Genomic DNA, 72,089 nt, shown 5'->3' on the forward strand with positions numbered 1-72,089 from the left:
AGCGTTTGGGAGCGAAAGTTTAAAGCGAGCGTGCACGAAAGGACCAGAAAGGTTAGGCTTGGGGGGAGGGGAAACTTTACGCGGTGCAAAGGAATGGAAGAATGCATTTGAAAAAAAAAGTCAAATAAATTCAAGCATAAAATAGCCCATTGCAGCGGATTGCTGAAGCAACAAGAGACGTTTGACTGTTTGTGTGCTTCCTTTTTTCATCGCGGAGGAACTTTCTTGAGACGTCCCGGGGAAAAAAGCCGTGTGGACGGAAAATGGAAATAAATTGCACGTGAAACGCAACCCACCCGTTTGCAAGGAGCAAAAGCCACCTCGTGAAGCAGTGGACGAAGTGGTGTTGGAAAGCCTGGAGTTCGTGGAGGAAAAAAAAGCAGTCGCTTAGAAGTTCGAAAAGCAGCAGTCGCACTCTGCACATTTGTCACCAGGTTTCGCGGTATGTAGTTTAGCCGTAGCTTTTCTCCCCTTTTGTTTGTTCAATTTCCGTTTTCACCCGACGAATTCCCCTACGTTGCATCCCCCTCCCAGAATGCGGTTCAACGATAAACGTAACGTAACGGTGACTTCAAAAACATTTTCAACCTTCCAACCGGGCGTAAGTTTCACGTCTCTAGTGTTTTTGTTGCGGTCATATGTTTACGTTTTACTTTAGGCTGCCGCCTTTCCGTAGCTTTCACTTTACTTCCGTTAGTTACTTTTTGCGTGTGCGTGTATGTGTGTGGGGTGTATGTTTCGCCCGGCCCGGCAGCACATCTAAATGTTTTGTAAAAAATGTAACTATAACAAAATATATAAATATGTGTATATTTGTTTCCAATCTGCTTGTTGCTGTTATTGACGCTCCCCTTGTTGCGTGTTCCTATTGTGTGTGTATGACCTCTTGCCCTTCTTTGTATCTCCAATGCCTTGTGTCAATAACATTTGCTTTGGTTTGGTTTTGCTTCATTGTTTGGTGTGGTTTTTTCCATTTGATTTTTATTTTGATTTGTTGCTGCTTTGCTTTGCTTTACTTCACTTTCCGTACACTAGCTCGTCCGTGATGCCATTTTTGTTTTACTCTGCGGTTTGGTTTTTCAAAGTTTACCTTCATAGTTTTCCGTTTCTGATTGATCACACTTTTACTTTATGCGGTTTGCTATTCCTTTCTGTGCATTTACTGTTTTTCATTGCTGGTTTCATTTTACACTTTGTTACAACTTTGCACAAATTTTCTCGTTCATTTTCTCACTGGACGAATGTGTTGTTTATTTTTGTTTCGTTTTGCACCTCTGTTTTTCCACGTTCTTTCATACTTATTTGCTAATCGAGTACAATAAATACACACATCTACACAACACTTTCTGTGTGCTTTTGTCCGCTTCGAGGCAGGACAGCACGCGGATTCCACTCTGAATAGTTTGATCGGGATTTCACTCATCTTTTTTCAATTGCCGTGAATTGTTTCGTGGTTTTCGATAGTATTTCATTTTTTTTTTCGGTACGCCCGCTGCGTACCGCGTGGAAAACAAACGGGAGAAACCGATTTTTTTCTTCCCATCCACGATCAATTCGCTTCCATTTTTATCGTTTCGTTTTGTGAATTTTTCTACCAGCGAACGATTGCACAAAAATTTCCCAGCAGCTTCGCGCTTCGATGCTATTGCAGTTGCGACCGACGTGTTGCGTTTCCGATTTAGTCACGTTCCTGGAATTTCGGTCCGATGGATGGTGAGGTAAAAAAGAGGGACGAATGGAGAAAAAAAAAACCCGAACCACTCTCCCCGATCCCCCAATATAAGTGTCCCCGTCGTGTCGATGCACGGACGATGTCGTCCTTCCTTCCTTCCGGTCGGGTTCGCCATCGTCATCAGGTGGGGGCACGTCTGGCCGAGGTCTGGTTTGCACATTTTCTCACAGCTCGCACGGGGATGGACGTTTTTCCGACGACGCGCTCGACGTCCATTTCCCTCCTTCATCCGGTATTTCGGCCGGCTTCCTTCGGACCGGTCGTCACGCGGCGAGAATGCAACAGAGCCGGCGAGCCGAGTGAACGTGGGTTGCCACGAACGGACGCCGCACCCTAGATGTACTTGCCCAGGTCGTCGTGAAAATCGTGCAAATAGGCAATTAGCTGGGGGAACGATGGCCGCTGCTTGTAGTCCGCAAGCCAGCAACAGGACATTACGGTGTAGCTGCGGGAAAAGCGGAACAAATGTATGAGAAAAAGAGGGAAAAAGAGAAAGAGTGTGTGTGAGACAGAGGGAGCGAGTTAGGGAAACGAGAACACGGTCGTTAGATTTCTTGATCGATTCCGCACCGAAACAGGCGGCGCTAAATGAATGGAAATGTTTCAACTTTCGAAGCAATTTGCATGCACCCGGAGGGAGGGCCCCGGGGGAAGGGTGTGAGGTAATGCCATTTAATAACAGGGACACTTTTTGGGCCGTTCAAGGATTGGTTTTTTCACCCTTCTTGCTTTTTTTCGCCCGATGTCCGATGTATTTCCGTGCCATGCTTTGGTGCATGCATCGGACATTTTAACGTTAATTTATTCAGGTGTTGAACATTGGCGCTGTTCAAAGTCGGGAAATAGCAAATAACTAGGGGAGGGGAGGGTTTGCCGGAAAAGTGCCAATGCAGTAGCAATGTGTGTTTGTGTCCGGGAGACTATAACTAAATTAAAGTGATTTTCCTTCGAGTGGCAGCAGCTTTGGTGAGCGATAGAGTAGTTAAAGAATTTAATTAAAAAGGACAGACAATTTAGCATCTATCCTTTTTGTTTGCTTGTTACACGTTCGTTTTTCCCAAAACTAATTTAGTCACGTTTCCCTATCAGCTTATCGTGCTGAAAAGTGTGACAAAATGTTCCAGTGCCTTTTTTGCAAAGCCATGAAAAAGAAACTGTGCAGGTTTCAGCGTAGCACAATTTTTTTAAAGTTTATTATTGTTTTTTTAAGAAGCAGGAAATCTGTCATAGTTGTAGGTTTAATAATAAATCCTGGAATAATACTGTAGGCAAATATTTGAAGGTGCAGAAAGAAAACCAACAATAAACAGTGTAGTTATGAAATGCTACTATGATGATGATATAAAAATAATATGTACATTTAATCTAAAACAACAGAACGTTTCGAGCAAAGATGATATAATATTTAACATGAAAACTGAAATAAAAATAATGTAGGGTAATGTGAGGAAATATGCCCTCCTTGAGCGGACAACTTTTATTTCCCGCAATCCAGTCAAGAAAAATAATCGAAATCATCACAGATTCATTTTTGCTTCTCTTTTTACTTCCAAAAATAATAAACCGACGGTAACGCACGAAGATTATTGCAAGCATTTTTGTACGTGTATTTTTGTTTCAGCTGTAACATTCTCGTATTGAACAAATTTTGATATTTTGAGTATTGTGCTTATCATTAACAGCAGTTCATTCGACTCCACATAAGCCGAAGCATGTTACCCTCTGAAGAGGATGTTTTAATTTTTGCTTCCACAACCAAAATGTAAGCATTACGAACCCAATTTTGTTCAGTATTTGTTAATTTATTTGTTTACTTGATTGCAATATATTATTTTAACACTCTTTTTAGCTGAAACTGTCGTTAGGAATTCTTGCATGATTTTAGAAACAATTGAATTTATCTTTTTTTATCTTTTAAATCTGGTAGTAGAGTCAAAACATTCAAAATGTGTAAGACTTGCCAATGAAAATATTCTCTTTCTTTGTTTTGTTTTAAATTGCTGAATTCAGCTAAAAAGGGGCCACACTTTCTGTGGTAGGGGAACAAAACCATCAAAATATTAATAAAAAAGAGTAAATCATGGCAAACAAGCTCATTTAAAATGTATCTAAGAACGTATTTTACAGGCATTTGAGTAAATAAAAAGTAAAACTAGTTTTAAAACACATGTTTTACATATATGTTTTAATAGTACAGCCTTGTAAAAGGTAGCTTATCTGTCGGCACGGCCAATAATATTTTTTAAAGTCACTAAAACCAGCAGATAATCAAAATCTTTTTTAAATTAAACATCATGTCGCAGCGAAACTGGAAGGCAATACTTTCTATCGTATTCTCTACTTTAAGTTTACTATTTATTTTAATCTTACATTTTATGTCAAAATCGTTTAAAGGAAACGCAGGATTATCCGAGAGTACTCTTGCAAGTTATTTTAATAAAAAATATTAGCTATGCAAACATAGCCTAAATTCGGTCCGGCTTGAATCGAATAGTCTTTATCATGCGTCCTATATCTAGAACTTGCAATGAAACCTGTATCGCAAAAAAACAGAACCCAACGACTGTCCGGACCGGAATGTCGATCAGCTCACCCTCGCCAACAGCATGCAGTTATTTTAATGAACTTTTTCGCGACGAAATGGCATAGAACACCCACGACCCATTGGCAATTATTTACGATGGCTTAGAGGCTGTGCGCATCTCATAAAAGCCATTGGACATCGGCATTGGCTCTTGAAAAGTGGAAATAGGACGACAGTTTGGGCGTCTCTAAGCACGGCGCCAGATGGGATCCATTCCGTCTGCACTGCAATAACCATAACCGACGAAATCAATGGAGTGTACCGCGGGAAGAGACACACGATTTATGAACCGTCCCGGCGAGGCGATGGCCGTCCGAAAAATTCATTTCCCACCCAACGCGAAGTGGCGAACGTCTTCGATAATTGAATTAATAAATCTAAAGTGATTAATTTGTCTTTCAATTAGCTTGCCGCACACAACACGATCGTGTCCTGTGGTGAGCGCGTCAACATTTTCAATCGTCCAACGTAATATAAAGTGTTTCGGGAAAATAGATGGTGCGCGGGAAGAAACCGTTTTTTGGTGTATTTATTTCAGTTGATTGTTTCCTAAAGCAATTTCTTTGGCAGCGATGGAGCAGCCATTCGGTTCTCGGTTCAATTGGCTCGCAATGATCTGCGACGATCTACTGGCGAAGGGAAATCGCCAAAGGAACCGAGATGGGCCTGGGGGGACCATGTTTTACGCCACCCATGGTGTCCCAGCCCTGAGTGCAAAAGAGGAGAGTCAAATAATAAATTCGCTGTTGTTTTATGGAGGATTTCACTTTGGCTTGTCCGTTGATCCGGTTTGTCGCGGATCGGTGCAAGAACGCGGGGAGGCATATAATTCGAACGCCCGCTGTACTTATCGTGGCTTTCTTGTGTCTTCCAGTTTGGCCGACGAGGGTTTTTGGGAGGCGACCGAAAAAATATGATTGCCCCCCAACTGCTTAAGCATTCATTATTCAGTTGACTCTGCTTTGCATAAAAGCTGTAAACAATGGTCAAAAACTTGAGAGCCCTCGACACGACGAACGCTCATCCACTGAGGCGCAGAAGGGAATGCTGGCAAAGGATTACGATGGACGAATTGGCTCCGTTTGAGCTAGTTTGCAGGGTTCTTTCCGGCCGGCGGCGTTCGTTTGTGGCGTTACTTGTTTCTTCTTGCTCTGTTGCTGCCATGGCCGGGGGGAGGGCGGGGTTCGTCCGCCGGTTGAAACATCTGCAACTTCCGGATCTGCGGATGGAAGGACCGAATATCATGGATGCTCAACCATGCTGTCGCCTTGTGGACGCCGGACAAGAGCAAGAGCGAAATTAAGAACAGAAATATAACACCAACTACCCAAGAGCCAAAAGAGCAATTCTGCTTATGAACACAATGCGACGAACGGAAAAGGGGACAAGGCTGGGGAGCTTATACTTCTGTTAATTTCATGCTGTATACACATTTGCAGCAACATTGGCCTGCACAGCATCATCATTTTTATGATACTTGGCCGTTGGTAGCAGACAATTGGTCTGTTTGAAGGAGAGGTGAAATCGATTGCTACACAATTAAAAAACAATTCAAAAAGAGAAAACCTGCTCAAAGAAACGTTAAGAAGTAGCGGAACACTAATTAATAAATAGTGAAAAAATTAGCTAACATTTCATTAGCAATTTAAGCTGCTTTCTAGACCAGGGGTCGACACATGTTTCCTAAAAATGGCCCGGTGGTGTAAAAGAACCCGACATCAATTCGGAAAATCAGTTTTCCAATCTAGAAAGTAACATTAACATAATATAACATATTTCAAAGCTTTTGCTTCTACCGTAAAATTTTATATTTTTTCAACATATTGTTCGTTTATTGTACTTTCTATTAATTATTTTTATTTTATTTTGACATTAATAATCTACAAAAATGTACAAAATAATTGAAATAGGTCAGCTTGAAGAATTGATGGTTCAAAATTTGGTTTCGTAATTATATCGAAATGCATTCGTTGAAACTTGTTACATGCTATTTTGCCGCTGCATTGTGGATGAGATCCGCAAGACTGGGTAATTGTACAAGACCCAATAGATCAAATCTCGCCTAGTATTAAACACCTCGTTTTAAACTGTTGATCGTACTTTTTCTAGGAAAAAATGAGTGTGATATCGTGAACAAGTCCGATCAGAGGGTTGTTTTTTCTGAATGTTGTTCTAAATTCTTTTTAAAGGTCCGGATACAATCAGCTGGCGGGCCGGATTTGGCCCCCGGGCCAGACTTTCCCATATGTTAGCAATGGATGTATCGAAAATTGAATCAATGAAAATTTTCATCATGGGAAAATAAAATCAAAAATGTGTAATTCTTACTAACTGAGTTGTGAAACAATTGAAAAATGGACATTGAAAGGTTTCAAAATATGTCAAAATTTGTGGAAAACGGATAAAACACCATTCTTCTGGGTGCTAAGGTTTTCCGTTTAAAAGGCAAACATTGACGAAACAGGAATACGTTATAAAATCTCTAACATTCAGTTTAGGTTTGGATATCACCAAAACAACAAAGTTTTGATAATTTAAAATTCAAATCCAATCACGCGACTTTTGGTACGTTTTCGGATTTTATTTCAATCAAAATTTGACAATTTTCTTATTCGGTGATGTTTTCCCCCAACCTCAGGTCAAGCGCGCCGCCGACATTTGCAACCTAATGACTTTGACGTCAATAAATCAAAGCAAAAACGCATCAACCCGCGGAGGATTTGAAAGTTTTTCGCCTTTTCGGAATGTATTTCGTTATGGAAACCGTTGGAGGAAGAACCGACGAGCGGCTGGAGAAAAAAAAAACCAGACAAAAAATCACGGGACGATGGAAAAGTCTGTCGTAAAGTCGTTTCTCAAATGGAACGAAACTTTACAGTTTATGTGATGGCCCTTCCCACACACCCGATGTTTGGCCCTCAAGACAGTTTCCTCGCCTAAAGCACAGTTTATGATTGTCGTGATACTGACGACACTTTCTGGGGGCCAGCATACTTTAGAGAAGTTTGGCTTTTTGTGTGTGTATGCTTCCTCCACTTTGGGGGTGCTTCGGTGTTACACGAACTGTAACTGAAACATTTCGAAAATAAAAGAAGCAGAGGGCAACGGTTTCGGTTCACATTCTATCCGTCGAGGAGGAAGGCAAAGTGATGGCGTGTTCCAACTAGCGTTGTGTTTTTCTTTCGCAGAGTGGTTAACGAATTGGGTGGGGTGGTTGTTTCATCGTTTGTTTACCAATGTGTGTGTTTGTGTCCTCCGTGGATGCTGTTTCCACCGTTCGGTACTTGTGTCTTATTTAAAAAGTTGAATTATTCAACGCCATTAGCCTGCAAAGCACGAAAAGCCCGCCCGCGACTCTTGGCTGTGGGAAAATCTCCGCGCTGGGGAAAAACAAAATCGGTCCAACTCGGTTCCGTTGCAAGCGATGGACAGCTATTCCCCCTCCATTGGGGTGAAGTTACTCCTTGCATTGCATTTAATGGCTTTTTATTTCCTGTACTCCCGCTTCCTTTTCGACGCTGGATTGCGATATTGTTTGTTATAGTTTTTTATTTCCCGTTGTTTGTGCTTTGAATGCCAGTCGTGCCACCCACAATCCATGGGTTCACTTTTTTGCATTGAGGTTTCGTTCTCCTGCACCCAAACAGCAGCGAGGAAAAGTCGTCCCCAACGTGTCAGTGGTTTAGAGAGATAGTCGTGCCCAGTTTTAGTAACTTTTGGTTTTGCGCGTGCTTCGCCTTGGCGAGCGTTCCTTCCCCAACGCGTTCGGTACAACTTTTTCTTGCAATTCCACGTACATCCATGCAAGCGGTAGCTAATGGGGTAGAAGGCTTGAGCAACTGTACGGAATAAATGAGCATTAAATTTTGTCATTCTGTGCCGGGGGTAGATTCCCCGCCTTCCGATGCTTTCCCACAACATGAGAACGTAGTTTCAAGTAAGAGGATAGTAAAGTACACAACCGTTTCCTTCGTGCGATAGCGATCTACTTCGATAACGTCGTCGTGGAAAAGTGGGCAAAAACAGACAATAAACGGGCTGGGAAAACGGACATTCGTTTTCGCTCGCGAAGGTTGTCGTGATTGTCCAGGAGGATCCCGGGATCGAATGGATCCGGGATGGAAGAGAACATCCAACGTCGCCGACCACTCGGTTGAGGCGTGTCGGGTATGCAAATGCTTTCGCCAAACGGACGCGCGATGTAAGGAAAGGGAGCAGCTAGAAAATGGTTGAAAATAATGCGAATGATAATAGTAATAATAGCCCTAAGGAACGAAAGATGTTTTCCTTGCTGCACGTCGGGCCACTGCCGTTGCTTTTTCGGTAAATATTTAGTCAAGGAATGTTGCTGGCAACTATTAATATCTTGTACACACGATTGTGTCCTTTTGTTTATTTACTCGGCAAAGCAAACCCCGCAAGAGCGTGCCCATTTGCCCGCGCAACTCTCCCACTTCAGGGCATCTCTTGTAAGAAAACTCATGTGGCTTTGTGGCACTTTGAGCGAGTCTCGTTTCAGAATGCCTTCTCGGAATGCTAGCGCAACGGTAATGTTATTCATAAACACCTTGAGGGCTTTTCCGCCCCACGGCCAATCGACTGCCGGCCGGGTCAGTGCCAGCCCCTCTGGCCTGGAAAGCATGTGTGAAGCATTTTTACGATCCGTGCAATGACGTTTTATGGTTGGACATAAAGTGCAACTTTACAACCGTCACGGGTGGCGCAATCGTGCACTAACTTCAGTTCACTTCGCAGAATTTCCGAGGGTGGGGGGGGGGGGGGGGAAGGAGGAAGTTTGTTTTTCGGATGCGGTGGGGTGGTTTGGTTTGGTTTTTCTCACCTTTTGTTTTCCACCAGCGATGGCCGAACGAGAGTATGAACACAAATCAGAAGTATTTTCCCCACACCCCAGGCCGTTGGTGTCGATGATGATGGGGTGGGTTTGTTTTCCCACCCACCCTTCGACAGTAAAATGCAACTTCTGGCATGCCTGAAAGACACACAGTACGGTATGTGTGCGCGCGTGTGTATTTAACGACAGCAATTTGATCATTTGCACCTTTTTTACACGTTTCATGCTCATGTTCGGTTTTTCGCGCGTATCCTCATTCCGGGACAAATTGTTCCACCTCCTCCCCACTCTGCCCGGGAGAGGAATTCAAATTGGCAAACCCTCCTCAACGCTTACAGGCGTGCGTGCGAAGCTCGTAACGTACGTGTGTGCCGCGCACCGGAAGCTAACGATTATGCGAAAGCTCGGCGCACCCGATGGTGAATTGGACGAAATGAAATGTTGCTTTGTGTTACAGGATGAAAATGGCGGAAACAAAATAAAAAGAACAACCCGGCTCTTTACAACATATCAATTTACTCAGCTTGTATGTTAAAACTTCTAATGAAAGGATGCACTCAGCCTCACCGAGCATCCATCTCGGGTGATGATGAAGGATAAACATTTTACGGCCTGTTGTTAGAGATTTGATTATGGCGAACATTTTCCACCCCGTTATGCTTTCGCCACACGTGTGCCGGGAATTAATTTTGGCAACGTTTTTAACGATGAAAGATGAGGCGAGATGGGGTGAGCTGTTTAAGGAGGAAATGTACCGGTTTATGAGCGGTAACGGTAATACGTACAGTTGGAAATTTAAAGCTTTATAAATTCAGCCAAAATAAAGAGTTGGACGAAGAAGTGAAAAGGCGTGATATGATGTGATAAAATCTTTCAATCAATCAGTACTAAAACAATATAGGTGTACCGTTAACAGTTTGTGTAATAATTTATGAATGGTAATGTAGGTTGGGTTCGAATCCCAACCGAGACCGGGACCCTCCCCTGTACGAGAGGACTGACTATCCACGTACAACAGGGCAAACAAGTCTCGTAAGCCCTTAACGGGCAGGCATGACCAACAAGGTCGTTACGCCAAGAAGAAGAAGAAGAAGAAGAATGTAGTATAAAAATCCAATGACCAAATCGTAGATTGTGCTATTGGGGAAGCAGTTGATGCTGTGAAACAGATTTTTAATCGCTTTTTTTTCTGTATATCAAATAAAACATTACTTGAAAGTCGGTTAAGTATTTGCACCGTAGTTGAAATAAGCAATATATTTACAGTCGCTGCCACTGATCTTTACGTCTAACTCAGTCATAATTGAAATAGCGCATCACCTTCTGTCTCTAACGCATCTGAGTTTATCGTTAACTTTTCAGCTTTGGTCTCGTGTTCATCTGGTTTTGTCTTCAGAATTCAATTTTTTCGCAAATTCAATTTTGTCGCAAACAAAACATTGGGTAATTTAGAAGGTATGTAAATATGCAAAATAGTTGTTTGCACTAAAAAGATTATATTATTATTATTTGGCAACCTAAAATGAAGAAAATTAACAAAAACTTAAAGCAATTCTAAAGTTTTGGTCCTGACCAAATTAAAAAACTATATATATCCCCGAGCTCGAATCTCCTCATTTGCGGATTTGGAAATGAGCAAAGAAAAATGTTCTCGGAGAATTGCTAATCGGCGCAAGCTGATTTTAAAGCAATGAATTAATGTTTATTTATGTCACAGTGTAATTATCTAGGAAACCACAATTTTTTTTTTTTTCATTTTAATGTGTTCGACAAGAAACAAAAGCTGATGAGTTAGAAAAAAACTTAGATGCCAAGAACTTTAGAGCCAGGAACTGATGAGCTATTTCTTAATTTGGACAGCAGCCGCTGTTTTCGAGTTAAATTTTTGTGCCAACCGCTGTTTTAATACTAACATAAAAAAATGTTATTCGTGAAACATAATTTTTAAAATTTTAAAGTTACTTTATAATTAAAAAAAAAAACAGTTTCAAAAAATAATCAAATATGTCGACGACATGGAGCTCCGAGTAAAACAAAATACTGCAGTATAAAAAGCACACCATCCTCGAAAGTACTTGATTAAATCGTGTCCATTTCGTCCATCCGCTTAAAGTGTAATCAAAATAAAGGTTCGACATTTCCATAATTTAATCATTCACGCTAACCGATCGAGTGGAAATCGATAAAGAAGAGTTGAACCCGACGGGAGGGAGATGAAAAGCAAAAAAAGGTTATACTTACAACTCGTCCGGACAGTTGACTGGCTGCGCTAACCGATAGCCGTCGCGGAGATAGGCCGATAATTCGAAACAGTCCACCTCCTGTGGAACGTAAAGAGAGAGAGAGGGAGATAGAGAACGGTAGGAAGAGATTGGGATGGAATAATACGGTAAAATCGAAACATGATAGAGGGGTGAGTAGAGCAATACACAACATCACAGCGCATTAAACATAATCCATTACATTACCACTATTAAACGGGCAAATTGAGTCCGAACTCCGAAAGGGGGATGGGTTTCGAAGTCGGGAAGGAAATTCCAACGAGGGCCCAGTCAAAGGCAACCAGGAACGGTACAGGGCTCGGAAAAGGACACCCAAGAAAAACAAAATAGGGGAGCATTAAGAACAATTCATCCGTTCAGGGATGCGTTAAGTGAGTGTGAAAAGCAAATAAAACTCCTGTAAAGGCGGCCTGAGCGAAAGGGGTGAATTGGACGTACGAAATGCACTCGAAAGAGATACCCCGGGTGTGGTGCGAAGGAGCGAAAGAGAACGAGAGGTGTTAAGATATCAAGAATGGAAGAAGAAACGAATCGGGAAGGGCGAAAGGGATCAAAGACAATGAAATAATTCAGTCCCGGTAATCTGCAACGGATGCCGAGCGTCGGTTTCGGTTTCGGGAAAGGGGAAGTGAGGAGCAGGAAATGGGGGAATCCAATATCGAAAAAATGCGTCACATTTGTTTCACTTCCTCTTGAACGCCGGACGACTGGAGGAAGTGACCATTACGATGGGAGTGATAGCGGAGGGAAGGAGTGATTGTTTGCAATTATGTCGCACAGGAAGCGCCAAAGGATCCGAAACATGTTGCAAGGAACACAAGCGAAACTCATAAGACATAGCACACGGACAAAAAAGGGGCCGGTGAACCATACGGGAGTGAGTAAAAAAGATGGCCCCGACAAAAAAAGGATGCTCATAATGGCTGAAAGGAAACGGGAACAAAGCCGGAGAGCAAAACAAAAGAGGAAAAAATTTCTACCAAAATATCTTCCCATACAGCGACGGCCAAGGGAAAGGGGTGTGGGGTTTTTATTGCCCGGCCTGAATATTTTCCTCCCGGCGAGTGGAAAAGCGGAAAACGAAAGGTCGAGGACAGTGTGGAGGTGGCAGATGAAACGAATTCTTTCATGTAATGAGCTGCGTAATGAAAGGATCCATTTGCGCCGGAAGCTGGTTGGTGAGGGGGAGGGACGCTGGAACGGTGGGGGTTGCTCTTGTCCGAGTTGTTGTGAAATTTGTGTTTTCTCAAATGTTTCCTTCCCCCCCACCCGTTTTCCTTACTTCCCCTTTCATCTTCTCTACAGTCGACGATCGCCATTATTACCGCAACCGATTGGACTGAAGCCCGGGCAACATTTCGGTGGTTCCCAAGCGGTGGGTGGAGATAACCATTGGGTGAGTACATAAGAACACATTTTCATGTCGTTTTCCATGCCGCCAAAGTGTTGGCTCAAGCTGCCACCGTCTTCACGCAGCCGGGGCGCATGAAGGATTGAAAACGATTAGGTGGATTTATGAGTGACTCAACAAAGGAGACAACAATGCAATCACGATGATGCCTCCGAGGACGGGAGGAACAGACCACCCTCACCACTCACACCCTTCGTCCGGGAGCTCGAAATGATTATGATTATTGTTGCGCCGTTGAGTGTTATTACATTGGCGGCTACGTCCGCAGGCATGAACCACAAATGGCCGGGGTCTCGGGAAGTAAAACGGGCCTTACATGTTCCCCCGAGAGCACTTTCAAGGATGGGCTTTTTTCCACCCCCGGGAAAAACGTTCCTCAAATGCCAGATGTAGGCTGATCCTTTTCACATCTCACTGGCTGAAAGAAGAATCAATTTAATTAATTGACTGTTGTTTATTATTAATTCATAATCAATGTAATGGTTCGATGATGGAAGACATCGTTTGGCGACGGATGTTAGGTAAAGCGTGTGTGGCTCCCGAAACTCCCGAGCGGACTGTGAAACGACTCCAACACCGTGGGGAAATGTGTTCACATTTTCTGTTTATTTGGTTACACTCGAACGGACACTTTTGACCGTTACGTTTCGGTCCGTTTTGGGGATCCAATAATTTTGGGAAATATTGTTGACAAAAAATCACAAGGACGGGCGTCTTCGTCCGTTCGATGGAGCACACCAGATTAGTGATGTGCGTACTGAGTTAGATTGAATGAGTGAGTAGAATCTTACTATTGGATTGATTGATTTAATTCCTCACGTTCCTTGTTTTTTAATTTCCTTTTTGATTTGAAACCTTATCAGAGATTTGAATCCTTAAAGAATGAAAGAGTAAGTAAAAGAGTTGCTAGTTGTCACATAGATTCAACTCCCAAAGAACGAATTCTGAATTTCATCTGAAGAGTGAGTAAAAAAGTTACCAGTCGCCACGGAGATTTGAATGCGTGCCACAAAACTAATTTCAATTAGGGATTCACATGACAATTAGGGATTCAAATTATAATCAGAGACTCCAATCTAGATCAGAAACTCGATGTCTGTCAGGGTAGTAAAATAAAATAAAATAAAAGAATAAATAAACTAGAGAGAAAGGATATTAGTGATGAATGATGTCTGGTTGGGATAACAAGACCTAACTCTTTTTCTCACTCTTGGGATTCGAATTCCTACTTAGGATTTTAATCTGTTATAGGGATTCCCTATTTGAGACTCCCTATTTGGGGCTCGAATCTCTATCTGCGATTCGAAACCCTCCTTTCGGATTTGAATTGCTAGGGCTGTTAGCAAATCTTTTACTTGCTCCTTCACTCTTCAAGGATTCGGAGCCCTGATAAGGATTCAAATCTCTGTTACAACTAATAGCATATTTTTCGCGTTTTAAAACACAAAAGAGTAACTAAAACATTTGAATCGCCGTGATGATTTAATTCAAATCTCTAAAAGTAGTTTTTATTCCCATCACTACACGAAATGTCCGTCTTTATGCGTCGATGTGGCGCGAGGTTGTCCCATCCAAATTACTGTCGTCGAGTTTGGAGTGGCAAGCGTGTACCAGCGGAACTAGGTCAACACCATCGCCATTATCATTAATGTGAGGGAGGTTTGGGGCAGGCGTCCAAAGTGCGGGACCGTTCCGATAGACATATTACGCTCCGGACTCCGGTCTGGGTTCGCGTCCATCTGTTTGACCTAGCCTCCTCCACGGTTTGGTGTGTCATTTTATGTCCGTTCCGAGAAGTGTCAAAGCGAGCAATCGACCGAGCGATGGACTCTTGTAGGCTTCCTGTGTAGGAGGGAACCGGACTCGTTCGAAGGTGCTTCAACGGCCGGACCATAACGTTGCTGTAAGTGACGAAATCATAAACAAACAGACGGATCCCCTCAACTCCCAGCCATTACCGGCACTAGAGGGAAAGGCGCAAAGGGACATGTTGTCGGGGTATTAAAAACGGGACGAACCGATGCTCGCCTGCTCGATGGGTAAATATAATATTTTAATGCACACAAACACTGACGGCTGATTGTGATTGATGTAATGCCATAATGGAAGGATGGCGGTGCCCTCGTGGGGGCCTTTTCCCATCGCAAAAGACACCCTTGAGTGGGCGATATTAAAAGGCTAGTGTGTTCGGCTCGCCTACTCACCTCGAACGGCATGGCGGCCAGCGTCGCCAGCTCCCAAAGCAGGACCCCCAGGCTCCAGATGTCGCTCGATGCGGTGAAGAACTTCTTCTCGAGTGTCTCCAGGGCCATCCACTTGACGGGCCGGTTCTCGTTGTCCCCGAGACAGTGGTAGTCGTTCGGAAAGACGTCCCGCGACAGCGCGTTATCACAAACCCGAACGTTTAGCTCGATGTCCAGACTGAAAAGTGAGTAGAAATAGGGAAAATTAAAATAAACATATAGAAATCTAGTATAAGTCACACTAGCTTTTGAAACGAAAATCGAAAAAAGACATCTATAACATCCAATGAAAAATCATAGGAAATAAAGTTGCAAATTTAACAAACCAGATAATGGAACACACGCAAAAAACATATTAGTTTAGTCTGCTTATAAGGCTAAATGGAAAATTAGACAACTTCTTGTTGCCAAATATGTTACTATTGTGTATAGATTGCTATTTGTTTTAGCACTTTGCTTGATGATTGGTGTGTTTAGATTTAGATATTTGATTAGATATTTGATAGATCATTTTTTGTTTCTGTGTTTGTTAGTTTTGAGTTTGGTTTATGTGCTTTTCTGCATATTTTACATTTAACAAATATTTTAACTTTATTTGCACAAATTTTTTATCTTTGTTGTATCATAACAAGAAAATTAAAACGAATAAATTGAAAATTTAGTATCAGTAATTCTAATTTTTGTTTATTATAAAAACCGATTTATTGTATAAAACGGAATAAAATACGGAAAAACTACGAATGAAAAATCTTACAAAACAAAGTTGCAAAACAGACAATAAAGTCTACAAAACAATGTGGACAACATATGTAAATAGAAAAACCATCTTTGTTTGATCTGGGTGTAACCTTAATCAGAAAATTGTATAATTTCTAGCACAAAAATACCCAACATGTCAAGATTATTAAAAAAATTAAAATACTGAATAGATAATGTGGAGAGCGTAGATGTTTTAAAAGTAGTTTATTTTTATTCAGTTAGAACGAATTAAATTGAAGACCGCCAAGGGATTAGGTTGAACCGCGGGTCATGGTGTATAATGCGCCTGTGCGTTAGCAAGCCGGGATCAGAAGAATCCAATTACATTTTTCTTCAGCTAAACGTGGGTCGACGTGCAGCCCAAGGCCGTTTCACGAGAGCGATATTCTAGGGTTTTGCTTAAAAAATGTAGTTCGTTCGGAAGGATCGCTGCGGTTCGCCGAAGTCCCCGACAAGGCTGGTTGGTGAGTAACAACAGCGCAAAACCCTCGAGTCTCAAAAGCGGGTTGTGGAAAAAATGTGTTTATGTTTGGGACGACTTTTCCATCCCTCGCCCCCCCGAGGGAAGGCCATCCGATTTTATTCAGTTTCACGTTACAGATGATGTGATGTTTATGCGCTCGATGTCCGTTTGTTCCCCTCCCGGGTGGCGTTAAATGATGGAGCCCATCCGTCCCCGATTCAAAGTACACTTACACACAGTTTCTGGTGGCAATGTCCTTGTGCAGCACGCCGAGCGAGTGTAGGTGCGAGATGCCGCGGGCCACCTGAAGGCCAAACTCCACCAGCTGTCGGGTGCTGAGCTGCGAATTTTGAATTCCGATCTCCCGGCAGCTTTGCAAGTACCTGAAAGAAGCGGAACGGAATCGGACATGAGAACGGACGCGGACGGACAGATTGGCAGAAGATTGGTTTTAAATTTATGGTGATTTGCTTTTGAGGTTTCCCCATCATCTCCCTTTCCACTCCACAAACTGGGGAGTTATTTGCTTGCCTATTGCTCTCCGGACGCTCGGGTTCCGGTTCCGGGGACTTGTTTAGATGAGTTTTCAAGTCTTCGGGCTAGCCGTAGCTCGGGGAGGGAGTTAAAAGGATAATTCGGGCGGAAAAGGGAAGATTTAAAAAAGGTGGAATAAAATGTGTCTTTTTATACGTTCCCTGAAGGGAAAAAAGGCATATGTTTTCGGGATGTTTTTTCGGGACGACGAAAAAAATCCCACAAAAACCACAGCACAGATTGAGTAAACATCTTCAGAAGAAAGGGAAAACGCACACCTAAGAAACTTAGAACAAAGTTTCTTCAAAAATTGCAAATCGTATTGAAATTGATCATTCAAATAATCGAAAAATAAAATTGACGTTCGACGGAAATTCAACGGTTTCGGCGAGAACTTTCCTTCTTTTTAAACCTTTCGAAAGGACTGTGGGGTAACAGAATTTCCCATCCTGTAAGGTTTTCCCCCGGCACCCAGGCATGTTTTCGTCCCACACATTCAACCGAACCCGACGTACTTGTACGGTTTCGAGGAAAAAACAAAGCCACACGAAACAAGCATGTTGTTATGTTGCCCAACATTTATGCTGCAACATGCAAAGCCTGTCCAGAGGCACGAGTGGGTGAAAATTCGAAGAAAATGCTGCTGAGAAAGCTAGCGCCGGGAACAGAATGTTTTTCTCCGATCCATTTCACTTCATCCTATCAAAGCGAAGCGAAGTCGATGGTTTTTCTCCCCATTTCCATTGGACGCTCGGTTAGGGGTTTTTTGGCTTGCTAATGTCTATTTGATAAATGTTTCCCCGTTCTATCGCTGGCCGAGTGGTGGCGCGCGAAGGGTAGCCAGGAGCGGTTTCTTAAGAAATCAAAAAGAATACGGAGAAAAGGGCGGATGTGGAAAGGATGACATTTCGTTTGTTGCTTTGCATCGCGGCCACCATCGTGGGGCACCAAGATGGCGCGGGGGTTTTTGTTTGTCTCCGCGTGTCGTGCCAACGCTGCAGGTGGTTTTTCCGGCCGAAAACGGGTTCCTTGGCCTCGAAACGTCTTTAAAGACGTTTCTTCCACTCGCTTCGCATTGGAAATGCGGAGTGTTTGTATGTGTGGGACTTTGCCTATCGTTGTTTTTTGTTTTGTGAAAACAATAAAAAAAAACACCTAACACGACTCGTGAAATCGAGCCCGACAAAAACAGTACGCTGTCATGTAATGTTTATTCAGGAACTGATCCCGGGTTGGGATCGTTTTTCCGGCCCCGCTGCTTGGCGTTTTCCCAGTCGGGCTGTGTTGTTTTGGCCCCGTTTCGTATCGTTTCCGGCCACTGTCTATCAGTTGCAGTTTGGTGCAAAATGCCTCCGAACCCAGGAACCACCCCGACGGTGGCGCCGGGCAGTAGATAAATCTTCGAACATCGGTGCAGGGAGCTTTGTTTTACTTACAGTTTGAGATTTCCTTTGGCGGTGAGCGGATAGGCAACCTTCGGTGGCCCCGAAAGTTCGGTCACCGCAGCGACCGGGAAGAGGATGTTCGGGTGGGAGATGCCGCACAGAGTCGAACCTTCCGATAGTAGGTAAGCCACCTGACTCAGCGAGGCACCATCTGGGGAGAGTGGAGAAAATGTTGTAGTTTTTATCTTTAAGGATTGGTTTTCTTTGAACGCCACTTGTTCTCTTAATGTATAGCATTGGTAAATAAAGAAAGCTTTGGTTTTCCTTTTATTTTTATTTTCTTCTATTCATCTTTTTTCTACTGATTGCCGGAAAATTAAAGTTAAAAAAAGATAAATCGATAAGGAATATATCGAGTTGATGTTTTATATTTTAATTACATCATCCTACTGCTATAAGGGAAAATAAAAAGGAGATTAATTGATTTTATTGTTAAACCACGGCCAATTTCATTCGACAGCTTTCTTAGAGTTATGAAGTCCAAATTTAAATTATGTCTAGGAAATATGAAGGAAATTAAAAAAAACGAAAAAAAATCGAAACGTGTATGGAAACAAAAATTTTTCAAAACTTACTTTAATTTATGAAGAAAATCAACAACATATTTAGGTAATATGAACAAATAATATAATTAAAATCTAAATGAGAAAAGTCATTTCAGTGAGTTAAATTTGTCTTTTGTTTCCATATTCGTTATATAAAAAAACATGCAAAAATTAAATAAATCATGTACTAATATGGAACAAACAATTGATGGTACCTTTCTTCATTTGTAGCATAATTAGAAATCATGCATGCTTGGAGCAAATACAATTTAATGATAATTTAATTGCATGCTTTATGAAAAACATGCAGCAAAGGTGTAAAAATAATGAAAAATCATGTCAAAGAGATGTTAAGAAAAGGAATAACCATACACGTCTACATGGAGGAAAGCTTCCTAGCAAAAATTGTCAAAAATGCCTTTTAAAACATGCACCGACTTACCAACAACAGTCTTGATCAACACGTCTCGCGTTTCGCCCAGAGGATGATGCAGGATGCCGCTGTAGATCCTGCCGTACGTGCCCTCCTGGACGAGCTGCTGGCAGATAATGGTGCCCGGGGACACGGCGATCCTTCGCAGCTTGTCCTTCGGGTTCGAGCCGTTGCTGTGGATGCTCCGGGCCGGCGTCGACAGGCTGTAGACCTGCCGGGAGAAAAGCGAACCATTAGCGTACCGTCTCGGCAAAAGGCGTGCACACAAGATGGTGCCCCCGGGTGCTGGTGGGAAAACCCGGATTTGCGGCAAATCACAGCCAAATGAACAATGCCAAACCAGTAAAAAGTCTCGTTCACTATTCTCACGACGACGTTACGGGATTTAGGCTGCTCTCGTTAGCCCGGCCCGGTGACTGGCTCGAGCTTTGGAGGATATTTCCAAATTTCGGCACGGCCCGTCCCTTTTCTGCCATTACTGGGCTGACACATAGAGCCGCTTTGTTTTTTTTACTGTACCTCAGCACGGAAGCGACCGAGCGACGAGAATATTAAGGTGAATCCTTTCGTCGTTTGGTGCCCATTTTCGGCTGCCTATTTGCGTCAACGACTGTCATTGCTTATTAGACGACGAAAGCTGTCCGCCACCGAGCCTTTGGGTACTTTTTTTTTTTTGAGGGAAAACGGAAACAGGTCGAAGGACACTGGGAGGGACGGTTCGCATCGGATTTCACCTACCGGGCTGCAGGATTGCGTGTCGAGAAGACATTTCACACGTTTCCGGGGCAGCTTGAGAAATGAGCCCATTGGTCTCCCCCCTCGCCGCCCCTTTTCATACCAGATAGTCGAGAAAATCAAATTTCAGGGCCTACGATCGTTGAAGGCGTCGTAGTGAGCTGCCACACAGCTTTACGACGAAAAACAAGGACCAACGGCGAAGAACGTCATGTCCAGGATCGAACGACGACCACAAGATGGAAAGGATCACCGAACGACCCGACAGACGGTGTGTGTGTATGCGTGCTTTGGGCCGATGGAATTGGTTCGTTTGCGTCTTCATACTGCCGATTGGGATTGGCAGGGGCCATGTTTATGGCATTTCATTGATGATTAGAGAAATTTGATAAGCCAACTAAAGCTGCGCCAGCACAGCAATCGTGTCGGAGAGTGGGCCCGACGGAGAGACAACACATAAACCCGGTGTTTGTCGGTGTTTGGCAAATCGGTTTGCCGTGAAGTTAATGCCCCGGCATTGGGCTCGGGCTAGGTATTGCTTTCATTAAGCTTTGGATTAGTTTCGCTCTTTGAACGGATTGTGAATGAGATCGGTGATAGCGAGGTGATGGAGATGCCCGATAGCCTTCAAGGATGCGATTCTTCGAGCCGGTCGCGGGAAGGGCGTGTGGTTTTGGTAGGCTTTCATTAGCACCAGGCAATTGTTTCAGCTGGTTAGATCTTAATTTTGATATGGGTTAAAGTTTACTTTAACTCGATTTGTTTCTGAGGTTTTGTTTATAGAATTTTCGGAACAATCAACGAAGTCCATGGAGATAGTATATCTAAAGTAAATTAATTATTCATCGTACAATACGAATTACATGGAGACAGTTTCCATCAGTTTTAAATTCATGTTTGAAGAAGAGAAACAAAGAATAACATTTTAAATATTGAGTCAAAACCGCTTTCGCGTCTGAGAGCTAGAAATCTCCTAACATTTTATTCAATCCAAGATAAAGTTCGCGACGAAAGAGAAAGATCTGATGTTAAAAGCTAATTTTCTTCAAAGGTTTTGTTTATAAACTTGGAGAAAGAAATAAAACCAAATAAACAGTGATCAATCTCGAAAAAGAAAAACAAGCATTCGAGCTTTTTTGCTCTAAGCAAAGTTGTTGTGCTAAAGCTAATTAAATAACATTTTTTCGTTATCAAGTAGTAATATAATAACAATAATATTTTGAAATTCGTGTTTAAAGAAGATCTTTTTGTTCTCAAGTAAAAAGAGCGTTCAAGTTTCCTTGAGCTCGTCGGTTATTTTGTTCAATCAATTATCTGATGTTATAAGCTGGTTTGCTAATCATCAACCAAGTCCTTAACCCGTAGAACATGGATGAAGAAGTAAAACAAAATGAAAAAAGAATGATAAATCTTGAGAACAACTTTTGAACCTCCGTAAGCTTTTTTTCAATTTTGTTAACTCAAAGATAAAGCTCTGTATAAAGCTTTAAATTGTTATATAAAATCGATTACAGAGAGTATCATTGATTTGTAATATCTATTAAAAAAGAAAATCCAAGTGGACGGTAAAAAGTCTCGCGTAAAACAACTTTCAAGGCTCCTTGAAAGGCTGTCTTGTTATTTACTTGAAAGATGTGTTTTATTTTAGTATCATTTTGTCGCTTTGGTAAAGACAATATATAAAACCCAAGATAAACACAGTGAGTAGAAACGCTAGTTGCTCACACTATCGGAAGCATATTTCATTCGTTAGGTTTGCTCGCAATTCCTTGAATATGCCTCATAAAGCACCTATCCAGTGCAGCAATTCCCCGTCCGTTTCATACAGCTCTAACTAATCGCCTTGAGCGATAGCATCTCGATAATTGAGAGCTTTTCTCCGGCGAAAAATGGCGATGAAATGATAAAGCGAGATTTTCCACGGACTTTTCCGGCCCAGTGTGGTGCAGTTCGGTGCGCGCAAGCCTTTCGTTCGCGCGCGTATAAATCGTGGCTCGTTAGCATTCGGGGGCAAGAGGAAGAGGAACGCTGGCTCGGGGATCCGTACTCTTTGCGCTCAAATATTGAATCGAGTCCAAGATATTCCAAAACCGGCTGCTGAATAAAACATGGACCCGACTCGCGCTGTGGCGCGCGAATTCATTCGGAAAAGGAGCAGTGTCCGTCGGTGAGCGCACGTTGGACGTCGGATGACCGCGTTTTGGCGTTCTTGCGCTTGGTAGCCCCAGGCTGAAGATGTGTTCGGGGGCTCGTTGATAAATGGATGCCAGAAACCACTGGTCTAAAGAAATGCACCGATGGAGCGGACGGAGGGAAAACTCTATTGTCAGTTTGAACTCTGTTTTCCATCCATCAACACCCGCTCTTCGCTGAAATCGGCGAGAGAAAAATTGTACCGTGCACTTATCGGGGCCACATGTACTAAAGAAAGGGTGGAGCGATAAGTTTCTTTTTGGATGATTTATTTAGTGAATCTACTCGTGGTTCATATCGCATCCAAAAATAATTGAAGGAAAAAGGCAATAAAGCACAACCGACTTTGGAACTATAGTTTGCTCAAAAAAAAGAAATGCTTTTTCCAATACTTTAAATAGTAAAAGAATCAAAATAAAACCCTCGTATTGAAAGATTTGATAATAGTTTAAAATGGCAAAATCAACAGGCCACACTTTATTTAAAAGATACTCTATTAAAAATGAAATCGATTGGAATCTATTAAAAAGAAAAGAAAGCCATGTAATTTATCGGAGTACAGTGTTTGAAAGTGCAGTTTACAATATTAAATTATTGGGCCGTATCGGTTAAGGATTTGTAGACCATAATGAACTGCATTGTCGAATTGTTCAGATTGTTAACATGATGTAAAAGGGAATGTGTATTACCTACCAAAAAATACTTTTGTTTAGTTTGAAATAATTGGAAATCGTATTGAAATCCAATAAAAATATAAAATAAACAAAAGCGATCAAAGTTAAAGCATTAAATTACATCTTCTTCCTTCTCCTGTTATAAGAAAAAAAAATTCGTTCTACGATATGCAACAGTGTTAGGAAAAAAAACAGAAATTTGTATAGAATCAATTTCTTTTTCTAAAAATGCAGGACTCTAGCTTTGGTCTTTGGTATAGAACCATTTAGGACAATGGAATCGTCTTGAGGGCCCCCGATTATCCCACCGCTTAATGCTTAGATACTAACGATCTGATACTTACACATTTCAAAGACTCTTGATTATTAACGATGGTAATAAGGGCGTTGGCGTATTGTTACAGCTAATATGCTATAACAGATATTTTAGGCCTTATCCCATGCTTTCTCGGTTAAGAGTCTTGATCTTTGACGTAAAAGTGTTTGCACAAAAACTTCTCTAACCTCATCCAAAATGCTCCGTCGATAGAAACTTATCAATGCACCGTACATAAGAAGATCCTTGCTGCACTGAAATTGTGGCAAAAGGATAGAATGAATTGCTGTTTCTAAATTCCTGCAGAAGGCACAAGAATTGAAACGGACGGCAAATGGAAGCGAGCGAACGAAAACAAGAAGAAAAAAATCACTCCACTTGAATCCAGCTGCCAATCCAATTCAGCATCCGGGATGCGCAAGCATTACAAAAGTTTAACGGAATAGTGATGAAAGGGAATAAAAAAGGGTAAAAGACAGTGGGCAACATTGTCCTGCTACGAAGCGGTGGACGTCGAGTTTTTCCCGATGAAGAGAGATGATTAATACTTTGTAGTGGCTGAATTAAGACTATGTTTCATTCCTTAGTCTATCAAACAGTCTCTTGTTTCGTAGTGTTGTTTTTGCCGGAATTGTGGGCGTTGCTGTGGTGAAGAATGTGTTTGTCAAATGTTATTTAGCAAAGGACAAAGATATCTCTGTATTGCTTAAGTCAGAAGCTTTCAAAATGCAACGTTGGGACATATTTTTATTTCGTAGTGTATTGAAAAGAGAATTCAAAGTAAATGGAAGAAAATCGCTCTACAAAATGTTGTGTCCATTAGCACACAGATAACACAGACAGTGATCAAAAATATACTGCCCTTTAGGATCTTGTAACCCGTCAAGGATTGCTAATGTCCCGCTTGACCATGTTCAACAAGTCGCTGCCAGTTGGCACTCGTCCAAGAAGAGTTGGAGCGTCTAGAAGAGTGTTTGCACTGAAGGACCTTTTCTTCTGGAGTGCTCTACGGAGCGAAGGGAAGCTAGTAATGCAAGTGATAAAAGCAGGATGATTAATCGTGTCAATGGTTTGCCACTATGGCCACCGAACATTGCAATCAATTATCGAATGGTGCGTCGTGGAGAGCGGCTGCTCGCTGTTGGAAAACGATGTGGAATTTTCATTTACCTGTAGCGTGTAGTATGGAAACTTTCGAATCGTAAATAGTAGTTGGCCATCATCAACATATAAGAATCATTTTTCTTCTTTACAGAACAAAAACGTTACAAGAAACATGTGTTCCTTCTTTAAAACGAGTCAGCTTTAATTAAGCTAGGCGCTTCGTTTACAGCCTAAGGCACTTGCCCCAACCTTGGTAAGCTTCTTCCGCTTTATGGACCTTTATGTCATCGCTGGAAAAAGGCACCGAAGTGTCGCTTCAGTGTAGCACCTGATTCATCCCGGCGTCGTACGTCGTGTGTAGTGGAATATTTTCGGTTTTGCAGTCAAACCGCACGTTGACTTTTCCGTCGTACACTCACTTGGCCGTGCGGATTGAAACACTCTCGCCCGCAGTTAAAAAGGGGCTTCCGTGCCTTTTCAAAGCAGGGATACACACACCGACACTCACAGCGCCCGGTGGTTGGTTTTCATTTCCCGTAACGGGTCGCTTTTCCGACCTTTCTTCCCGGTGGATACTTTTGTTTCAGAACGGTAACATTACGGCTGCGGGACCGACCCGGTGAAAAACTGTCACCCTTCGCACCTCGCTCCCCCGGCTGCCGTGCCCAACCCCTTTTAAGAAGCCTCGGTCAATTCGTTGGGAAGGTGGAAAAAGGGGCACCCGGATACGAATGGTGTTGAAAATGATGGAGTTGCGGTGTGGAGTTCTGGTATCTTTCCCCCTTCCTTGCTTGCGACCAAGGATCATATTTAACAACAGGCGGGTTAATGGTTGTTTTTCAACGGAGGGTGCTTGTTGTTGTCGATGTTTTTGGGTGGCAAGGGGGAACGGGGAAGAAAATTCCAAATTAATGATGAACACATCATTAAAACACATACTTTAGTGCATTGGAAACTTTCCACTTGTCACCGGGCAGTCTTTTTGTGGCGCTTGTCATGAAACTTTCACACCTGGGAGAAAACTTTCCCGCCACGATTGCTTCTGTCATTAAGGAAGGAAAGTGTTGACTGGAATTTAGAATGTGTCCAGAGCTATGTTTAATGGTTTAGGTGTCAAAAAGCTGCCCTAGAAAAATAAAGAAACAACATACTTTGCCGAAGTTGAGTAATTTTTTCGGTTTCGAGTGTTGTTGTGGGTTGAGAGGATATTTGTTTACCGTCGCTACGAAAGTTATTTCCAAATATGTATTGATAACAATAATGTATGTGGTACACATACCAAACTTTTGTGATGAAGTTCTTTGTTTCGTGTTGGAATGAAAGTGTGGTTGTATGCTGGATGCGTTTTGAATTATTAAATTCCGTATCTTTTTATTTCAAACAATCACTGAAGACAACATTTTTTATGGTTTTATGTGAAAATTCTGTTTTTGCAGACTAATATTTGGTTCTTCATTCTTTAGTCTTTGGTAGTAATAGTTCTTTTTTACTAATCACTAGCTGACCCGTTTGATGTTCTTAAAAATTGGTTTAAAGGTCACATTATATTTCTTAAGTACATTAATTTCATTGTATTTACACTTTTTACGTCGTCGTAGATAAACGATGTTTTATGTACGCCTGGTAAGCCATGTATGATGTACATATTAGTTTTCTAAATCGGGTTTCTATTAGAGCTTTTTAAGAATCTGCTAAGGTGTATTGCCGATGTCTAATAACTGTTTGGAGAAAGTAGAAGCTGATGGATCCTGTAGCATTTGGACGTGCCTGTTTATCACGTTAAGCGCTACGCGTAATTTGCCCTGCTTTCCGTTCTGCCGGGGATTCGTAGCAAACTATCGACGGCGAGCGAGGCAGTGCATTCACGTTCAATCATGTCTCGACGAAACAAAACCAGGCAAAACAGAGAAATGAAAATACGGTCAGACTTCAGCATGTGTGGCATCTGTTTTCTTTAGAATTAGAACAATTCTGTCTACAAAGCGATGTTTGACTACTAATAGAAACAATAATATCTTCACAGTGATATCTGCCGATATCGATGAACAAAATCATGTTCAATTATTATTTCAACTGTCTTTGTGTTTTGTTCTAGAATATGCAAAGCCCTATAATGAAATTTCCCCGAAGACTACTAAACAAATGGTTCTAATGATGCGGACCGACAGAAAAACTTACTACGCTGTCGGTCCCGAAGTACATGTACCCCTATCAAAACGGCTCTGTCGGTCCGAGTGGGCCGACGCCGGCATACGGGAAAGAACGCTGTCGGCCCCATGGGACCGACGTAGCGCTTAACGTGTTATGCTTAGCTAAAGTTTTTCAAAATTGATCCACAACACCGATGAGTAAGGCAAGTTCAGGTGATCTTATCAGCACAGGTGGATCGTGGCACTACGGGAAGAGTTTGCCTGAAATCACCTGAGAGGAGAAACACAGTACAGTTGGTCTCCGCAGTACGAATGTTTGGGACCGAACGCAATAGCGTATATCGAATTTTCGCGTATTGCGGATTTCCTCTGCCATATCGTTTATACTTCATATTGAAGAGTTGACACTGAGAGGGAACCGGTTATTTAACATATCTTCAATCCAATTCACTAATAAGTGTTCCATTTTTTGTATTGTATCATTATATCTCTGTTAAAAAGTGCATATTAAAAACTTCATTCTACCAAAACAAAGTAAAATTGACTAATCAGAAGTCGAGCAACCCTATGAGCTGTCAGTTGTAAAAAATCGCGTATTGCGAATTCGCGTATATCGAGTATAGCGTACTGCAGGGACCTACTGTATTACTGGAACAATCTTTATTACACTTCACGTCTTTGAGTGTTCTGTACAGCGCCTCAAGAGAATGCTTGTTTGCCATGGTGCATTCTTCCAAGATAATTATTTTTCACTGTTCCATGACCTAGGCCATGAGTGATTGATTTTTGATGTTTCATACGGCTTTAGGGTTCCTATTGATGTTTAGAAGTAGCCTAAATGATGAATGCGTCGTTCTACCTCCATTTCCAGCTACAATTCCAGATGAAGCAACTGGTATTGCAATGTCATTGTTTGCTCGTATTTTGGAAAGCAAGAGCGATATGAGAAATGTTTTGCCAGCTCGGACTGGGGCATCCAAAAAAAGATACCACTTTGTCCCGTTGATACTGCCATGATAATGCGTTCGTAAACATATGCTTGTTCATCAGTCAACATTGATACGTTGTGAGAAACGATATCCAACATGACTGCAATATTATGCTGCAGTTCACGACTTATTTCAGTGTCCATCAAATTAGATGCACTTCGATTCGGCGAACTTAAAACATAATAATGACTTAGCGGCAAATTTTCAATTATCATGCAAAGATGCTCGATACTCATCATAGCGTGTTGGACTAAATACATGTAGTTTTGTAATAGAGTTTATCAGCGACATTAATGTTTGAACACACGTTTTGTTATATCATGACTATGCGCCGCATTTTGTCCTGTTGACAGTAAAACTTACGCCACGTTGGATTGCATGTAAACGTGACAAATAAGCATGCTCGTCCCTATTCGCGAGTTCATAGCCTCGCTGTAGTAGCTATACTGAAATTCGTTTTCACTGGTTTTCACTGGTAAATGGGAAGGTTTTCTCACTGCTCTAAGCATCAATAATTTGCACACATATTTTATTACCTCCAATTAACAACATTAGTTATTATTACCAAAAATTACCAAGATTTTACTATCGTCACTTACATGAAACGACTTGTTTGAATTAAACTCACCACCTACGTATTAAACTCACCACCCCAGTCTGTCAAAAGGCTTGTTGCTGTGTCCGTTTATACTTGTTGTAGTTCACTTTATGTGTCATTGCTGAATGTAAACAAAACAAACAAATCAATATATGACGATAGAAAATTGTAATTAATTAAAAAAGTATAAAATTTTCAGATATGAGATATAGTTAAAAACCTATTCTCATACCTAAGGAACGTGTGTGCAAAGTTTGAGTTTAAATGGTTCAGTCGTTTAGGAGGAGTTTGAACACTAACACCGTGACACAAGAATTATATATATAGAGATATTACAATAAGCATTCATAGGAGTTTTCAATGCAATTTCCATTGATTTTACGAATCGTTTTGGGTGCTTATATTTTTAAGTGTTTAAATACTCAATGAAAAGTCTCTGAGGTTCATAATTTTTGAACCCTTAACAAAAAAAACGTAAGTAATTAATAACAGTCTAGATAAAAGGAAAACTCAACTCTCCTTATCCAAGAAACCTAGCGTAAAGTGTTTCAAGTGCTTCACAATCTCTTTACACCAAAGCATTGAGATGGTAAAAGTTCTTGTCCAAGTTCTATAATTTATAAATAGTTTACTAAGAAAGTATCTGTTTTGTTATAAGGTTTAACTGTGCCATACCTTGGAAAAAGGTTGAAGAATTGATTTAGTGACTTGGAGCTTTTGATTATCAAAGTTTAGCAATGATCGTGAACGATCGGAATGAAACATTGCCAACACTATAAAAACCATTAAATTTTACAAAAAAGCACGTGGAAATCATAGTTTACTAAACCAGTTAGTAAGATGATCTGAAACTGAAAAATTAAGCTTAGGCAACTGTAAGACAACTCTTATAAGAAATACAAAGTTGGATTAAAGAACACCAGTAGTGATTGACTAAAAGCATTATGACTCCGTCAGGTATGAATTACTTTGATGTCAAGACACTCAATGCATTAAAAAGAAAGCGTTATTGTTAGGCGCCAATGTACCTATTTCAAAGGGGATGTGTAAGGAAACGGAAGTTAACCTCCTCTGGGTTGCATTTTGCTAAACCCCTTTTTGAAGCGGAACCACTCCAAAGCAGGTGAGGATTATGGCGAAAGAATTATGTTCCACTTTCTCACCTTTAGTCACGGACCGTATTTTTTCGCCCCCCTCTCACCCTCCGATGGGCGGCATCCCTTCCCCACCTCTTACAGTGGGAAGAAATAAAACATGTCTGCCCTCGTGGCGTAAAAGCCGGAATATCTTGTTACAAATTGTGTCAAGTTTATGTTTGTGGCACGGGCTCACCCACCGCAACCTTTTGCGGTTCCCGTTCCAGAGCAACCTAAAAAGTGCTTTCCTTCACCCCATGGGTCTCTTTTATTTTGCCTTCTTTGTGTGCGTTTCGTGTGGTCCCTTTTTAACCGAACGTTTTCCGCTTCCCGATAAAAGCTAAAAACCGAACCAAACGCTGCAGTATGCGGTGCGGTGTGTTTTGTGCCGGGAGTACGCCATCGGTATCAGGGGATCATTTTCACATCCATTTTGTCGCCCTTTCCGATGCACGAGAAGAGTCAGGGCGTCCCCCTTGGTAGACGATGGATTCCGGCGCTGGAAAAAGGAAAGGAAAGCAAAAACGCACAAGGAGGGTGCGTCCGGTCGGCAAGAATGGGGTGTGATTTTTGTGAAAAATGACTGGTCTCATCTTTCGCTGCGACAAAGAGTCTCATTATTGTTATTAATTTTTAACTAACACCTCTACGCTGCGGGTGGAAAACCGGGACCGAGCTTATGTCACCCGGCGCGCTTCGGGAACAGATAATGGTTGGGATTTGTTTTACGTTAGTTTGCGTGACAGTTCAAACAGCTGAAAAAATTTGGCCATTCTCTTCTGGTTGGCATGTTTTTTTCTGGCTTTACTGGGACAAATTTTCCTAGATGACAAGTTATTGGTAGTCCATTTTGATGCATTTCATTTTTTCCAAATGGTTTTCGATAGGGAAACATAATCATTCATTCATCAAACGTTCGTGAAATCAAAGGCATAATGCTTTAATAATCTTCCACTCGTCCACTTTTTCCCGATGAACTGTAAATACGAATCGTCGCCTATTGACTTTCACTTCAAAACTGCGTGTAAATTTCCACTTTACCCCAAAATGTAATCAAATTCAACGCACACAACAACCCAGACAAGGTGTCGCTCGAGCACACTTCAACAGCCCACGAGAAAATCACTTTAAAAAGGAGCCTTTCGTCCAACTTTCGACAACATTTCAACGACTTCCTCCCCCGCGAGGCGATGGCACACACACCTTCCACCGTGATTGACGCTTGCGCTGGCCTTGTTGTTTTGCGAAGCGATGCCCTGTCCCCGCGCACGATATTGATAGAAATTTGTGCCTTCAAACTGTCAAACTCGCTTCGTGTCACGGTTCGTCGCTCGGAACTGTTCTGGCGAGGGGTGAAATAGGCAAATCCCTACTCTCTATTCAAATTGCTTAATTTTCAATTCAGTGACAAATTTTCGTTACGCCCCAGCAGGACGCGGAAGGTGGTGAGGGAGAAAGACAAGGACGGGGGTGGGATCGCTTTTCCGGGTTGCTATGGTACGCTCTGGATGTCTTTGATCGAAGCAGCGTAAATGAATCACCGGAATGAGGATGATTTTCCTATAAACGAATTCTAAATTTCTGCCATTTAATGAGGGGACCTATTGTTGAAGGTTGATGTCCCACATAATATTTTCCCAGAGGCATAATAGAGCGAGAGTTATTGATTTTTTCGACACGACATTAGTCGAAGAAAAAAAAACTCATTGTGCAAGAAAATAATGGTAGCTGTTTCGCGTTTCATTTTTTCGTCAATTGTAGTTGATTCATTCAGGCTCGCTTTTGTGACATCATTGCGATGGCTTAGGCGTACTTAGTAAATCATTTTGTATGTGCCAGCCTAAGCATTCTTGTGCCATTTTGAACAAGTTTAAAAAATATGAAATTCATAATGAAAATTGATAGCCCTAATGAGCGCAAGGGCGTTGATGGATTGCGGATAGCAACACACGCGCGAGTAATTATGGTTCCACTTGTTTGTCTACCGTCTAGGCAATGACATCGAGAGAAGATGATAAATTATCCTAATTAGAAGCCGCCACTAGGATACCTTAATCTTATTTATGACGGTGGTTTGAGTTTGATAGCGGCAAGCAAATCCACCGCCACCGGTGAGGCTTATGGCAAAAGCTTTGAAAAACAAGCGATTACTTTTTAATCCTTGTAAAATTGTGCTCTTGTGGTTGGATAGCGCGACACCTGGGAACTATACAATAGGGTATAATAGTAGTCGCATGAAACAGTTGCTGCCCGAGGGGCTACGAAAACATGGATAAAATGAAACGGTTTCATTGAATAAAAGCGAACAAAACAAAGTGGGATTACCACAAGCTTTCGGTTCTTTTTTAACACCATGTGTTTTGTAACAGAATTTGGTATGGAAAAACCATCTATTGCTACACCACTTGGGACAGTGGCGTACGGTAAACATTTGCTGGAACAGGCTGCGTGTGTGTGTGGTATTATTTTTTATTAGGTTTCCTTATCGAAACACATAAATTCCAAAGCTATTGACTACACGTGTGAAATTATGTAGCGCAATGGTGCACCGGGGCTGTTAGCAACATTAACAGATGATGAAAACTGCACTCTATTGTCGGGTGTACGAAGAAATGACTGCCCGAGGACACACCCGGTAATGGTTGGTAAATATAGCCATTAATGCCATTCCCACAAATAATGGCCGGCCGTAGTTCATGTGCGTCCGATAAATGTTTTGTTCGTCTTGCAAATGCGGTGGTTTTAAAACCGCAAGCAAAGCCAACAGATCCATGTGCGTGTAAGCTGTAAGCAAAGCATTTCAAAAAGTAAAACACTTTTCCATCAGACAGTTTCGAATAGCGGGTGTAGCCAACCAGTTTATGCCATGTTTTACCCCACTCGATTGACTGTGAGTGTATTTTATGGCTGCCCGCGTACGAGATATCAACTCGCGGAGTAGTAAATTATAAAAAAGAGAGTGAACCGGTCGTCCTGAACAAACGACTGTGGAGCAGCGCCTGCAGGGGTTAATGCTTGTGGAAGGGCGATCCTGTGCGAACCTCCGAACCTGCCGGACACTGCGCGGAAACAGCGCGGACAAACCCTTGTCATCCATTTTTAGGAAGTTCCATCCCAAACCGTTCCGTCGGAGGGGCGAGGGTTACGAGCGAGGGATGCAGACAACAGACAAGGTCAACAGGGGGCATGGGGAAGGGGGGGGGGGGGGGGGGGGGAGAGTAATCAAAGGACTGGCTGCTCCGGAAAAAAGGGCGGTAAGGCGTTTGATGGGTGTTTGCCGAGTGAAATGGACAGCTTACCTGAGTTAGCTGGGACGAGGCGTAGTAGGACACCCGGGATGGACAGACCGATTCCGGCTTGGCGTAGACCGACTCCGTCCCCATGGCGGCCGTTCCGTTCGGTGCCCCGAGGGGCAGCAGGGCCGTCGCGTACGGCGAGGGCGAGGGTGTGCTGCGAAACCCTGCAAGTGATCGTGCCCGGAAGCGCATGGAAGAAAATCGAACGGAAGAGATTGGTCGGGTTTGGTTTATGTTTGGGGTTGGCGCGCCCGGTGCGTTTAGATACGATGCGATGTTTACGTTTGGGGATCGTGGGAGGGAAAAAGGGGGGCGGGAACGTTTGTTTTGCGAGTCATAGCATACAAGAAGGAAAAAACCAGACCGAAGATGAATAAAAGGAATAGAGTAATTTAGGTGCGGAGCGGTGGAAACATAAATTGAGAGCCCTGGAGCATTTAATTAAAGGAAATGTTTTTGGAGGAAAAGGTTCGCAAACAAGTCGGTTTAAATTAAAGTACTGCGATGTTTCCGAAAACTGAACGATAAGTAAGTCCATGTGTTTAAAATGTATGCTTACAAGAATTACAACAATATTATATTGCGGCACTATTGGATGAAATCTAATACACATTTGAAATCTAGCATGACGCCCCAGCGATGCTCGATTAAGAAGGGGTGGAGAAGAGAGTTTTTACAAAAGTTTGGCTTTCACCCTTTCCGGCTAAATTTTATATGAAAGACTTCTAGGAAGCACTGTATGTTCTATTTTATGATATTAAAGCCTGTCTCATAGTAAATTGAGCCAAAAAAAGCGCGCTACTGTAGCGCCTCTTGTAGCGTCAGCCGGAAACTAATATTTTTAGTAGTATGAGTGAATAGTAACAATGAAGTTGTGAAAGTTTCAGACCTGTACTATTGTTTTTCGCTAAATGCCGTATAATGGAAATTGAACGACCAAAAATAAATCCGCACAAAATACTATAGCACCAAGGCAACTGAGCAAATTGAATATACCGGGAACCCATTAAAATAAAAAAACAAAAAACTGACAAGTATTTTTCTTTTGTACAGTTTTACATAAGGTTTGTTATAAAAATATGTTTTTACTATTTACGTGTTCCTTGTTCTTTTAAATTCACGTATTTTGTTTTTGTTTCCTGCATTAACGCCCATGTCGTGGAATGGGACACCGTTTTCGCAACCTCCGTTAACTTCCTCTTGCCAAGAACATCTGTAACTGTTTCACCACTTTGTCTAAAACGAAGTTTTGTGATTGCCCAGATTTTTTCGATGGGGTGAAACTCTGGGAAATTTGGTTTTGGTACCAAGTGATCTTATTGGCCCAGTACCACTTCAAGACAACCTTTTAATAATGGCAGGTCGAAAAATCGTCTAGAAAAAGTACGTGAATTTATAAGAACAGGGAACACGCAAAAAGTAAAAACCTATTTTTATAACAAACCTTATGTATAACTGTACAAAAGAAAAATACTTGAAATTTTTCTTTGCTTTTATTATGGATTCCAGGCCTTGCCAACCTGTCCACCGGCGCTCCAGTTATTTGTGCGGATTTATTTTAGGTCGATCAATTTCCATTATACGGCATTTAGCGAAAAACAATAGTGCAGATCTGAAACTTGCACAACTTGATTGTTACTATTCACTAATACTACTAAAAATATTAGTTTCCGGCTGACGCTACTAGAGGCGCCACAGTAGCGCGCTTTCTTTGGCTCAATTTACTATGAGACAGGCTTTAAGTTGTTTTGAAAGGTTTAATTTAATGGTTACAAATGTTGCATATAACAAATTATTGATATTACATCACTGTAAAACCATTGATGAATACTCCTTGACATATCTCGCTGTCATTGGATTACAGTAGTGTCCGCGATTTAGTTATTTTATTAAAACCGTCTGTGAGTCTACATTTGGGATAATATTAATGACCACCTCGAAATTGTTATGAATGATTATTGTTTGTTTGTATTGTTTATGTAAAAACTACACAAAGTTGAATACGTTTGTGCTTCAAGTAGTTTGAATTCAAGTAAGTTGAATGGTTTGTGCAACACGAATAATGATTTTGAGGATTTCAAAAATTTGTTGTATTTTTGTCAAGAAGTGTAGAGATAGTACATCCTTTTTTTATGTTAGTAAAGCTGAGTTTTAAATGTAAAATTTAGATTATTTCAGTAAAAACAGGAATAAACTAATTTTCAGCAATAGTTGCAAATACACATAACTCTATGCATAAAAAAACTAAAATATTCTCAATCTTCACTCTAGCTTGAGTTTGATAATAAATAAAACAAGAAATTAAAAACACAATGTTATAGAATCGCTTTTCCCACAATTTGAAAGTAAATTAACTCACATGACTTCTTCGATTCGCTAATGGGATACTTGTTGAGACTCGCAATCGTTGCGTACGAGCCACTGTTCGCGCTCGGAGGACGTCCCAGTGGATCAAGGCGAATGAACACATTCTGGTGGCTGCCATATGCTGCTGTAGTGAAACTGGTGCTGTGTTGAAAAGAGATAAAAGGTTTAAATTATGAACATGGTTTAGTTTTACATCCTCTATGAAATGTTTGATTTTTCATGGTAAATTGGTTTTGACAGGATGCGTTGCTATCTTCAAAATCAGCTGCCACAAAGGCTATCAAGTGTGGTTATAGATACTCTTTAGTCCTTTGTTCTATGAGAGCATTAGAAAAGAATCGTTGAACAGGAAACTAAGGCCCCTTCAGCCCGAATTGCATATACCACCAGACATTGCGTCCAGAATGTTGCACAAAGAAACTATTTTTCACGATTTAAAAAAGTTCATCTCACGTGCGCTAAAATTGCCCATGGTGGGCCGCTTCATGTGCAATCGACACTTTACCAAAGGCACCTCGAGCTTTTCGAAAGTCCACAAGGGACCGATGGACCATAAATTGCCGGACTTTGCGCTCGCCGAGCTGAGCAGCACCGGAGCGGCACCACATGCTGACAGCAGGATTATCCGGTGTGCTCTGTTTTTCTTGAAAAAAAAATGGACATAAAAAACCTGTCACGGTGGATGTTGAAAACGAAAATCAGGCACACGGGCGCACACACATGCATACAAGCACGGGACCGCATGGTTGGGGAAAATGAACATGTTCGGACATATGTTGCCAGCTTGCGTACACGAGGCTAAGGAAGGAAGTTTGAAGCGCAGGAAGCGAGATTGTACAAACATGTTTCCACACGGGGTACACGACCGATATTAGCAACAATAGTTGGAAAACACTTTTAGGACATGCTTTTAGAGCAAGATGTTTTAATTTTTTGCTTTCCAAGAGATGACAACATGGGCATCGTGGAGGAATCTTCTTCATTATTTCGTCCGTCATAAAGAAAAAAAAGGGTATAACAAATGGGGAAACCCAGACTGGTTTTGTTATGATATGTTTGTGTTTGTTTCATAAGAAAATTTACAGAAATTAAATATAATGGTGACATTGTAAATTTATACTAAAAGATTTTTATTAAAACTTACTGTAACGAGTCCTGTCGAATCTGTTTTCGTGCTCGGACGTACATTGCGCTGGCGATAAGTCCAACGACCAGGACGAGCCCCAGAGCGCAAGCGGCTGCACCAAGAAGAGCTGGCCCTTGTTGAGGTGCGATCTCAGCTGCTGGCAGGCGATTCCTTGCCGGAAGCATACCTGTAATAATATCAAGGGTATTTTGAAATGAAAAAAAGAGCTAATGTTTTGATGAAATTAGAATATATTGAGAAAACTTCTAAGGATATCTCTCTTGTTCAACTCTTCTTGTTTGAAATGAATTTATGATTAGCCTCCGACATCTCTTTGTCTATTTTACGATTGACCTACGCCAGCACGTTGTTTTATCTTGAAATCGCAATTCCAGTTTAAAATTAAATCAAATGGAAAATTTCACCATCCACCCACATTTTCCACGAGGCGTGAAACACTCCGAGCATAGTTGCTAGAACGTAATACCAAACATTACTTTCCCTGCTCAAGTCAATGCAATATTCTGGCGTGGCTTAAGGAATGCCCCCGGTAATAAACTCGCGCACCGAGCCTCGGCAAATGTGGCCTAGTTGTGGTTGAGGGAAAATTTAATGTTAACCCACGGTTGGTGTGTTCTATCTGCGGCCGCATCGTAAGAAACTGTTCATTGTTTGCTCGCGCGCCGAAGGCGGGAATTAATTGAAATTTATCGCATTCTTTTTCGGCAGCCGGAAACATCATTCGGTGGGTGGAAAAACGCGTTCGACCCGGACGGGGTTGCCGGTGTTTGGTGCTTGGCTTAAAAATGAAAGTAGCTCCACCGGAGGGCAACCGGCATCGGAGAGCTCGGTATTATTCCGTGGCTGGGCGAGGTTATTCGTAAGATCAAAAGCAGCAATCTGACCTTTAAAACCCGGTTAGCTTAGGGGTGATATTAAACGATTATTTAATTAACAGCACCACGCGCAAAACTGACTTTTTAGTAGGGTTGCAAGAAGGTAGATTCATGTAGGTTTTTTCATTCGATTTTCCTGATTATATTCAAACAAGCCATACGCTATTCATAAATTCACACTCACACAAAACAAAAACTGTGGTTAAAATTGATACCTTCCAAAAACAACGTTCCAATTTATTCTGAATCGTTGATTGCTGGGAAAATGGCTTCCCGATAAGCGGCCGGATCGAAGAATATTCATGATTGGGTGAATATTTCATTCGATCTAATCTGATGCTCACAATCGAAGCACTTTTACCGACACACCCGGAACAAAAGCCGAATAGTAAAATAAAAAAAAGAGTGAAAATCCGGGTCAATGCCAGCAGCCACGGTTGGTGAACGGAAAATCGAAGCCATCAATTTGCATTTTATGCCGCATCGATTTGAAAAACCAAACGATATAATCTCGAAAAAGAAGACGAAAAAAATATCCTGCAATCAACATTTGGATGGAGTTCGGGGCGGGGCAGTGGTCAGGCGCGGGGTTTCGTTGCGTGAAGCCTTTAGGGCATAATCATCCGGACTGACCGACTGACCAACTCCATCGAACAGCATGGGTGTCCCTGAGGAAGAGTGTGTTGGTGATCAAATAAAAACGAAAAAATAAATTTGTCGGATATTCCATTAGGAATGGAAGGAAAAATATTGCGTCGAATATGAATAAGGAAGGAAGAAACCAATAAAACGATCCTCTCCATCTTGGATGATACAGTTGTGCTCTTTGGGTTTACTTTTAAGATGGTTTTCACGAGAATGTTAGACTAATAATATATTTCATTTCGTTTATTGAAGGTCTGCATCAATTTTAAAAGTGATAAATAACAGAAAGAAGAGAATGGTAACAAATTAACGTTTGAATAAAAAAAGACAAATTTTAATCGGTGATAAGAAAAAAAGTTAACGAAGCCAATAGAATAAAGTAAATTAATTAATAAAAATATTCTGACGGCCAGTAAGCCGGTCTTACGGTTTTTGACCGAAACTTTAGCCACAGACTTCAAAACCAATCGTGTAAGGATGTTTTTCAGTTGTTGTGAGGCATTCATGGCCAAATGCTACTCTGTTTGGATTTTAAAATGTTGGAATAGATCCTAACTTTAAGTGTTGTAAATGTTTTTTCGATTGGTTGTAGTTGAGAGGCATAAGGAGAGTTAGCAGTGTGGGGTATATCAACTATATTTGACCCGTTCAACTCCTCCGATGCTCTTTACGCATGATTTACTATGACCAAACCACTGATTCGTACTCTTTATTATATTTTATGGTAAAGTTACTTAATTCCTTAGTTTAAAAGAAATGTTACTCTTTATTTTGCTTTTAACAGGAAGGTGCTAGCGTTTTCCGTTTTTGCATGAAAAGTCGTTGGAATTTGTCTATTTTTTTAATGCAAACGTTATTCATAGTAATGCTTTCTACCTGCTGCTTAAATTTATTTTCAAAACCTTACAAGTTAAATGATTGCTTTTAGCCATCACTCAGGTAAAGCTTTCCTTGAATTTATTGATTCGTTTGGAAAAACGTCACAAACACATAAAAAAGGACGAAGAAAAACGATGCCAGACACTTACCTTTGATGCAAATTTTATTCCGCTTGATAATCAATTTGGTGTCGTTGTGCTTCGGTGGCCCTTCGACGTGCAGGTGTATCCCGACCGGCACCTCCTTGGTGACGTTTCCCCAGCAGACCAGGTGCACGGTGAAGCTTTCCACCGTCCGCGGGATGATGCCGCTGGTCGGGATGTCGAGCTCCGGATGCTGCAGGGCACCCTCGTTGTCATCGAAGTGGACCGATATCGTGTAAGGGAGCTGTCAAGAAATGGGTGTAGGTAGAGTGAAGAATTCGGTCGATTCTTAGAGAGGAATAAACCCGCTCAAAAAAAAGGATGCGCGACGCGCAAATGAACCTGGACGCCCCGGAGGGCAAAAAGGACATCCTAATTGATGATAATCGTAGTCGGTCGCCCATCGAACTGTAATGATTTGCAGACATCGTACCGGCGGGGGGAATAAATTATTATTCAATATTGAATCAACTCGCTGATAACACCGACGCAATGAATTCACTGATAATGATTCATGGCGTCGCTGGGAAAACGGAGCGATGGGTGGCCGATGGCACTCGGTATCGTTAATGAAGCATTCGCTAGCAATCAAGCGCGCAAATGGATCGCGACCGATGATGAACGACGACTCCTGCCATGGCGGCTGCTTTTCTAGGACGAAAGTTTTCGAGCTGCAGCGTTCCGTGAAGTTGCCAGCAAAGTATGTAATGCTGCTTTTAATTAAAATTACCCAGTCCTAGGCAGGAGCTTGATCGGACTTTTGAACTTTGGGTGATTGGAAATGCGAACCTTTCCAAAGTTCCGCCCGTAGGACCGTGAAGCGTTTGAGGTTAATAAACGGTTGTCTGACAACGTTGCTATTGACAGCACTCAGGAATAGAAAGTAAGGCTAGAAACACGCACTTCAAATCGGTACAAGACCAATTCAAGTAATTTAAAACTGAGGGAAACTTTTTTCAGTCTACATCAATCACTTGTAAAATTAATCTACACGCCATGTTTGTTTACCAGCTGTCTGTAGCTCGGGTGCCGAACCTTTCATTTGCTGCGCGTTTCTAAAGTAACCCATGAGACTATTTGATTAACACCTCGCAGTTGTTAAAGCGGAATTTCATTTCAATTTCGACCCGCCCCCCGACCCCCTTACACACCGATGCTGGAGCTTTATTGAACTTCATCAAGCAATCGCACCGTATGCCGTAAAACAAATTCTGTCCGACACCCTCCGAATCTAATTAAAAACAACAAAAGAGAACTAATTGATTCTCGTCTGCGCCGCTGCTAATCGCATTAAAGGGAAGCAACAAATAGCCAACGTATTGGTTGCGGGTGTATCCGGGCGATGTATTCGGTATTTTCCCGATTCGGGTACGTTCCTCTATGCAGTTGGACGCCATTTCCAACGGATCTCGAGTGAGGTTGAATAATTGTGGATGCCCTGAAACGAACGACATACATGAATCGTTCACCAGAGGCTTTTAGCTGTGGTTAAACTGGAACGATTGAACGGTATTTGGCATTGTGTTACTTCTAAGAGTGTGAGCTTTGAATTGAAGAAAGCTTTTCCATTTGTGTCTCATGGAAAACGAATTTCTTGTGCTCTGGAAATGCTCAAGTCTGTTCAATTTTTTTCCGTTTACATACTCTTAAAATCCATTCCACCACGAACTTTGCGTTCGGAGAGGGAAGTTTCAAAAATTGTCAGTAACTCAATTTAGCCCGATCAAAACAGCGTGAAAAGGCATAAACCGGAACTGTCCTCTCGGAGGAATCAAATCAACGTCGAAGGCTGAATTGATTAATTGAGTTTATGTGAGCAGATTTGGCGACATGGAAAGTTGCAGCTCAAAAATTAAATCATCCGAGCGGGAAGTGGCTCTCGCGCGGACCCAGCCCAGGAAGGACACATGGCAGCGAAAAAGCGGGTCATCGGAGACGGGCCTCGGGTTTGATTGCATTAAGTAAGGGATGGAAATCAGTCCGCGTTTAATTTTGACTCACGACGAACAAGGACTTCGCAGTCTGCGTTCTTTCGCCCAAGTAAAGTTAGTTTTCCGGGTACCGTTTTCAAGGGTACATTTTAGCGTACGCAAATGTCCGCGACTTTTAGGCTCACTCCCCCGTCGCGAAGCAGATGAAAGAGCCACGACTCCGGGACTGGGTAAAGTTGCGTTCCATTAGCGCAGAAAGGAAAGTTTTCCTGCTGCACTTATGGGTCGTCGTGTAACTTCATTAGGAGCAATATCAAAAAGGACTTTGCTGTACAGGAACTGACGCAACATATTATCCAAAACGAAGGATGGTGCGTGTTGGTTTAATTCAATTCAGCAAGAAACCCTTTTCATTTGAAACTGTTTCAATTTTACTGTTTTTATTTTATGAAGGTATCAACATCACTGTAAATACGAAATCTAATTGCCTTAGGGATGCTTTAGCTCTTTAATTCTCCATATCAATTTTCCATTTATCATCTCTAAAATCGCTTTAAAATAAAAATTTGAAGATAAATTTTCATTTCATTCTCCATTCGAGCCAAAAGAGACATAAATCCATCCTTAAAGAACATTAAAACGCATACGCCTCGACTGAAGAAAACACTACTGAAAAGCTAAGCGTAAAAGTGTGCCCCCAACCCGCTCATCTGTTGAATGATGGGCTTACTGTGGCCCCGCCACGGACGTTGGGGAGTTTCATGATAGAATGTGCAATCTTCCCGATCTGTTCGGTTGAATCTCTCGGGACGTCGATTCGGTCCCGATGAAACGGTCAATGCGGAAGGTCTCGATTGGATGGTCAGTCCGTTTCTCCCGATCGTGGGGCGTTTACAGCGCCCTGGAACACTCCTAAATTTTCGATCGAATGCCACAAATCGAACAAACAAACCACACGTTTGGGGCTTTCACACGTTTGGGTTTCGGTTTTTTCGCTTCTTTGGAGAGAAAGAACTGGCAAATGGAAAAAAGGGAACGACGAACGGATGGGGCGAAATTGAAATTTATTGAGGTAGTTTGGTCCGAACCGGGGGCCATTTTTTTCGGAGCAGTTTACTGGAAGGATAGGTGCTTGATTTAAATTAATCTACACATCGGTCGAGGTTATCCCAATCCTCATTCACTGTGAAGGAGTGTGATCAGTACATTTTCAGCCTCTGAAATCAGTTTTTGAGCCAGCCTTCGATATTTTTGGTACTGTATGATTTTAAAAGTTGCTAGCTTTTATCTACTTCAGGTGATTTCTTCACCATCTTTAAAGCGTTTAAATTTATTTCGAAGTTACTTTCGTCAGGGAAAATTTTAAAAAGAATCCAAGGTTTTTTGTGCAGTAAAACATTTAGCTTATGAAAAATTAAATGAGTTTTTATCATGACGCAAATTATTTAAGCTCCCAAATTAGTTCACATTTCCTATTCCTCAGGCAGGAGTGTTTCCATTATATTTTTATGCTAAATAACCTACAACCGTGGTTTAAACATATCGCAATGCTAACAAGCTTCTTTGCATTTTTATGGAAACCATTTCCAGAAGGCGAGTACTTAATTCACCCCGATGTCTATATTCCTTTCGCACGAGTTTCAAGTTTTTCCTTAAGCCTTCCGCGGGCTTTCGGAGTAAAATTGCGCATGAAACTGTCATTGGTTCATTTGCATAACCGACAATGCGATGGAGCGCGCCACAATGTTTTCCCGCAAATTTCCCGGTCGAAACCGTCACCCCTTGTGGAGCGTGGAAAGGTTTTCTTTGGCCAAATGTAAAACAAACAATTGCCGAATGGGATGGAAGGAAAGACCAGCAAACAAACACGGAAGGAAAAACCCGCCATTTCCAAAAGACCGTGCAAAGTGGAAAGTTTTTATTTCGTCTTGTCTTGTCGGTTGGGCCCATCAACTTGTAAAATTAGCGGCACCGAAACTTGAAGGCCCGACAGGAGGAAACATTCGGCAATGGTTTAAGTTTTCCCTTTCCCTCACCTCGGCTTGGCACCTTTCGCTTATCGGTGGCTGCGTAGGGATTCGCTGTTGTGTTTTCTTCGGGCTTTGCCCCTAACCAGCACAACGCGATGTTAGAGTGAGTCGTTACTTTGTTTCCTGAGTGGATTCTCCGTGTCCTGCGCGGAGGTTTCTTTTAACCCGGCTAAAAGAGGTCTATGGTTCTTCGAGCGCAAATTATGTTGACCCAGTTTAAGCGCTCGCGTTCAATTTGACTTCGACAACAAATGTTGCTCGCAACAGCTGATGAAAATAGCGTTAGGTTACGGGAAAGTTATGCAAGAAGGTATTGAAGGCATTATTCCCTACTACAAGGAAAGTAATTTAAAACGAATAAAATGTGAACTTTTTTAATTGAACATCAATGGTTGGAACTTGGTACGACAAAAGAAGGCAACATAATGGAATAATATAACGTCGATTGAACATGAAATATTGTGTTTGTTTTGCTAGGAAGGAAAAGATAATCAAACCATGATACTTATTTTCTTGCTAGACAAACCAAGCCGCTACGACTAGAACTTTTCATGGCTTTAACTGACGTGAGGAAAAAAAGCGACCAGAGAGAACATAACCGACCCATGCACGATGAACCTCGAAAAATAGTTATAAACCATCGTTCGTTTCAGCATTCAATCCTTGCCAGCAGTTTGGCACCGGTTCATTGTAATGCAGACTTACGCTTCCTCACTCGACTTGGCCCCGAAAATCCATGGCCCAAAGGAGAAGAAAAGAACGTAATCCATGCTTTGGCCGCCGATGTCTAGGTCTTTCGCCAGTAAGCTGGCGGTCTATCAACATGGATTTTCGTAGCCGACGAGGTACCGCTCATGCCCTTGGTTCCGGATGCAATTCCGGCCTAATGGTGCGGAATTGGTATCCATTGTTTACACTGCGTTTTATCCGTCTTGTGTTTGCTCAATGGCGCACCAGTCGGCGAAGATCAGCATGCTATCATGGTTGATATGCGTTGGTTTCTTTTTGCCGGCTCACTCGAAGGCAAGGAAACACCATATTCCGATCAGACATCATCGAACGTGATGAAACGCAAAATTGCACAGCTACGGACGAGTGGGTTTGAGGGTTACCGATTGTTGGCCGCAAAAAAAAAAACATAGACCACATTTGGGATAATGGTGCAAACATTGAACTCACTTCGTTGGGAAACACTTCTTCGGTCCGACATAATACAGAAATTTGTAGATATGAATCAACACTCTGATCTATCCCATTGCGTTTTTGTTATAAATTAACATTGAAATACTTTTTTTGCCCTATGCCCGATTTGTGTGTGAAAATCTAAACTATCGTACTTACCGGATAAGCGGTTCGGCTTTGCCAGGAAAATCGCAAGAAATCGATGCCAGGTTTCATCGGAACCACAAAACTCATCGCGTAATCGTTGACTGCACCATCGCGTACGTAGAAAAGATCGGCCTCTATTCCTGTGGGATAAAACGGGATTGAAATGGTTAAATTAGTTAATTATTTACACTGTTCAATGAAGAACAAAAAGGAAACGACCATTGTATCAAAAGCTCGGAAATATTATTCGAAAGGTTGCTAGAAATTTCGTAAGTACCTCTGGAGTCTCGTAAATCAGCTACCTCGGGCCCTTCTTATTCTTACTTTGCGTGAATGATGTAGCCTCAGGACTACCCTGTGATAGGTTTTAATGTATGCTGATGACGTGACAATTTTTCTCCCAGCGAGATAAAGATATTTTGATAAGGATATTGTGATATTTTACAACATAGGGTTTGTCGAATCTGTCCTGGTCATCTGTGTTGAAGAATGTGCGGTAACATCTTTCTCCTGCGTAAAACATCAGTATCAGTATTCATAAACCTAAACAGCTTAAGACTTCAACGTACTGATAGGATTTGTGATCTGAGTCCTTTCGAACGATAAGTTAACTTTTAGACATCACAAGAGCCAATTGGACTTTCGGTTTAGTCCGTAAGATGACGTGCGAATTCAACAATCCTTTATGTATAAAAACCCAATTTGATTACCTAGTGCGATCCATCTTAGAGCTTGGGTCGGTTATGTGGTGCCCATCTACAGATCGTTGGGTCAAACGAATCGAATAGGCATGTAATTAAACTTTTAAGGTGGCCTTATGACTTCGAGATACTCTATCGGATAAGGACCCGAAACATTGAAAATTTGTTGAGAGAAGGCTAAAGTGATGTTTATAGTTAATTTACTAAACCGGGAAATTGATGAACCTCATCTCTTGTTACGTATTAATGTACCTAGATTAAGCTCCAGTTCCTACAATTTACTACAAACTCTTTTCTTTTGATGCGCAGAGAAGCACACAAGTATAAACTAGTAGATAAATAAACTGCGTGGTGGGTAGCCAATAATATGTTTTGTTTTTCCACAATTTAATTCCGCTTAAGTAGGGTGATTTTTCCTTTTCACACTATTATACCCTTACTAAAAAAAGGATTACGAAACCTTTTCATGACAGATACAGATGGAACTGTGGAACCGCAGGTCCGAATTGTCTCCAACGAGTTACTACACACAACTCTCCTTGTTAATGAATTTGCAAACACATTAAACATCTTAGTTGTCAATTTTCAGGTGCTGAAATAACCATTTTGAAAAAGTCATGAAAAACTCCTGAAGAGAAAGTTAAGAATGCCACATACCATCTTACTAAAAAGTTGATCTTCGACTTACTTTATACGCTAGGTGTTTTGTGACTTAATCCATCTCAATGCACTTCTTCAAGAAAATCTGTACGTGGTGAGGAGTGTCGGGAAAACTTTATTGTTCGACTCGAACTTGCCACTCGGCACTCAAATTACTTTCCCGCCGCCAAGTATGAAACGGGCCACCATTTTCCACGCCGACGTAATGCTCTTTAAAGCGTAATTAAAATAAAATATCCAACCCCTTGTTGGCAAGTAATGAAGCTCGCATCGAAACGGCAGAGCACACTTCTTGGCTGACGCGTTGGTGAAAAGTGAGAAATTGTTCCGGGGTCTTGGTCGAGGTTGTGTAACTCGTTCGTCGTTGGAGTCGGTACGCCCCGGAACTCGAGGGGGTGGATATTTGTGCGGTGTCCCCAACGCAACAGATCTCTCTGAACCGAACCGTGTCGGCGACGGGAGGAGGGGGGTTTTGGATTTTGGTCGAATCAGCAACCAACGCCGCTCGGGCGCTTTCCAGTTGGCGGAGGTCACACATAAAATAGAATGACAAACGACACACGCATGGAAAAGTGGCAGCGAGCAGAACATGTCCCACTTGATTAAGCAACAAACGTGTTTCTTCGGGGCGTGTGTGATTACGGTGTTGCTGGTGTGTGGTGTCGGTAATTCGTCGGTCTGGCCACCGGATAAGGACCCAAAGCACGGCTGGGACACGTCGTGGGTGGATGGGTTCGGGTCCGGGGTTCCGGGCACGTCACAACGCACAACAAGTAAATGGCCCCCCGAATGCGATGAATCTGAGGCGAAATTTCTCATTTCCTTATGAGGCACATACACGTATACACACACGCACAGAAACAGCAGTTAGCAAAGTTCATTAGAGCCTTACGATGTAAGGACGGCCATGTTAGTGTCGGGAGTACGGAAATGGGCTTTAGGAAGTTGGAAATTGGATTGCTTTGCTTTGCGATGAAGCAACATTCTACATTTGCTTCAAATCCTGCAGAGTTGAAATTCGTTACTCTCTTAAACAATAGATTCAATTAAAATGCAAACCCAAGTTGATTATTTTAAAATTTTCTGAGAAATGTGCATCTTTTGAAACCATAATGTTGTTTAACAAGATTGCATATTCGATCAAACTATACTAATTTTTTTAGGTTTCATTGCTGTAAATCTTGTCCGTCTTTTCATTTCTCAAACAGTGTAGTAATTTTTAACACGTTCATTGCCAAGCGTTTTTAGCTCATGTTTTCAGTAAAATCTGTTTTGATGATAGTTGTTTTTAATATCCATTTAACTGACGATTTTAAAAGATCTAGCTAAGGCTTAGCTTCACAAAGAATTTGCTATTTGCATTACTATAGTTTAAATGTCGAATTTTCATTTATTTTTTAGAGTTAACTATCGTTATCTATAAATGATTTTTTTAATTGCACACTTACGTCTTCGTTTGTGAAATCTTTAATATCACAAAGTTAAGAATTGAATGCTTGATGAAAATTTAATAACGCTCCCAGGAACTGGGAACCCAATTTTGCACTGGCGAACGGAAGCCGCCCGGTTCCCAACAACATGATGAAAATTGTGTGAAGTGACCAACTTTAGCAAAGCTATTACCATATTGATAAAAACGAACGCGCCCGAGGATAAGCCGGCGGCGTGGCGTTTTCCACTCGAATGGCAGAAATGTGAGAAATTGCGAAACATTCTCACCGGAATGCAATTATCATCATCAGCGATGGTGAAAGTTTTCCCTCGGCTGGTCCAGAAGGAACGCTGCTTCCTTTTCCAAGTGGCAACTCCTCTGCTAGCGGGCGTGCATGTATGTACGTGTGTGTGTTGTTTGTGGGGTAAACTATACGAGCGCACCGAGTCGGAGTGAGTGGTTCAGCTCGTGAAGCCATTCAGTCAGTCAGTCTGCTCCTAGACGCCACTATCAATTTTATTTATCATGAAAATTGAATATAGCACCCCTTCCCGCTCGGTGGCGCCACCAGCCTCCCGGTGCCTCGGTAGCGGGCCGGAGTTTGTAAGTTTGTGTCCCCTCAGGAATGGGGCCACTTCCGGCAGGATCTGGTTCTGGAAGTGGTACGGTGTAGACGTGCTAAAAAAGATCTTGATTCGCAGCTCCATCTCTCCTTTCGAAAGGGCAAGAGCCAGCATTCTAGCGCCGGGGCAGAGGGTGGGGAGGGGCCGGGGAAGCAGGGTAAAATCCCACAAAAACTTATCTGACGTCTAGCACAACCGTGGGGCCACAACCTGCCGCAATTGGCACGAATGCTGGCAGCGAGCTGGCTCAAGCGATATTTCCACCCGAACGCACACGCACCGCCCGGAATTGAAGTGCTGCGCCGAAAATCATCCAAACGAGCGCCGAAATTGAGCGAAAGGCGGCAGCCAAACCCCTGTGCTATTATTGTGCCGCTATCCGATGGGAAATAGGGCAGCCCGTTTGTTGAAAGTCTTATCGCTGGCGGAGGGAACCGGAAAACCTGAAATTGTAACGCGCACCCTCCCGGGTCCGGAATGAAATTAAACAAAGCCAAACGCCGGGAGAATGAATCCCCCCCCCCCCCCCTACTCCCGGTTGGGTTTTCCCCGTATTTCGGCCGCTGGAAGTGGGAACATTTTCCAAAACGCAAGAACTTTGATTTGAGCATACGCGCGAAGCGGAGGTGACGTGTGTCGAAAGTATCTCCGCCCGTCCGTCTGTTCTTTTTACATTGTGCGCCAGGTTGGGCAAAGGAGGGTGGGAGAGGATTTATTTCCCACTTCTTTTTTCTGGCCCGCTAGGCCTGGGAATGGCGGATTGTGTCGAGAATTAGCCTGTAAATATGAAATTCAAAGTAACAATGAGAAAATGAATTTCTCGGGGAGAAATAGAACCAAAAGTGAATCGAGGGTCGTGTCGTCAAGGAGACTCTCGCAAGGCGGAAGCTACTTCTTTGGCGAGGGAGTATTTAGGAGTGGATTTTTTAAAGCATCCCTAGAGTGAAGTTTCTTTTCGGTGGAAGTAGAGCAAATCCGGTGAATCTTTTGCTGCAATTTATGAAACACATGAAACAAGGTACTGAACTAGTTTAAGAAACAACGAGCCCAACAGAAATTTTGCACAAACGCTGTGTGTGTTTGCAACATTATAACCAAGCTGTCAAATGCAAACTCCACGGCGCGGCAACATCAAAGTCCGCCTCAGTGTCAGATGAAAAACTCACCCACGGCCGTTGCCCTCGGCATGTGTCAGTTTTTCCCCGCCGTTTGGCGAACGGAAAGAAATGAGGAAGAACTGTTTGTTTACGTTTGATCATTTTTTGAAATTTTGTTGTTCACCTCGCCAGCGCTTCACAAATTTGCCGACTTCCAAAGAGTCGAAAAATAAAAAAAACCATAGCCAGACAGTCGGAGGAAGCGAGCGGGGGGGATTGAATGAAAATAACCGGTATGAAGTATTCAGATTGCGTTTATGGTGCGTGAAGAGCGGAGCGCCATCCTTCCCGATGGCAAGAAAATACACCCGAACTCCGAGCGCACAAAAAGCCGTCGCAGGAAACTTCATAAAATTCAACGTTGCATAAAAGGTTTTTTGTCTAAAGTGGTTTCCACATCCGCCTCCCGGCAATCCGGCGATCCCGATATCCTTTCGCGCAGCCTCTTGAGCGGAGGGTTTGGTGTTTGCCGGGGATGGAAAGTGTCTAGCGTTTGGCCGCTACGATTTTTTGTTGCTTCTCCCCGTTGGTCCCTGTTCATAAATTGCATCCAGATAACGTTTAATGGGCTCTATTTGCCGAATGTCTCCTACCGATGGTTCAATTTGATTTTCGTGCGGCTGATCTTGCGGAATGCGGGGTGCAGGATGAAGTCTTATGACGGTTGTTGTTGCTACACACGCGGAAAGTTTTTGGAAAGATGGACCGACTCAACGGAATGGATCGTTCATGTATGTTTTGCGAGGCGCTCTGTGTTTTCTTTCTATGGTACTCTCCGCCTAAAACCCGTGTTAGACGCGAAGGCTTTTCTTTGCACAAACTTTGACTTTATTTGTCTACAATAAAAGTTTGAAAAAGTTGAGATAATGTTTGGCATTATGCATTCTGTGTGAGCTTGTTGGCATTTTGCCTATCGGAATCGTTTCTCGTTTGAACGAATGTTCCAGCCATAACGTTTGCTTTTTTTGCAAGAGCCAAAAACAGCACATAAAATAAAGTTTAACTACTTTGGACGGTTCTGTTCAGTTTTATTTACATTAGTTTAATAGCTAATAGTTTCACAAAATTGAAGAAAATAACAGACATTGTTCCTAATCCGTAATTTTCTCTCAGAAACTCATTCAACCGATGAATGCCTATGTTACCATATTTCTAGCAACTTGCCCTTTAGAATTGAGTAGAAAATTTACAGTATAATAGAGTGACATAAGTTACATAGTTTCCCAAAACCGTATGCACTTTGAAACTTTCTCCTACGGTTGCGCCGGCAGCAAAAGCGGCGAGGTCCATTCGGACGACATCCGACGCTGCTGCATCATAACTCACGAGCTGTCACGCTGGTGCATGATAAATTTGGAAGCCTGCTAGCATAAACATCCGTTGTGATTTTAGGATGATGACACAGGTTCCCGATAGTGTGCCTAAGCAAACTTTCTCGTTGGCCTTTCCCGTCCCCGGCCGAAGGTAGAATGAAAAGGGTTTTCCGTAGCTCTGCTGACATTGTACGAAATAGTTTATCTTTTAGGGTCGGCAAGTGGCATGGAAAATAAGAATAAAAAAGAACATTTGCTAAAATGTTTTACTAAATTTAGTTTGCAACGAAGGCCAGGGTAACTGAACAAACCTTCAGGTGCTAAGATATATTTTTGTGACATGATTTTATCAGCGACACATTTTAAGCCAAACCTTGGCATTTTGCCACATTTTATGTGCAGTTTTGCATTTGGAGCGTGCTAAAACTAAACTAGATGTCAACAAGAAGATGCAGACAAATTTAGAATGCCCTATAGTGAGGAGCTCGTTAGCGAAATTTCTGATATTCATAGTTTGTGATGGAGGTATTAAGCTAAAATGCGTCAGGTTCAAACAACATTAGTTTTGAATATACAGGACAAGAATCTGTTTCTAAATTCAAATATGTATTCGTGAATACTTAGCCTGAAGAACAGTATGGTTTTTGAAAACGATATCCTGAAAACTTTCATTTGGTTTGGATTTTTCTATGTTAAAAGTTCTTGCAACAATATTCGTATTGGTAACAATCTCTTCTTTTTCAATAAAGTTGGCATGTTTAGCAGAACCAGACTTGTAAATCATTCCACGACATAAAGGTTGCTTTTAACAATCAAAAAACGTATGTTACTTCTGAATCTAAAAATTCAATTTCCTCGAAATAACTATCCGTTTCTTTCGTTCGATAGTTTTTCGTTCTTCCTACAGTAAAGAATGTCTTATGTGTAGCAAAAAAAAAGGATAACTCCTCCCAGTCAACAAAGAAAAAATGGCTCCAGCAAAAGTTTACAATGGGTGCCCTCTAGCCCGGTATTAACATCAATTTCTGCAGCCTTCCGATCGATTCTGTCTCAAGACAGTGGATCGAACTGTCCTCGGTGGTTTCATATACTGCGGCGCGCGTGGTTTATGGTACGATATTTTCGCCATTCCAATAAATATTGGCGTATAATAAATTGATTTCAAGTGACATTTATGTCGATTTATGGCGAAATAAGATGAATGGCAGTGAGGAGCGCTGCTGGTCGGCTCACTGAAAGGACATACCGTGCCGTTCCGAGCACTTTTCCGGTGGCGTGGAAGACTTTCCTGAAGAATGCATACAATAGCAGCGAACCATATGTTTTGTGTTGGCAAAAGAAGATGTCCTTCTAATAAAGATTCTTTCTTGATCTATTGAAAATCATATAAACCAAAGATCGTGCATAAACTAGCAAACCTAGAATCGATTCAAATGACTTCTACTTTTACTATAGAAACTGCAATTAAACATTTGGTTAAGTGAAAATCGTGGATACGACGGAAACAGATACCAAATAGACCATGAAAGTGCTAACATGTGGAAACATCAAACTTATAATGATATAAAAATTAAGAAACACGATACACATGAGAGATATCAATATTTAAAAAGAATATTCCTGTATGCAATAATCTCGTAAGTTTGTCTGGATACTACAATTTTAAGGCCAAGCATGTTTTCCCGTTAAGGAAGTCACCCAATTGACAAATTTTGTCGTAATATGCTCTGACCAGCGACGTGGTTTGCGAAAGCATAACATTAACGCCCGAAGTTATCGACGGGCTGCCAACGACTGCAGCGCATAATCATAACCGACCCGCCCCAAAGCTGGTTTACGGATCCGCAACCATATATGCAGCACCATTTATGCTGGCGATTTGTGTTAACAGCTCACGCATCGCTTGGTTGGCACGATTCTCGCCGTTACAAGGGGCCATAAAATATGGAAGTGTTTACGCTAGTTACACATGACGACGCACGGTCGGCATGGGAAATCGATAATGATTGGATGCTCAAAAGGAGGCTTTTAAGAAAATTGAAACGCTCGAGTAGATGCCGACCATGCTGGTGTTGATCTTTATGGGCTGTATGTAATGTGGCCACTCCAATGCAAGATGCGTTTTTGCGTCAAGAAATATTGATATCTTCAATATGAATGTTGGAAGTGATTAATTGTGGGAAAATAATCCCGACGTAGATGGAATGCATATGTATAATTGGAGCTTCTTTTAATGTTGTTCTTAAATATTCCTGTTAAAGCAACCAATTAGACTTTTTTGACCACAAAGTTATGGTTAGGTTGACATTGCATGTAATGTGTTTTTAAATGGCTCGACATTCTTTTGCTAAGTGCAAGATACTTCTCTCACGAAGAGACCGTTCCAGAATTATCATCTTTTTTCAAACAACTTTTTAAATGTTTCATTGTTCCGTTAATGCCTAGGAGTGAGAATTTCTTTTTTCTAGGTCCCCAAAGTCGTTAGATGGAACATTATCACCAAACACCTGTTTATTGAGGGGAATGCAAATGAACGATAACATTATCATCGTTTCTCTTTGCCATTCTGTAAAAAAACGTTTAGGATGGAGATAAAGGTCTGCGTGCAAAATGAGGTGAGAATTTTCCGCAGAACATTTTATGTTTCAAGTTTTTATTGAAAAAGCCATTGAGGTTTTCATTATGAACTAGCGGGAAAAATTTAGATGCGGGAAAAAAATCTAACCTCATTACTCAAAACAGATAAGGGTTTCTATTTATTTTCATAGAAAAATAAAACTATATCAAACCTCTCTTGAGTATCACTCGTGGTAACGGGTGTTCTTTTAATCCATCTGAATGTGCGTCCTCAAACGATTTTTGCTCCTCCCATGGGGTACATGTGATGGTACGCTGTGGTTTGTGGCGTACATTAAAAGCCTTTGCTAAAGCTTACCCGTGGGCAATGAACCACCCGATTTCAGTCCGACTGTCCGATGGAAGCGGTACACAAATGTGTTTGCGGTAAGGACTATTAGCTTCGTTAGCCAAAACGGTCCAAAAAGGCGGCGGTGGCCTTCCCGCGATAATGATGGGAATCACTTCAGATGGCGTGCCGGCCAACCGAATCCGCAAACCTGCGCCGAGCGCCGATGGGCTGATGAATATTGATTAGGTATAATTTATTCACAAATGATTCATTTGCGTTGGGCTATAAATAATTCCTCACCCGTAACGAGTTATTAAGTGTGAAGTTAAGTTTTCGCTGAGTGTTGTTTTGTGTTTTCCTTTCCAAGCGGGGAAAACACGACCAACTGTTTACTGGTGTTGTAAAGACATCAGCATAGAATCTATATATTATTCTTGTATCACAGTGTAAGTCCTTAAACTGCTTCTAAACGACTGAACCATTTTTAATCACTCTGTGGACACATGTTTCTTATCTCATGTCTGGAAACTACAAACATTTTTAATAAATGACGATTTTCTATCGTTCGTTTGTTTACTACATATACATGACATATGAAATGTAATCTCTAGTTGTAAGCATGAACGGTCACAGCAGCATGCCTGTTCACAGATCGTCGCGAGTTGATTTCGAAGAAATAGTTTATTTTCAATAACAAGCAAAATAATTTGTTAGTTATAATGACAAATTTTGTTAAGTTTTGGTATTTATGGCATATTGGTAAACGTTAAAGTGGTAAATGTTAAAATACAAGACATAAGCTGATATCACATATTTTCATCGATCCAGTTTCCAACTCCCATGAACCTGTAAGTTATCTGAGTTTTTGAACTCTTTGATTTTCACCGAACATGGCACCTATAGAATGAACAATCAATATGTGGTGATAGGTGAAAATCAAATATTTTCCACAGTTGTACGTCGTTCAAGAAATGTTTAACCGAGCCAGCTAATAGAAATATAAATTAATCTACGCTTTGTTACGAAGAAAATAATATTTTATATCATCACAACAAATGCGTAAAATAACTATTATACCCTATTTAATTTTAAGTACAATTAAAGAAGCACCCGAAACTGATCAGCATAGATGATTGGCCAATCCGGGCTGTGAACCTTTTTTCCGTTTCGGAAAATCTCAAATTTTCCTTCACATTCCGGAATAAAAGTAAAACAAAATTCAACAACACACAAACAACTCAATCCATGGAAGATTTATCGCTCACTTGTCCTCACGTCATGCAGTGGTTTTCGGTAAATGGATGCTTTAAATGCTGGCGGTTAAAAAGGGGTTTTCCGAGACCGAGGGAAACCCCATTCGGTTACTCCTACTGACCATGCCCACCCACCGGCCATCCGCTTCCATCGAATATTGGCCGCTTCAAACTCGTTTGCGGTGTCCCTTAACATTAACGGTTCTTTCATCTCCCGCAATCGAAGGTGAGGGGCGATGTGCGATTCACTGGGGTCCAGAGGGAGACGTTTGCACAATCACACAATCTGGCTCGTCGAAAAGTTATGAAAATGGTTGTCGGTTTGCTTGATTGATTTCCATCCAACTGGACGCTAGAAATGATTTATTTGTGGTGAAGGGTTTCGGCCACACCATTTAATGTTTTGGTTTGTTGTTCCTAAATGTTATCTCGTTTGTTCACAGATCGATTTGATTTCATGTCCGTTTTATAACACAGGTAAAACATTGTTTGGAACGAACGTAAGCGTTGTAGTTGGGAAATAGTTTTCGATAGGGTTTCCCCTTGTTATCAAAGGAAATATAACCTAACCGTGGTGTTGGGTTCTTAAACCGGGGTGGAAGGATACCGCTGAAAAAAGGGACGCCTCCGGTACGGCGACTCGACGTTTGGCTCGTATTGGGCCCCGGGGCGCAACGAGGTGGGTCGGGAAAATCAAAGTGAAAAAGCGCACGCTAGGCAGCCACCCACTTACCCATCAGTTTGATCATCTCGGAGTGGTTCAGGAAGAGATCGAAGTATCCGGTGACCGGCCGGGGTAATCCACAGAGCAGAACGGTCACCAGCAGCAACCGCCAGGCAACGGACGGCTCGAGGACGCTCCGCAGCCGATGGAGGCGCATGGTGGCTGGTGAAAGGGGGCGGGCAGTCGAAAGGCACACCGTTTCCCCTGGCTTTACACTCTCGACACACACTTGCACTCTCTACGCGTCGAGATGGACGCACATTTCGCTAGCTTCCGGCGTTACGGTCGACGTAACCGTGGGTGGCGGATGATCACTGAAACATTCCCGATGGCCCGATGGATGAAACAATTCTTCGATCAGCAGTGGAAAACTGTGGATGATGTCGATTTCACTCGGCTGGTACACTTGTTTTAGTCGCGCACTCGGGAAAATACGGCACAAAACGCGACCGTTTTTCATGGTTGAAAACGTCGGCACCAAACTCGAACCACTTGTCACGTAAAATTTTGAGGAAACGTGAGTTTCATCTCGGGTACTTGTTTGCTTCTCGTCGAATTTTCAATTCACATTTGAGAACGCTTCTAGCTGAAACTTTATGTTGAACATTTAACTAAACGTGTTTAAGATGGGATACTCAAACTAAATAAACAGGATATAAATAACGATAAGAGAACAATTCCCAAATCCATCGTGAATGCCATCACATAAATCTGTTCAAATGCACTTCCGGCACACAATGGAACACGACAATCCCACACAAACTCATTAACGACACAAGGGATCACTTATGGCTTTCAACCGGCTCTGAACTCGCAGCGGACTCACAGCGGACTCATCAGCGGCTTATTGGCCAAATGAGACCACCGCTTCCGGTCGGTCCATCGGACGAAAACATGCCGACAGTTGACACAATAGGACACCACTCCATAATCGTCGCTCCCACGCGCTCGCACTTGCGTTTGCTTTTGCAATTACGGACCCGCGGCCGCCGAATGAATATTCATCGAGATTGGATTAAAATTTTGAAATTTTAATTACCATCACTTCGTTCGAACACACATAATCCAAACGCAAGCGGATATGCACACGCACGCAGTAGGCATGGGGAAGCGGGAACGGGCAGTATTTTCCCGCGAGAGACACCACCGGCGAACAGCAACATCACGATGGGATGCACACGGCCTCTGATACGGCCTCAGGTTCATTTGATTTTTTACGAAAAATGAATTATTTCACTCAACTCATCCTCCTTTCGACGCTTGCACCGTTGTTTTCGTTATTCATAATTAGATATTAATGCTCGACGCAGCACAAACACGACATGATTAATTTCCGTTTAATTCAATTAAAACCCTTTCCCTTTTGGAAGGAAAAACGCACCCGTACGGGACACGTTGGCGCTGCATTGTTTTCACCGGCCAAGGTTTTTCCACCACCGTCCCCGCGAAGGAAAGTTATCCGGGTTTCTTTTGCCGGGCGCGTCACCTTTTGCACCGCGTTACCTAGCAACGTAAATACGGCCTGGGTGTTTCCTGCGGGAAACTGGTTCGGGATGTTTCGTTCACGCAACACTGCACTCTGTTTAAAACGCCGGAGGGGAATGTTTGTGCATAAAAATGCCACTGCTCTCGTGTGGAAACAAAAAGAAAATAATCTCATTTGAAACACCTCCTGCAGCTCTAATGAATCGATGCACCAAAACACGTAACGAGAAAAGAAATCCTACCGCCCCTAAAGTGACATTATGCTTCGTGAAGGGAAAAGTACCGAATCTGCGGAAAAACACACTGGAGGACGACGCGTCCTCACGGCTGCGAGTGTTGAAGGAAACTGATCCCGGTTGCATCGGGTCTCGGGATATCCTAGACATCGTGAACGAGGAGAGTGCGATTCTCCACAGCAGGACATTCGCAAGGCGCATGTGCCAACTCGTTCGGATACGATGGATTTTCCCCGTCGGTGCAAGTGCATTCCCAAGCACGCCGAGCCGAGGAAACTTGTTGAATCAACCGGCAGTTCGTGGCGGAGTCCTTTTTTAGAGCACTTTCGACCATCGTCACAGGGGTGCGGTTGTAAGTGTAAGTGTTTCATTTTCCACCCCTCCTTTCGCTTGTCCCTACTTTTCATCCAAAACTCAACCGATTTTCCTGTTCCCTTTTGTCGTTGCGTTCGTGTTTGCTTCGGTTCGGTTGCTGTTGCTCCGCGTTGGTATGCCCTTGGCCCTTCCATCCGTTCGATCTCCTCCCCCCCCTCTCCCGTCCCCTTCCTCCACCCCCTCACACGTTCTAGGAGAGAAAAACACGTGCCAGGTTTCCGGCATTTCGCTCGGTTTGGTGTTAAACTGGCATGGCAAATCGTACACCGGAGAATGCCGGTGGTACATTAGCATTGGAGCGCATACCTTTAGGGCTTGGGTGTTTGTGCGGGAGCGCTGGGCAGGGTTCTTTTGTTTGGTGATGGGTGGAACGGACGGATAGATGGGAGTCTTGTTGCCGGCGCAAGCACGCCCTTAAAGGTGAGGCTTTGTTTTGTTTGGCGTAATGAAGATTAGGGGAGGTAAATAACGGCCGGGACGGGACGGTAAAATTGAACAATTTTAGTTACTGTAAACTCTTTATAAGAGATGAGAAAAACTGTTTAGAAAGTTCTATGAAACATGTAAAATTACTGTTAAAATTATTTTATTATCAATAATAACGAAAAAGGTTTTTATTAAATAATCGAAATCAATGAACAATTTTAACAACAAATAAATAGCTCCAAAATATTTTCTGATTCTATTTATAACAAAAACAAGTTAGCTATCGAGCCAAACATTTCGACACACTGATCAATTCAATGACTTTCTAGCTAAATGAAGATTCTCCCATCAATGATGTGGTTTTTCTTTGCAGATTACATATTGAAACACATGTCACATCTGTACTGAAAATGTCCTTGTTTGAAAAGAGGTACAAAATTGATTTATGCTCCACTATTTCGGCAGGGTTTTATGGCTGTGACTCCTCTACCTGATCCCCAGTCAATATTGAACTAATCCTCCCAGCGGTTCGAAAACTTGCAGCAGTAAAATGGGATTACGTCCGGCGTAAAATCTCGGCCGATTCCGCAGCTCGTAAGGGCTTAGGGGAGCTTACGGAGGCCATCCGTGTTGGGCAGTTCACAGCGAACCGCAGAGCTCACTGTGTACCTTTTTGATTAGGGTTTGACAATGTTGAGTCGTGCAGCGTTCGACTGGCAGTAACCGTTACTGATTAGGTGGAAATGTTGCTTTCTTGCTTGCCTACTCTTAAAATAGCAATAAACTTATATGTTAATATTGATTTCTCATTCAAATTTTATCACAATTTTTTTATTTCATGTTTTTAGATATTTGAGAAAATGATTAAGTAGCCATAGACTTGGTTACAAATTAAAATTTTACTTAACTAACTTCAACGACAAGCAACGGAAAAAGAACACTCAAAATAACAGGAAACATTTCCCATGCAATCCTAAAAAATGGAAATCTACCCAATTTCCTCATGGATTCATTTTTACCTCACCACCACGAAAGATTTTTGGCAATATTTAAGCGTAAAAGCGTTTTGTTTTTAATTCAAATTCTCAGCTTACATCCTTTTAGCGAGATGAGACGGACCACTTAGCGCCCGCTTCACTTATCCCTATGGAAACCGAGTCCCTAATTTTCCATCATTCGGCCAAACAACCGTGGCAACACTTGAAGCACTTGTGAATCCACTTCCGCACTTCCCGGTTGGCTCCCGCAGCATTTCCATCCCAAAGCAATGCTTCGAGCCGTGCCGCCGAACGTAAATTTAATGCTCACTTACTTTGGACCGAGTGGTGCTCTTTGAACAACACTTGCGAAATACGAGATGACGAGAGGGTAAACATTGGGCTCGGTATTACAAACCTTAAATGCTGTAGGGGAAAGGAAAGGGCCGACGATCCGTTCTAGTGAGCGTGATAATTGGTTTTTAACATACGCGTACGAGTGCTCGGAAGTTCGGTTACTTGTGCAGCAAGTGGCTCCCTCCAGCAATGAATCTTACCCCGTTCGTTCAATGGATGGAAATTGTTTAGCATCAATCCTTTTTTTTCTGTGGAAATTTCTACATCCTCAAGGACGGATACGGAATCGCGCTAAGGACGTCCAGCGGCTCGTGAAAATTGGCCTGCGGAATTGAGTTGCACTCGACGGCGTTTTTACGTATGGTTGGGAGAATATTTGAATTTATTTGAATGAGAATGGAAAATTACACCCGTACTGGTGCAAATCAAGCAAAAGGTTCAAAAAATTATTCTTATTCATCGAGAAGATAGTACATTTTTGTCTGAAAATGTTATTAAAACATAGTTTTTCCCTTTTATCAACTTTGTTGTCGGACTTACCTTTGAAATGTAAAGACTTAAGTTTTTAACTTTAAGATAAGATTTGAATGTTTCTAGATAGCCTTAATTTCAAACTAGGTTTACTTGCAGGCTAATTGCAAATCCAAATTTTAAGCAAATGAAATGCAAAATTTTCAACATCGCTAGCCATTTCTCTACTGTAATTATTTAAAAAAAACATTTATTATCAAGCTTCTTGGTTTCTAGAATTCTCTGTTTTTTCTTCATTATCCCTTGAAACCCTTGAAGGCTTTCGTAAAAACCAACCAAAAATGATGTAATCAAACAAACGATTCATTAACCCGTTTCCCTTTGAGGTAATCCTGATCCTTCGAAGGCATTTTTGCATGGCCCACAATTGCCGCGCGATGTCTCACATCAAAGAGCCTCATTATCTGAGGCGCTGAGCTTGATTTTGGGCGGTCGATTGAATTTACCCGCTCCAACGAAAACGATGACTAATTGCATTAGCTGTCGGACCGTGTGTCACGTCGGAGGGAGGCCGATCGAAACCAAGGGAGTTCGCGAGCTTTGGCAGGAAAGTTTAAATCGGCTCACGGCTCCAAAGGGCTATAGTTTATCGGCTTCGTCGCAGGACGACCGGCGAACCAAAAAGCATCAATCAATTGAACATCACTCATCGGAACATCGCATCCGTGGGGCGCCGTAAGTGTATCGTCCATCCCCGGGACAACCCACCGACAAGGGGTCATCACTCCCGGAGCACTGTTGGCGGGCCGACGGAACGACGAACGTTCCGCCATGTGCCGCTGCTCGTCTGAATAATGAATATTTTAAGCCATTAATTCCCGATGAAACGTTGAAGGATGTCCTGACACGGCGCAGGATTAGGAAGCGTGAAAGGAGACCAAATACCCTGCTGCTGCTGCTATCTCATCGTCGCCTTGCATGTCATCATCGCATCGGGACATCGGAAAACCCGCCGGATCCTCCCTCATTCCTTCTGGAGGCGGACGAAGAACGTCGTCTGATTGTAATTTACGGTTTGAACCCTTTTAATTCCGCCCGACTGGACTGGAGCGGTTCAGAAATCATCCTACGGGATGGCGAACGAACCGGGCTGGACTCCGGAAAAGTGGACAGTAAATTTTCATCATCTTCGTCCGAAGGTTGAGGCACTTTCCCAACCAGTTGCTGCCGGTGGCTGGAGTTTCTTCGTCGGTCGGAAACAAAAGAGCATGGAGAAGTGATGCTGAATATTGCTACACCGTTGAAGAATGTCGGTTGTCTACTTTTTATTTTCCGTTTTGACTAACCTCACCTGCCTTTGTTCACATATCGATTTTTCCAATTCTTTCCTCAAGTAAGCTTACAGATCTTTGTTTGATGATGTCTTTTAAGTATTTTTAAAATATTTCTTTTATCTTTTCAGAGAGATTCTCGCGTTTGGATTAAATTAAAAACCACCAAACAGTTACACACGCTCATACACACTCACAGATTTACAAAGAAACAAGGGCTTAGTTAGGATTTAATTTAGTCCACTTTAAAGCGAGGGACCATCTTCGAATAATTTCCACCACTGACAAACTGGTTGATATGTGTATGGTCTTGGTTTAATTCATTTATCGCGATCCCCGTTGGAACAATTGGCTGATGCAATTTGGAAACCGCGACGAAAGGAATGGAAAATCTAATAAGCAAGAATACATTTGCATAATTATGCTATATTTCGACGTAGTTTGCCCGTTCAGGCCTGTTCGCGAAACTTTCCGTGGGCATGATACGGAATGACATGATATGAAGCCACTGGGAAAAAAACTATATGAAAAACTCTGTGCAAAATGGAAGTCTCTGGGAATTTTGATGGAAGCATATTCGTACAGGGGTGGGCTGGAAAGAAAACGGACGAAAAAGTTCACTCACTGCAAACGATATGTTTTCCCAGATAAAACATACGAATAATAATTAGGGATGTTCTGGTCACACCGGTGCGAAGTTGTGGAAAACATCCGAAATATTTTTAGAACTAAGTATGAATATATTTTAAATTATCCTTCCACGTCCGGAGCGATCGTCCTTCGCCTATTATTGTGCATAGCACTGCAAAAAAAAACACTCCACCCGCACATGGCTGCTTCGTGGTAAAGTTTCTACCCACCCCCACGACAGGTGGGATCCCTCCTCAAGAAAACTATCTTTCCCGGAAAATAAATCTTCATAATGCCACGCTCGCGATGCTTCTCGGGGTGGAAAATTTCCCATTGCACCGCAATATGACATGAGTGCGGTGGCGGCACACGGCGATGAAGCTGATGGCGTTTAAGTATCTTAAGCTTTCATCCGTCAAATTTAACGTTCGGTGGACTGGTGGCCAACAGCATGCCAGGTGAGCGAAAGGAGTCTTCCGAGCGGCTTAAGAATCACACGCTTCCGGCATAAGTAAGAGGATCATGAATTATGAAGCGCGTAGATAGGATAGCGTATGGTGCTGCTGTGGCAGCTGTTGGTTGGAACAGAAAGAAGTGGGTGTGCGTGTGGATATGAGTGGAAGCTATTAAATTTGTACGTAAAAGATATGATTTAATTAAGGATGCATATCAAATGAGGTGCATTGAACCGATTGTTTTAATTTTGTAGAAAAGAACGATGAAAGAGAAACGGGGGAACTTTTTCTTTAAACAAAGATGGATCTGGTCTATGAAAAGTATTTTTTCTGTTGGAACGACTGTTCCTTTAAGAACTCTTTGCTATATTTATTTTGGTCTAAAAGTAAGACGGTTTTGCCTTGTAGATCGTTACGGTGAAATGAAATGCTTTTCCAATTTATTTCTGGCAAACATACTAAACATCGCGGGAATGAACTGTGTAATAACAACAAGCACCAACATTATCTGCAATCCCTGTAGCTCCTGCCCAAATTTACCAAATACTGACGTTGGCTATCGCTATTTCTGGCGAATTCAAGTCATCGCCACGGGCGGTTATCGAAATACAAACAGAGTTCCAACTTCAAGCGCTTTGAAGATGCGGATCCAGGCAGCACAAACAACGGTATCGAATGGCACCTCCGAGCTCCGAAGGCAAGACAAGTGGCGATACCTTTCCGAACCATTTTCCCTAAGGGTCGTTTCCTGTTCTTTTCGTGGGAGCAGGGGAGAAATTAATAAAACGAGCGCTGGATTTGAAGGCCACCGTTTCTTGACGCAAAATATTGCGCCAACGAGATCAAGTAGCAATTTGTAGGCAAATGATATTTGCGCTCTGCGTGGGCTCCGGTGTCCATGAAATTCGATGGGAAGGTTGATAAAATAGAACAAAATTAGTTCCACTGAAAGTTTTTCCAGGAACTAAATCTAATGTGCGTTGTTCGTTGTAAAAATAATCATATTTCAAAGTACTACTTACTTAAACCGGGAAATTCATTCTGTTTTTCTTTGATTACGTTCTATTCCGTTCCATTTCAATTTCCATTTGTATTCCATTTCCTGTTTCCTTATGTCGTTATATTTCCAGTACCACATCCTTACTGCTTTTAACTATTTTTTGTCTCTCTGATTTCTTGGTAAATCAAGGTAATACATCAACCCTCCCAAGGAGAAATTTCCCTAGTAATCACCGACCTAATCAGTGGCAAGTTCCATACCATGCCCAGCGCACAACATGATCTAATTGGAAATTGTGCTCATCTCAAAAATGTCGGCGGCTCCAAATAAATATGAACGGGAAATGAACCGAAATGAACGTACGTGGAAGGGGAACAATCCAGGTCCCTTAAAAAGCGCCTCCTAGGCCTTCGTAAAATGTTCGCCCAGCTGGTTAAAGGACACAGGCGTAAGGTAAACAAAATACCCCCATCCGGAAACGGACCCAAACCCGGGCGAACGGTTCTCCACCCTCCGGCCGAGGGATCTCGTTGGAGGGTGGTTATAGGGGGAAAAATCCGGGGTAATCGGAATGGGGATTTTCGCAAGGAAATTGGACGAAAAATTCATAATATTTTTTTTCATTTCCGTCTCGTGGCGCACCCTAACGCTCCTGGACTGGGAAGTTCTTAGCGAGATCTGGGTGTGGAGGTTCTTTTTCATAAGAAACAAACTACAAAGAGAAAATGGATTGATTTTGTTTTGTTCTGGCTAGCACGAATCCGAAATTCGAGGTAGAAATGGAAGGAACACAAAGAAATGTGTTTCTCTAGTTATTGTTGGGATTTTGTTTCTAAACAGTCTGTGTTATAGAGACAACGCCAAATAATCAAGGAAATATATTTCAACGCATCTCATTTTTTTGTTTGAATGAAGGTAACAACAAAACCAAATTCTAATACGTCAGAACATGAGTAGCGCAACGGTATAAGAGGTTCTAAATATCCTCACTAGAAAATAGAGAACAAAACAAACAAATTGATGTCTGACAAAAGAAATTCCAATAAAATACTCACGTAAATATCACACCTCCGGCGCCGGAGCAGATAAAGGACGGTTCGGACGGAACTTTTCCAATTAATCACAGTGTCCGAACACGCGGGTTTTCGATTCATTAAAGTCGCACATCAAATCAGTCAAACAGGAATCGCACATGGATCGGATTCTTGCTAGCAACCAAAATAGCACAACCAAACTTTGGCTGCGAAAAAACTAATTTGGGTCGATTGGAATTTTATGGTGCATAAAAACCACACCCGGATAAAATCTAGCTCCAACGCGGTTAGTCCACGGGCGCCACTAGCATTCTTGCGGTATGGAAAGAATGGGAAAAACTATAGTATGAACGCATAGTTTAACCAATGTTAGAGCTTAGAATTGGCATCGGACCAACATATCGATATCGTGTAGAACCATGGAGATACATTCGTGTCAAAACTTTCTACCGCAGTGGAAAGGCTCAACCCACGTTCCAAGAAACGGTTTGATACCTAACTTGATCCCTGGATCGAACATCAAACATTTCATACAATATTCTCTTTAGATGCAGAATGCCGTGTATTAGTCTGCGGCTGGGTTCCGCAATGAATTCTTAATATCGTTGCCATAGTTATTGAACTTCGCAACAAATATCCCCCATCCCGGGCCACTGCATCGGTCGTTTGGAAGTAATCGCTCGCCTAGCCAACTCCGGGCCCTGGCTGCTCCAGCTGCAATTGATTTTAATTATCCGAGCAAGAAGGATAATAATTGCGATCCATTTGTTCAGTGAAGCGATTTTCAAACATTTCCAATGAACCGACCAGATGAAGATTGCCTGGGAAACGTGGTCAGCCACAAGAGGACCATCGAGTCGCTTGTACCCGTGGTTGGGGAAGCTCATGTATCGAAACGATTGAATTGATTCGAAAGTAACTGTATGTGCATTATAATCAAATGGACGTCATTAGACAAGGATTGTTTTTCATGTTGGCATTTATGTTGTGGATCCATTTGAAATCAGATGAAACATTGATACAATTGAAAGGAACACTGTGTATGAGTTAAAACACAATAAATAAATGATTGTGTTATTTAACACCAGTACTTCGAACATATTTTTCGTATGCTATTCACTTCGAACATATTTTTCATATGCGTAATGAAACTTCAACTTATAAAACTCTTTAGCTAAATACTGAAAGGAATAGCAGTCGCACAGGAACAAAATATCAGATGACAAAGTAAACAATTCGCTGCCACGTGTCGTATCCTGATCGAATGGTGCAATAGTTTTTCTGTTTATCAATTTCATTTTCCTCTACTCCACTTTTTCTGCTTTTATTCAGTTGCCCCCGAGGTGTTTTTCCTGACCAGTCTCACAATATTCACTCGAGAGAAATTACGATAATGTGAGGTTTGTCAAGCGTGTGGCTAGATTAGTTGCAAGCTGTTGTACAATTTCCTGTTCTATTTCCCCGGTGTTTGTCCGCATAGGACGAACCTTCGGGATTAAATTTCCGACCGTACCTGGTCGAGGAAACTTGGAAGGTGGACTTTTTCCTGCCTTTCGATGAAAATCGTAGCGCACCGATCGAAGTTTAATGTCATGAAATTTATTTGCATTTCCTAAGTCCTCCCCCTCGGGGAGGGCGGTGCACTGCTTCCAACTGTCAACTGTATTTCATTGTTCGTTTCGAAGAGTCTTTCGAAATGCCATCGCTGCTAGAACGGGTTGAGAAATTGTCACCCGAAAATTGACCCATTGAATATGGAAAAGGTTTCCGAGCGAGCGAACGAATAAAATACTGCCGTCAAAACCTACAAACAAGTTCCATGCTGCTTCGTGTTTCCCGGAACGTTGCGGGAAGTGCGCCCGGAATTGGTTATTTCGCATGGCGTAAACGCTTTTCCTGCGCGCTGCCAATCAATCTCGCAACGACTTTCTCAGCTGCCATCGGCAAACGTAGAGAAATAAAAGGAGATTTTCCTTTTATAGGAAACGCAAACCGAACGTGAACTCGGTGTGACGTTTGCGGCAGGCCTATGGCGCAATCCATCTGTCCAGGGAGCGTGGCGTGCAAAGGACTTGTGGACGGCAAGTCGCAGCACGGCACCGATGGCTCGTAAAATACGCACGGGATTTGATGTTTCCACTTTGGAGATTTGCAATTTTCCTCGAGTCCTTCTAGGGCCCGGGTGGAACTGGAAAGTGTGAGGCAAGGAAACACCGAACCGGAGCGCTCTTGAGTGAGCAAAGTTCCCGGGTGCTTCTTCTTGAGGGCAACGTTGTGAGCTATTTACAGCAATCCGGTGGGTTTGGTTCGACGGGTACGAGAACGAAAGCGGAGATTGATGGGAGCAAAAAGCCCGAAGAAGTGTTTTCTTCCCCGAGGGATCAATGCTACGGGAGATTTCTTGTGACCCCACGGCGCGGGGAGGGCCGGGTTTAGTGGATGGGCAATGAATCCCATCATCTCGGTGCGTACTTGGTAAATATCAAAGATTGGTTTCCCGCTTGGGTGCACTTTGATGTACGGGCGGACGGACGGAACGACGGAGTGGACTGAAAAATATTGCCATACCGAGGATCGGTGGGATTACAATAAAGGGTAAAAAATCGTTTCGATGTTTCCCTTTTTTTCAACTGGATTTCCACGACCGGAGGTGCAGTGTGGTTTCTGGCATTCCTCTATTCGGTGTGTTGTACAAGATTTGCCGTATGTGGCACATATTGAAATTGTCGATGGAAACGGTTGCACGGCGAAATCCATCGTAATATCAATAGTGATGAGGGCTTTATGGATGTAAAGTATTGGATGAAATTGGATATTGATGTTTAACCATACATCAACATATTCATCCGCCGGTGAGGGTGTATCATAGGAGTGTTCAAAACAAACAGAAAAGCATTCAGAACGATTTTGTAAAACAGATATGAGATAAATCTTGCTAAAAGAAATAGAAAATCAAAGAAATAGAAAAAAATTGAAGAATATTATCTGTTTTGATAAGAACAGCTTAATGAGAAAATAGATAACTTTACATTAACACACTCATGCTATCGAAAAGTCAATAAGAACATACAAGAACTTAACCTTAAATACATTTTCGATCGTTTTCTCCCTTCTCCATGCCTTCCAGAACTTTCAAAGGCACCTTTTCCTCCTCGAGCACTTCTCCAAACGCAATTATCGAACCGCTGTAACTATGGACCGTCGCCAACCGAAGGCAATGCGGAAGGATCTCTTTCCATTCACAGCCACTTTCTTCGGCACGAGGCGTAACTGAAGATGATAATTGTAGCCCTTGGGCGTGAACGGTCGAGCTGTGGGGTGAATTTCTTGCAAAAAGCGAATCAAAAAACGATTCCATCTAGGGGGATGTCAATGGATGAAGGGACGCTTGGTGCGTGCTTGGGTCAACCTGGAAGCCATTTATCGGTCGCAGCCGAGCTTCTGGATTTACCGAAGGGTGCACTTGACACATTTTGAACCACGGAATGGAATAGTGGGAGCGAAAACGAACCGAAAACACCCCCCTGCTTGCAGTCCGCGTGCAATGCAATGTGGAAAGGTAGAGGTTCGGATAATCGCAGGCCACGAAGTTGTCACTGCCTATCGAAGGCTTCGTATTTCGAAGGGGATTGAGACTTTTATTATGTTGCTGATATGATTTGCACTTCATTTTCGATTTTGTTGATATTTACTCTCGAGACGGTGGGATGCTTTCCCGAACGGGGCGACGTTTTCTCCCGGGACAGTTGAGGGGCGATTTGGGAATTCCTTTCTGGTGAATCATCGCACTAGAATGTCTCTTGTATAACCCGGATTTAAATGCTTCCATTCGAGCCTTTTTATAAAGTTTTGTCTTTTTCAGTATAAGCAAAGGTTTGTTTTTAAAAGTATGTCGGATTATATCATACGCGAATCATTTAAATTGAAATTTAAGACATATTATAATGTATAATGCAATCAATATTACCCCTCATTAATAAATTCACGATAATTTCAATTAGTGTCATGATGGGAATTACGAATAAAAACATAAAAACCCTATTTGTTCACAAAAGGATAAAGCTACAAACGATTCGAGGTAAAATAGAGCAAAATGGTACCTGCGAAATACAAACGAGAACGGTGTAAATGATACAGTTTCAAACAAACCAATAAAAAACGCGTTCGTTGTTATGGCACCTTTGTGCGTGACCATGTTGTTTACGGTTTGCCCATTCTCTGACGAAATATGACCAAAAATTTAATCATCTCGTTATAAATTTGGTCACGAGCGCGACCATATCGATGAAAGAGCCGTTCGTGTAACGATGTTAATGTGATCGTTAGCGTAGTCAATCACTGTGGGAGATACCACCTCCCCCCCCCCTTCCTCTTTTCCACAAAGTTTCCTTGCCACCATCACCTCCACCGGCTTCGTCATCGGCATCATCACGGTGACATTTATTGATCGGACTCGATTGCACTTCGCATCGCGCGGTGCAGCACCATTTTGTCTGCCATTTCCATTGGAAACGTTGGACGGCCGAAGCTCACGTCAGCCGTAAAGCCGCGTAATTAATTAAAATTTATTGTGAAATTGTAAATGATTTATGTGCGGACCAGCCCGGGAGGTGGTGGGTGTTTTTCGACAAAAACCTTACCTTCGGCCGGTCTCGTTTGCATTTTGAACTAAAGGATCGTTTTAGGACTCTGAAACACAAACCAATTTCCGAGCAAAGTCATGTTCGGACTCTCAAAGGACAGCGTTAAGCGTGTTCAGAGCTTGCTTTAGGCATAATCAATCAGTATCACTGTGAAGAATTGGAAAAACGCGTCAAGTTCAATCAAGTTGCGGTCACATAATCGTTTCGGTTGAATGTAAATCGGAAATTGCGTTTTCATCGCTTTAAACGCAAATTAATCATGGGCCCAAGCACTCGTGTAATTCGGTTTGGGAGAGACGCTTTACTGGTGCTTGATAAGAAAACAAATTTAGATCGAAATTGAGCGTGATTAAGGTATAATGAATCATCAATTTGTATTTATTTCTATGCCTTCAAATTTCGAAACGCTCTGCTGAGAGAAAAGAAATGATGTTTTATTAAAGTTGAACGGGGTTTAGATTCTTTATTGATCATTCAAGTACTTACACATACATCCCTCTAGCCGAGTTCAACCATGCTTGTATTCTAGTCTGTTCTACAAACAGTTGATAAACCACCTTCTCTGAGGGCTTCAAACTTAATGCTCCCTCGTGAAACTCGCTTGAGCCTTAAGCTACGAGTGGAAGATTCACTGGAGAGATGAAAGGCTTTTTCATGTACCGACGGGAAAAGAAAAAAGTTGATACCATCGCTCACAGTAGATTTCATAAATTACATTTTTATTGGCAAATTTGTCGCTATCAGGAGTGTGTTCCCTCTACCAGTCGTGACCGGAATTGATCCCCCACCGGTTTTACCGAGTGCGGCCGAAAAATCCGAACCGAGGGTGGAAAACTTTCCCGTTCCCTTTCTCTGAGTGTCGCTTTGAAAGTCCCCCATGCCATTCGGGACCCGCATCGGGGGGATTTTTCTATCCCCCATCGTCGGTGCGCGTGTCCTCGGCCTCGAATTGCGGGGGAAAAGATAAGGAAATGTATTTTCATTTTATGGCTGCACACTATTTAAAGTGGAATGAGAGAAAAAGGCATTCCGAGATAAAATGGTAGTGACAGTTAGTTTTCATTGCCTTTTCTTGTCTTTAACTTTGCGTACGAAATGATTTCCGACAGTCGCCGAAGAGTTGGAGGAGTCGCACAAAGATGAAGGGGGGTGGAGAAGATGTTGATAGTGGGGGGCAGGGGGGTGGAGAGAAACTATAGTATATTTTAGCCAGCAAGATATTCTATTGGTTCAAGACGTTCAAAAACCGGGCATAAAATTCAGCGACTGCAAGATGTTTATTTTATTCAAACGATTTTAACAATGCTGACAACGTTTAAAGTTGTTTAAGCCTTCCACTGTGTTAGTATTTTGAGGTTGCTCTTGCATTGAATGAATTTTTCAAGCTTAAAACAGATCTCTTACAATTTTCATATACTATTCTTTTTATCAATTTTTGTCTGGATTCTTTCTATTACTTTCTTTGCTATCCTTTGAAGTAACTTAGACCGTCTTATATTGCATCCATGAAAGTATGCACTCATGTGGACTGAATTATTAAATTGAGTCATTAAACGTAGTTTGCATGATGAATTGCTTGAACTTCCTTATGGTTACCTTTTCCTTAGCACAGCAGTCTTCAAGGAGTTCAAATGACGACGTGTTAACGACGTGGAAAAGAACCAATCATTAAATAAGTTGTTAGAAGGTGAGTTGCTCGGTAACATGCACATAGTTCAAAGTCGTAGCGGAGGGTTTCGTTCGAGGCAAAATGTTCACCTAACTGTTTCTAATCGGGCTATGCGACAAGCGCGTGACGCCTTTCATCTGGTTTTTAAGTTTTCATAAAACATTTCTTGCTTTTTCAAAAAAAAAAAAATCGCTCATCACGTGACTAGCAGTCGTTAACCTGCCGTTGCTTTTGTTCGATATTTCCATAACATGGCCAGTTAGGCCTTTTTCTATAGCGTATCGATATGTATTCTAGAACGAGTGAAGTGAGTTTCAGGTTTAAAAATGAATCGTGCCCTTAACCTCTAATTTTGCAAATCTTTTCGTCCAGCTAGAATCAAGAGCCAATTTTATTCTGAAGGTTTCGCTTCAATCTAGGAATTTACTGCGATTTCCCAACGAAATCAATTGAGCAGAATGAAGAGTGAAATTCCTGGCTGACATGAGACATGTGTTTTCCGAACGTTTACGCAAATAGGTCTAAATGAAAAAAAAAGTCCAAAAACCCCGTTCCTTCACTTTACGTTCACGTTCTTTCTTCTTGGGCTACCAAAATGGTCAAGGGGTCACCATGGTGAGGCGAACGTAGGGCTCCGGACACCGGTTTCCGATCGGTAGACCCTCGTCAAACCGTAAATTGCCCGGAAGCCAACCCGGAACAAAGTACCGACGGTCACCAATATTTTGACATTGTAGGTTCTAGGGCTAAGACTTTTATTTGAAATTCTAAATGAGGTAGAAAAGTCAAGTTAAATCCTTTGCATAAAACGTAGCCTTTAGTATCCTACTAGGAACATATAAATTGAAAGGAGGGATACTGAGTATCATTAGATTTAAATTGACAGTTTAGTTGTTTATACGGTGTGCCTAAATTGTATACTGGATTAAATTGCAGTTGCTGTAAGTATTGTAACTTGATTGCAGGTTCTATTTTACTTTCAACTTGAAAATTTAATTCTTATATAATTCATTCTTTTATAAATTTTATTTGTCAAATGATCTTATTATTTTTCGACATAAAAACCAAAATTCTCAATTCACACCAATATTGACACTATAACGCCCAACTTTATGTCACAGCACTTTGTTGCAGTTTGGAATCAAATGTGAAACACCAAAGAAATTCGGCATGAATTGTTTCGACAGTAAATATCAGAAAAGATCAAACGTTTTCACCTCGCCGGAAAATTGAGTAAGGAAAGGTGGCTCGGGACTTACCTTTCTCCGGTGAAATGTCTTTATTCTTCGCATTTCCCGTCCGTAACCACGGAAGCCAACGGTTTGCTATTAAATTTCAATCACAAGCTGACTAAGCGTTGCAAATTAAATGTCGTACTAACCGGGTTCTTGTTCGTGTATCCACGTCGTGCGGAAAATCAAAGGAACCGGAACGGAAGAATTGTGCAAACCGACCGATTGTGTTCCCGGTTTCGTAACGCGGCAACGTGTTCCTTGCCAATTTAATTTTTGTCATTCGAATGGTACGGTTTCTTGAGCCAGGCAGAGCGAAGGGAGTTCCACGGAGTAAGCGTAACTGCTCGTGAAAAGCGTTGAAACGATATCATTTACCACTTTCTCGAATATATTTGTAAACTCGAACGATTTATATCTTTTTTATTTGCATTATGTTTTCTCGTTTGAGAAGGTATGTTTGATGGAAGCCATTTGTCGATCAAACTGGATGAACTTAAATTGAACCCGGTTGTTTTTTCTGTATCGACAACCTCATTTGAATTTAATAACAACATGTCCTGCACAGTAATCTGTGCTGGACATGTGCTGATTTTTTCCACCAGCTCCAACATTGTACACAAAATCCTGCCCAAAATCCATCGGTCAACACATTCCGCATTGGAAAACCTTAATCCCTTGTTTGACCGGCAAAGCAAATCCGTTGCACGAGTGATTGTACCGGGAGGCGATCATGCGAACCATTTCTTCCGAAATGCTCTCCGACACGAAATCCTACACCAGGCTTTCCCAGGCGAAGGGTGGGTCGCTACCATGGCGCTTGTCGAGAAAGTGTAACTTTTCATATCTCATGCGTAATAACAAGGGTGCGACAAACCACGTGTCGCACTCCATTATTGGCACCTACGGTAGGCGTGCAGTTCTTACTAAGGGACGCACGGGACAGGGATACAGAAAGAGCCACAAATCCTCGGCAACAGTCCTTGGAAGAGGCACAAATCCTTTCCAAGAGGGGTGATGTAGGAAAAAAACGAAGGGAGTGCGTGTCATTCGGTTGCGGAAATCCTTCTTGGGAAGGGAGACACATCGATTTTGCTGCCGGTTGATGCACTTTACGGAAACCAATCATTTGTTCGATGATCCAAAGACACATGTAGCATTTACATGCACGCTTATT

General features: G+C 42.1%; 1 protein-coding gene across 1 annotated transcript; it reads right to left on the minus strand.

Annotated features, from left to right (window-relative positions):
* Nucleotides 1–2,065: 2,065 nt before the first annotated feature.
* LOC131281378 (tyrosine-protein kinase Drl) lies at nucleotides 2,066–54,748 on the minus strand. The gene is made up of 12 exons (XM_058310705.1): nucleotides 54,601–54,748; nucleotides 43,833–43,960; nucleotides 38,537–38,774; nucleotides 35,986–36,154; nucleotides 34,834–34,982; nucleotides 32,478–32,638; nucleotides 19,293–19,494; nucleotides 18,297–18,456; nucleotides 16,560–16,709; nucleotides 15,066–15,282; nucleotides 11,410–11,489; nucleotides 2,066–2,177 (listed from the first exon to the last, which is right to left on the minus strand). Exons 1-12 carry the CDS (start codon nucleotides 54,746–54,748, stop codon nucleotides 2,066–2,068), a joined length of 1,914 nt encoding a protein of 637 aa, XP_058166688.1.
* Nucleotides 54,749–72,089: the final 17,341 nt, after the last annotated feature.

Source organism: Anopheles ziemanni, chromosome 2, assembly GCF_943734765.1.
Source record: "Anopheles ziemanni chromosome 2, idAnoZiCoDA_A2_x.2, whole genome shotgun sequence".
Taxonomy (NCBI): Eukaryota; Metazoa; Arthropoda; class Insecta; order Diptera; family Culicidae; genus Anopheles; species Anopheles ziemanni.

What these genes read in the sequence shown, in the direction of transcription:
- LOC131281378 (XM_058310705.1), bottom strand. Translation starts at nt 54,748, where the DNA reads ATGCGCCTCCATCGGCTGCGGAGCGTCCTCGAGCCGTCCGTTGCCTGG. An exon ending in CGAGATGATCAAACTGATGG is followed by an intron (nt 43,961 to 54,600) that starts GTAAGTGGGTGG and finishes TTTATCCCACAG; the next exon opens with GAATAGAGGCCGATCTTTTC. An exon ending in GAATAAAATTTGCATCAAAG is followed by an intron (nt 36,155 to 38,536) that starts GTAAGTGTCTGG and finishes ATATTATTACAG; the next exon opens with GTATGCTTCCGGCAAGGAAT.